The 72,089-nt window shown below is 45.7% G+C and overlaps 1 protein-coding gene across 1 annotated transcript; it reads right to left on the bottom strand.

The window, feature by feature from the left end:
• Window positions 1-43,102: 43,102 nt before the first annotated feature.
• Window positions 43,103-66,304, bottom strand: ADAMTS4 (ADAM metallopeptidase with thrombospondin type 1 motif 4). The gene is made up of 9 exons (XM_086945432.1): window positions 65,075-66,304; window positions 51,423-51,761; window positions 50,726-50,858; window positions 49,851-50,021; window positions 49,029-49,315; window positions 47,748-47,934; window positions 47,106-47,281; window positions 45,719-45,894; window positions 43,103-44,489 (listed from the first exon to the last, which is right to left on the bottom strand). The coding sequence occupies exons 1-9, from the start codon at window positions 65,708-65,710 to the stop codon at window positions 44,054-44,056; spliced, it is 2,541 nt and encodes an 846-aa protein (XP_086801558.1). The 5' UTR covers window positions 65,711-66,304; the 3' UTR covers window positions 43,103-44,053.
• Between the last annotated feature and the right edge of the window lie 5,785 nt (window positions 66,305-72,089).

The following is a 72,089-nucleotide window of genomic DNA, read 5'->3' as shown; positions in this document are numbered from 1 at the left end:
ATTTGCCTGCTTCTTATTTAATGGCTTTTCATTTTCTTGTTATGTTTTTCCCTCTTTTTCTTGTGCTGTCCCCTCCTTGGAGCATAGATTCTTTACCATCCTTCTTATTTTTTTCTGTTCAAATCGTTTTTATTAAGCAAGGAAAGTAAAAGGGAAAGTAAATAAATAAATAAGGTGCAAACAATGAAACATACATACTTTGGTTATTCCATATTCAAATACGTAAAGTAAGGTAATGTGGCACAGTACAAAATATACAGTACATAAGTAAGACACAATAAGATTAAAGTCAGGTCACATAGCGCATATATAAGACAGATGACATAGTTATGAATAAAGTACATACATGGTCTAGCATTAAAAGTACAGTGAAGCATGCATGTAGAACGTCTTGAGTCAGAGTGGCAGTATCTAGTACAGGGGTTATATCAATCACGCCACTTCATGGGAGTCATTAGGACAAGCATATGCGGCCTAAGGAAAAGAAACGATAACAGTAACATAACGTACCATATACTGTGTTTCATCAGGTGTAATCTTAGTGAGTAACATATGAGAATGCATTGCATACCATGCAAGGTGGCTCTACTGCAGGTGTTGATGCCATAGGTGACCGTCCGGTTGACTGTATAGAGTTACAATAGAAAGTCCCGGCAGTGACCTCATTATGTAGAATAGTATTGTGTAGATTGTCAGGCATACAGAAATTATAGTACGCTATCTACCATCCTTCTTATTGAATGAATTGTATTATTCCCCTACTTGCATTCAGGGAAATATATATATTTTTTCTTTGTGCAGTCCATGTGCGGGCATGTGTTTTTTTGCTCTCTCCCGCACACACCTGTCCCTACACTCGTGTTGCTCCACTACTCCTCCTGCTTAATGTTAGTCCGACCACTCCTCCTTGTCTGTTTAAAAAAAAAAAAATCTTTCATTTGCTTTCAGAGGCCCATACACGTGCAATATGTTCCCAGATTTCACTTTCTTTGGAAAAAAAAAACTTGCTCCAAGTTTCACTTCCACCATCTTGGAACAGAAGCCGAAAAAATACAGGGGCATATTATCAAGGGGGTTTATCTCCGCTTTTTTGGCTTTAAAAGCCAAGGAAGCGGAGATAAAATTATCTCCCTATTATCTAGCTGCCGCTAACACCAGTTAGCGACAGCTAGTAGGAGATAGCGACCATCTTGGGCCCCACTTTGCATGTCAGTGATATTTATCACTAATGAGATGCTAAGTGGGCGTGCCAAGATGTTAGCAACTGAAAACAGTCGCTAACATCGCTATCTCCTATTACCAACTTTTGGAGATATTCGCGCTAAGCGGTAATATCTCCAAAAGCTAACACCTGCCCTGAGCAGTTCTTAGCCATGTTATCCAATGGGAGGTGGATAACATGGCTAAGAGCATTAGCTCGCTAATGCATGAATATTGCTGACTTTTCAGCGATATTCATGCTTTGCGGCGATTTTTACCGCATTTGCGTTAAACCTTGGTAATACCAAGGTTTATTTGCGGTAAGAATCGCCGCAGCGCTGCGGTAAATTTTTGTCTCTAACCAAGCAATATCGATAATTATCGCTATTGCTTGGTAATATGCCCCACAGTTCGTTGAGCCACATAACAGATATGTGTACATTCATAGTGACACAGGCACATGTGTGCATCATCGGGCTGGGTCCGTAACTTCTTTTACAGATGCTTTTTAGCATTTCCCAAACCCAAAAGGTCCGATAATGTATTTCAAAGATGACAGTTATAGAGTGTGTTCATTGTTTCCTTCTGGAGACAAAAGTAATCTCCCTACTTTATCAAACCGTGCTGTTTACACTATTTGGTGAACGTCGTCACCTCATTAAATGGATAATTAAACCAGCCTCCTTCTAAGAAGGAGACCAGTTAGCCGCCCTAGAGTGTCTGCATGGCATTGCACTACGCTTCATCAATTTTAATAAATATTGATCCATTTCACTCAAAAACTATTTTTTGCTAAAATCTGGAATTTGAAAAGCAGCAGATGGATTATGTGGAGAGTGTGTCACGTTCATATTTATGTGGAAAACTCCACATAATCTCAATTGCATATTTACAGTGTCTCTGACCTTGAGACTGTGCTAGAGGAAATCTGCTATATGTTTTGCTAATTGAGGTTTCCTGTCTGATCTTGTTTATAACAACTAAATAATGGGCTTGATTTTGTAACTTCCTTTATCTTATGTTTGTATATTTTTGCCAGCCATGAGAGGAAATAACTCACTAGAAACAAACATGTAGCATTCAGTTGTTTCTAATAGAATACACATGTATGCCAAAATGATGTTTATTCTTAATACAGCTTCTGGACAGATGCCATAGTGCCTGCTGTGATATAAGGAGTTCCAATTCATTCTTTAAACTTACATATTATTTCTTTGTTGATTCCCAATTTTCCATATGGTCTTCCTCTATATGGGCATCTTTTAATTATAACATAAAAAATTGTTGAAAGAAGCTGAAGCCAGACCCAATACGTATATATGTATTTCGCGAGTTAATTATATTTCAGTTTTAGTGACCCTGCACTAAATTTGTAAGCTGCAAAATGGGGATTGATGGAAATGCTTATGTCAACCTTTTTAAACATCTTTATTTATTGTCTTTTGAGTCCATAGATTACACTATAAATCCAGGTCACAGAAAGAAAAAAATAACAAGTCCTCGTTGCATCAATGATCCTTATGTAATTGCATTACATATGGCCAAACTATCATAGATAAACCAACACCTTATAGTCATGTTTACCTTGCCAGGTTGTGAATTGCTCACACCCCACCTCAAGATTTCCTGCCTTTTACCACCCGGTCTATAAGTTCTGTTGGCGTTTGGGGGCTTGGATACTACTATATCTTACACTATTGCCTAATGCCCTGGTTATGCGTGTCTAGGACGGACTGGCAAACACAAGTCAAAAAGGTTTGTCAATTATTATTGGTGATGCCTTTTCCTTATGCAGAGATCTCTCTGGGAAATGCAAGTCTCTCACCCACATCGAAATGTGCCATGCTTCATCATCGGGCTTCTCAAACACTGGAACCCAAATGAGTCCATGGTGAGCTCTACCACAGAAGTGGGAGAAAAGTTTTTTTTATATATATTTTTTATGTGGAGTTCACACTCCACATCACCCAGGGATGTAGAAAGTGAATAATGAGAGTCCATAAGCGCAGGGTCCAGAGATGCAATTCGGAAAGCTAGCTTGATTTACAAAGCCACCATCGATAGAGCAAACAGAGCTTTGGAGTACACCAAATGGGCTTCGTTAAAGGTAAAGACCATCGCACCTTATGGCCCATAGTTGCCAGGGGTGACTCGGGAATCCATACTGCACTTGATAGTAATATTGCTGCGGACGCTTGGGTTAAGCCCTTCTCTCAGCTGTGTGCTGGGGATGACGCCTGGGAATTGACCAGTTTACATTCAATAGATATTTATTGCAAAGGATTTGACCTCAGCTGAGACATTACCCAAGGCAAAAATTGCTGGTGAGAAAAATTAGTGGAAAGGTGGTAATCCTCTTGAAGTGGCCCCCGTTGAATCCCTCACTGAATTAGCGCACCTACTTTATATCAAGTATAAACATCTCCGAAGTCCTGGACATGATTACACCCACCAAGACACCAGGCGATTTGTTTAAGTCCTTTAAGGACATATGGTGCCCTTACTTTATCCTGTTTTTTTAATGGCTACTGACTGGAACACATGTGCCAACCATGTTGGTTGGGGCAGAGAATATCCAAATTTTTAGGACGAGCTGTAGGTCTTCACCCGATAACTACGGGCCAATCAGTCTTATTGATAGCGCACAAATTGTTCAGTTGCATTATCTTGAACAGGCTGAGCAAGTGGATGATTGATACAGACGTTTTGACCTCACTGCAAGCTGGTTTTAGAGAGGGCATAGGCACAATCCACCAGGTATTTCGCCTGCTGTCACTGAATTAGAAGTACATATCTGTGAGGGGAGGCTGGCTTTATGTAATTTTTGTGGACCTTCAATCTGCCTTCGACCTTGTTCCAAGAGAATCCTTATGGAGGGTGCTGGCAGAGATGAGGGCCCCTGCTTGCCTCCTTAAAGTCATCATTAGTTTCATTTTAAGAATTATGCTCAGGTTAGATACAGGCCCAAGGTGGGTTAACTGACCCAATCACTGTAAATCGGGGCGTGAGGCAGGGATGTGTGTTGGCCCCAGACCTCTTTCTACTCTATAGTGACAATCGAGAATCTCATCTTGAGAATTGAGAGGCAGCGGCGGCTGGTCTATAGGGGCGCCGGGGGCGGTGCCCCACTAGGCAGAATCAGCAACAGAATCACGGGCAGCAGCAAGAAACGGAACCAGACGCAATTCGTCTGCTTACATTTCCAGCCTGTGCTTCACAGCGGTGCATGCGCATGATGAGTCATCATGGTGAACACCAAACGCACTGGGCAGGCATGCAGGCGATGGCTAGAGCAGCAGGAGTCCAGCAGACTCCCACTGCGCAAGTGTAAGCTGAGGGCACTTTCATTTCTGCAGGGCCACTCCATTGACATTACACTAGGTATGCTGCGCATGCCTAGTGTAATGCAGGAGTCTAAAGATCGGATCCTGTCGGGCGGTGACGTACTTTTGCCCGATGCCCTGTCAAATCGCAGGATCTAGCCGTGTAGCCGCCTCCAGTCTTATGATTTGCCAACGACGTCACTCTGTGAGAGAGGACTCAGAGACGTGATGCAATGCGGGACCGGCTGTAAGTTTAAATTTATTGGTTTTACTTTTTTTTTTCATACCCTTCTGCGTTACAAAGTGTAGAGTCGACGTTCCATTTTTTGGATCGGCGTGATGACGAAGCACGCCGATCCGCCATTTTAGGTGAAGCGCGCGAAGGCTTCAGTACGGGTGCCGGAGCCGGAGAAGCAACAGGCTTGGCGCTCTCTGTAAGGTTGTAATTTAAATAAACACGGACTTACAGCAGACGTGGGTCGCGTCATCTGTGGGGGGAAAGCCTGATACATTATAATGGCGACGAGGCTCAGATCGTGAGAGAAAAAAAAAACGGAACCAGGAATAAAACCAAAAAAAAAAAAAAAACGAACCCACGTGCAGATCGAGCAAACTAGGCAGAGACACCCACAGTACAGTGCACGCTGGACAGAACGTTGACAACGCTCCACGACCACAGAGAGCGCGGCAGGGCCGTGATTGCACTCCCTGTACTGCAGAGTGCACGCTACAACCCAAGACGCCAGGTACAAGGGGCCCCAAACATAGGCAACCCATGCAAGAAGGGCAGGGGCGGTGGAGCTCCATTATTCCACAACAGTAGGGTGGCTGGAGCACACAGCTACACAGCCAGTGGCGGACAGCAGAACACAGACACAGGACCACCGGGACCTGTTGCATACCCAGCTGGGGAATAGCACTGGCGACCTCAGGGGGCCGAGACGGCGGAGAGGCCTGAAGCACTCCATTGAGCCCGAAAAGAAAAGGGGAGAATAACGCACCAGGGAGCCCCAAGAGACAAGGTGAGACACCACCAGGAGAGAAACGCGAGACCATGTGCGCGCAGGCGTCCTCAACAACGGCGCCCATACCGTTTCTACCCAAACCAGGTGAACCCCTAATGAAGTGGGAGGACTGGACTGGACCGGCAGTGGTGGCCGGCCGCCATGTGTCCTCCGGCACAATCATCCTTGGTTGCCAAGAACCTGGGTGTTAAGCTCGACAACAAACTTTCTCTGAGAGCGCACATCCTTGGCTTGTCCGGCACCTGCTTCGGTATCCTCAGAATGCTCCGCAAGTTTCTTCCCTTACTGTCTGCGGAGCACAGACGGATTACGGTGCAGGCGCTCATCGGATCTAGGCTTGATTATGCCAATGCCCTTTTCCTAGGCCTTCCGGATTACTTGGTCCAGCGTCTGCAGGTGGCACAGAACTCGGCAGCCCGGGCAATCTTCGGTCTGCACAGACGAGCACGGGCTTCTGTGTTGCTGCAGACGCTCCACTGGCTTCCAATTCGGAAGCGGATTGTTTTCAAATCTATGATGCTGATGCACAAGGCTTTATTTGGCTCAGGCGCTGGATATCTGAAAAAAAGATTAGTTTTCTATCGCCCGGCTCGCTCACTGCGTTCAGAATCCCTTTTCACTGCTGTGGTTCCACGCGTGAGGAAGGCCCGCTCTGGGGGGCGCTCTTTCAGCCTCAAGGCCTCCCAGTTGTGGAATTCGCTTCCATTGGCACTGCGTAGCACCCCCAACCTGCTTCAATTTAGGAAGAATTTGAAGACGTGGCTTTTTAATCTCTCTGCCTAGGTGGTTTTCTTTTTCCTTCTCTTTCGGGGTCTGCTTTTACTTGTTATGTTGATTTTACACTGTAAGTTGCCTGTGGAAAGCGCCGGGACACTCTTTTAGAGTAGCCGAGCGCTATAAAAATGCACTTTAACATAACATAACATAACATAACATATATTTCCATCTACATTGAGGTGCTGGAGGACGAGAATGAGGAACCGTTTACAAGCCAAGGAAAAGGACGATACTGCTTCATAATTTGGGCCCAGAGGGGCTAAGGATGTTCAAGAATCTGGTACCCAAACAGAGACAGGATAATGACGATGATGTATATGCTCATGCTATAGAAGAACTAAATGAACATTACAGGCCGGCCGTCTGTGTCTCAATTGACCAATACAACTTCCAACAACGAAAACAGGAAGAGGGGTAATTGGTCGATGAATATGTTGCGGCACTTAAAAAGTTGGTGTCCACGTGCAGATATGCGAATTTCCATGACAAATTCATAAGGATCAGATAGTGATGCACACGACGAGTAAAGCGGTGCAGGACAAGTTGTGGACCAATGGGGACTCCTCCCTGAAGGAGGTAATGGCGATCGTCAAAAAAGTAGAATTGGCGAGGCGATGCGCAGAGGCAGCAAGAAAGGAAACGCTGGCCAGAACCATGGTGAATAGAATTGAAGAGGAGGCCCCAGAAGAGATAACAGGATCAGGGGAGCACTACAGAGAGGCCCGAACAAATGGCAAGGAAATCCAGGACCGCCCGGGAACCACTCGAAGGGCGCCAAGAACCCGTGTTATCGGTGCGGCAGCATGACTCACGAAGCGCATGACAGGAAGTGCCCGGCATTCCGCGCCAAGTGCTTGTTCTGCGGGATCGTAGGACACTATGAGAAGGTGTGTCGGAGGAAAGCGACCAGGAATGTAGTGAAATTTGTGGACCATGGGCAAGATGACCAAGAAGGAAGCGGTCATGAAGAGGATGACACAGTCCTATGTATCTACGACCAGGTGCTGTGTGTGGACACCAAGAGATCAAGCAAACCAGTGCTGGACATGCATATTGGAGGAGTGCCAATCAGAATAGTGGCAGATTCGGGGTTACCTTACAAAACAGTGCAACGGGCGGTATGGGATGAAAAGTTCAGGCCATAACTGGGCCCAGAGTTGGAGCGGCTGGACATTCGGCCAGCAACGTATAATGGAGACAGCATACCCATGGTGGGTTTCAGACCACTCAAATTTGAATTCAAGGGACGCTGTGCATACTGCAAACTGTATGTCTCAGAGAAAGGACCGTCGGTGCTGGGGTGGATGGACCAGGGTGACCTAGGCATCAAATTAGACCCGGAGGTGCGGTGCAAGTCTTGCTAACGGAGCCGGAACAATGGCCGAACCTGGAGAAATGGAAGAAAGACTACCTCAGAGTATTCGGCGAGAAAGTAGGGAAGCTGGAGAGGTTCACGCATAAAATCATCCTGAAAACAGAAGCGAAGCCGGTAGCACACAGAGTGAGGAATTTGCCATTGGCGGTGAAAGAAGCAGTGCAAGTCGAACTTCAGGAGCTGGAGAAGAAGGGCATAATTGAGCCTATCACATGCGCGGAGTGGCTGGCGCCATTGGTGGTGGTGATGAAACCAAGCGGCAAGGTCAGGCTCTGTGTGGACCTGCGCGAACTAAACAAGAACATTGTGGTGGAGAAGTTCCCGCTGCCACGCATTGAGGAGATGTTGGCGAAGACCAAGGGAATCAAGTGGTACTCCACTATCGACTTAACATCGGCCTACCATCAGATAGCGTTGCATCCGGAGAGCAGGAAACTCACCTCGTTCATCACACCCTTTGGGTGCTACCAGTTCTGTAGGATGCCGTTCGGGCTGGCGTCGGCGGGTGCAGTATTTCAAAAATTGATGAACCAACTCTTCAAGAACATGGAAGGCATCCAGTACTTCCAGGACGACATCCTGGTGATGGGCAAGGACAGAATGGATCATGACGCTAAGCTGTCTAAGGTACTGCGAGTGTTGGAAGAAAGAGGATTAACGGCGGAGTGGGAGAAATGCCGGCTAGGAATGGAGAAGGTGACCTATCTAGGACATGAGATTGGGGTACAAGGGATCACCCCGAAGACAGAAAATGTGAGGGCCATCTGTGAGGCGCCACCACCGTCCAACAAGGAAGAGGTCAGGTCATTCCTAGGAATGACGGAATATTACAGCAAATTTGTCTCCCACTTCGCAACAAAGACCCACCACATGAGGCAGTTAACGCAGGAGAAGATGGCGTTCAGATGGACGGAGAAAGCCCAAGGAGAGTTTGAGAACATAAAGAGAGACGTTGTGCAGGCAATACCGTTGCAGGGATACGATCCTCAGGGGAGAACAATCCTCACCACCGACGCCAGCGACAAAGGACTGGGCGCAGTCCTGATGCAAGACAGGGGGCAAGGAGTGGTGGAGACACTGAGCTTCGCATCCCGAGTGCTGAGTGAAACGGAAAAGAAATTCAGCATCATAGAAAAAGAGAAGCTAGCCGTGGTGTGGGCTATGACCAGATACAGACAATTTCTATGGGGTACAAGATTCCAGCTGAAAACAGACCACAAGCCCCTGGTAAAGGTAATCACGTCCAGTGGACATGCTAGCGCCACCCCCGGGATTGCAAAGATGACATTGAAGCTCCTAGAATATAGATATGATGTAGAATACATCCCCGGCAACAGGAACAAGGTGGCAGATTACTTGAGCCAGGCGGCATCGATGGAAATGGAAGAAGAGGATCAGGAGGCCATGGAAGAAATGGTAGCGCTGATGGAGGACCATGAAAGGGTCATCAGCAACCAAGAATGGGAGGAAGCCTACAGAGAAGACCAGGATTTACAGGAGATAATGAAATGCATGATGTGTGGGTGGCCAGAGAAAAGATACCTGAGTGGGTAGCTACGGAGGTACTATGAGGTGAGAGAGGAACTCTCTGTGGACGACCAAGGGGTGTTCATATACAGAGGAGACAAAGTGATACCGCCGAGAGGAATCATCCCCAGACTACTCACGCTACTACACGAAGGACATTTGGGAATAGGGAATACGAAATTGAGGGTCAAGGAAGGGTACTGGTGGCCGGGCATGGACATACAAGCAGAACGCCATGTCAGGGAGTGTACCCAATGCCAGCAAGCAGACAAGACCCTAAAACCACTGAGGCCAGCTTTGGGTAAATTCGACACCCCCACAAATCCGTGGGAAGAACTATCGATTGACATTTTAGGTCCGATTCTCGATGGACAAGGAACACAGAAATATGTGTGTGTGCTCATGGACAGGTACTCCAAGTGGCCAGATGTGAGAGTGGAGGAGGAAATGGACACTGAAATCGTACTCAAATTTCTGACAGACACCTTCCTGAGGGAAGGGATTCCCAAACTTATACTATGTGACAATGGTCCACAGTTCACCTCAGATAAGTGGGCCAAATTCATGGAAAGAAATGGCATAGTTTCTAAACACACATCCATATACCACCCAGTGGGAAATGGACTGGTGGAACGATTTAACAGGGTACTGATGGGATCCATACAGGCAAAAATAATGAGAAACAAGGACTGGGAGAGAGAGATATGGCAAAGGATATGGGCGTATCGAATCACCCCCACGAGCACGGGGTATAGCCCGTTCCAGATCTTGAGGGGCTGAGATCCATTCACGAAGGACAACAGGGCGTGGAAGGAGAAAACGGTAACCAGCAAATGGTCGCCAGCTGTGGTCCAAGCGAATTTGGAAAGGGCCCAAGCAGTGTACACAAAACACTATAACTCTAGAAGGAATGTGAGAGACACTGGATTAGAAGAAGGAGAATGGGTGAGAGTCAAGTTGGCGGTGCTGCAGAGGAAGGGGGACAGCAAGTACAGTAGACCTCTCCAAGTCAAGGAGGTGTACAACAGGGCTGCCCTGCTTAGTGATGGGAACGTATGGTTCCAAGACTGCATGGTGAGATGCAACAAAATACTACAGTGGGACATTGGCGAACAAGATCAGGAAGGAATGGAGAGAAGCGGGTGGAGTATGAACAGACCATGGAGGAAGGGGAGACTGAGGAAAGGAACATAAGGGGCGAGCAAGGGGCGGTGAGATCGCCCAGCGAAGAGATGCCCCGGCAGGAACAGAGGTCCCAGGAGAGCCCGAAGGCGGGAAGCAGCCAAGAAGGTAGAGCAGATACCCCGGGGAGATCCAGTGGGAGAGAAGTGACCTCCACCCCGGTAAGGTGCACCAGAGGGGGGAGAGCAGTGATGAGGCCAGCCAGATTTCGGGACTATGATATGAGTGATGGACAGTAATTCCATTGTGTTATTGAATGTATATAAAAAGGGGAGATATGTAGAGTCAGCGTTCCAGTGTTTGGATCGGCGTGATGACGTAGCACGCCAATCCGCCATTTTAGGTGAAGCGCGCGAAGGCTTCAGCACGGGTGCCGGGGCCGGAGAAGCAACAGGCTTAGCGCTCTCTGTAAGGTTGTAATTTAAATAAACACTGACTTACAGCAGACGTGTGTCGCGTCATCTGTGGGGGGAAAGCCTGATACATTACACAAAGGTAACACGTAGCAGATTCAGTGTCAAGTGCCAGTCAGGTGAGGTAAAGTGTCCGTGTCACAATGTGAAGTCACTCGTACTAATCTTCCCTAACTACAGGTACAGCGAGTCACCTCTTCAGCTGGAAATGTGACTGAATTGGACGCCGGAACAGAATGTAAAACATCTCGTTCTTTCTTTTGGGGTCAGATGAAGTTTTGTTCACGGGGCTCCAAAGAGTCTACTAATTTCAAAGTCTGCCCCCATGTGACGAGATTAGGGTGCAATGGGGGTGAAGAGGCGTGAATGTACACATGGACTGGAGTCGAACATGTGAGCCATAGCCCCTGGCCTGAACACCGCTTTAGTAGACCCGAAAAAAACAGGCAGTAAGGGCTGGGCTACTTTAAGTCTTCTACTCACGGGTTCGGATGTGACAAATATAAAGTATGACAAGCAGTGTCTCTGAAAGTGATAAAAAGGGTAAATCAAGTGCTGTGTTCGAGGTGCATGACGAGAACAGAACAGTTGTTTGGCTCATAGTCGTAAAATCATTTGGTGCGGTGCCTCTAGTCAAGGTTGAGGTACATCACATTAAAAATAGGATGTGGAGCTGTAGATCGGAATTTTATTTGTTTAACCTGAATTATTTCGCTCTAGACGGTGAATAGAAGGGTGTGCTGCTTTGTCTGATTGAAGTGCATTAGCTTAAATGTGCATGGCTAAGCAATAGTTAGGACTTCTACGGGTCAAGGCTGAGTTTCATTGGGCTAACCATTTCTACTGGAATATTAGCAAGTTGATGGAGTAAAGGGCAGGTTGACAGTTTACAAAAATAAATCATATGGATTGAAATGAGCGCTGCCGAGGGATAGGGATGAGGCGCATTGTTAAGTGTATGTGGGTACCAGTCCCAGTAAATTAGGTGTGATCGACAGGATTAACGTACTTTCACACCCCCATGCTTTCCAATACTATTTGAGCACTGAAGGTAATGCCTAATACCGGAATAGCGTGTGATGCTACAGAACGAATATGAGACATGGTTAAAACTTTATTTGTAGCAAACTAGTGTTGGTCTTTCTTTTTTTTTCATACGCCTAATGTTCAGCTGGTTGTGTTTTATTCAAAGCGTGTGATGGAAATGAACCACCAGCGCCTCAGTCGATACCCCCCCCCCCCCCCCCCCCCTCATTGCGTCTTGCAGATTCCACCAGTGACCATGTTGTGGGCCACATCACTCTGAATCACAGGAACTGGGAAGGGTTTAAAGGGAAACGAAAGCTGAGCAGTGCAGCAGCTGCACTGTGTCATGTGTACACAGACAGGGTTGTATCACAGGTTTCCTTCATTGGATTTTGCTTTCACTTTTAGGCATTGTAAACTCCTCACTTGTGTGGTGGTGGTGGGGTTGATATTAAGACTAGGCTTGGCCCGCCTTGTGAAGCCAGGCAGATGAGATGTGCGTTCGCTGCCATGTGCCTGTAGTTGGTCTGGGATTATAGCATTGACGCCTGCTCTGAATTCAGCAGGGCGCTGCAAGATCATTAATATGGGCAGTGCATCCAAAGCAGTTCATGGGCTCGTTTGTAGTACAGTGCTGTGTTTCTATTGTATTTGCATCCGCCGCTTCGCCCTGTGCTGACTAGGATTAAGAGATGATTTTAACAGATGCAGTCGCCATATTTTGTTATATGCCTGGTTATTGGCAGACAAATGATATGAGGCGTTTTTCTAGGACAAGCGTTTTAAAGCCTGCTTTGATGCTTTTTAAATTTAGATTTATCTGCAAAGTTTGCAAATTTAAAATCAAGCTGTTGGGTTCGCTGGCTACGCTCGCTCGCCACGGTGCACTCAGACAGAAACTTTCCGGCTCACCACTTTCAAATGTCAACAGCCGCCACTGCATGGCCGGCGCTAGGCATGGGCAGAATGGGCAGCTGCATGCCTCGTACTCAGGTGACAGCAGGGGGCTCCCCTGCTTCACTGTGAAATGAAACACTTTCACAGATTGCCTACCTGCTCCAACAGGGCCCCCTCCCCACACAATTACAATACACATGGGAGATGTCTGGAGTCCACCGTGTGGTGGCATTCCTGGGGGTGCAGGGGTGCGGGGGACGACAAACAGAGTAGGGAAGGCACAGCAGCCAGGCCAGCAATTATGGCTCACAGTGTCAGGGCGGGCAGCACCTCTGTTAAGTACCAGCCATTCCCACATTTTGTTGCTAGGTGACAGAAGGCCCCTTTGTTTACAGGACCAGTCAGACATAGGTAAGGAGAGGTCTGTGAGGGGAGGAGGGAGCAGCAGGATCAGCTGGTGCTAGGGCAGTGTTTTAAGAAATGCCTTGTTACTGCTTCAAAGGCCCAGGAGAGAGGGCCCCCTTTCCCTGGTCCTCGAAACACTAGAGCAAGCTGCAAGGTCTGGGTGTGGGGGCCACCTTTCTTGGGCCTTGTAGCCATTACTACCTCTTTCTTTTCCTTTCCTTTATTTGTTTCCCTGTGAAATTAATCTAAAAAAGAAAAAAAAATGCTGGAAAGGTCATCTTTTTTGTGACATTTTTCACTTCCAAAGTGCAGCATTGGGATGGAGAGAAACAAAATGTTCAAAATGTAAAAAAATAACTAAAGCAAGATAGAGTGGGTCGAAAAGGGGCCATATTGATTTTATTCACACCCAAAAGGCATTAGTGCCACTCCACAGAGTTTGCCAGTGAAGTGCCACTTTTGTGTTCTTGTCTTTTTCTGAACAGCATTGTTTTCCCCGGGTTGGGGAAGTGCACCATTTCTGGATGTACTGCAATACCTGCTTGATGGATGGACTGGAAAATAAAATGCATACAGCTGCTCTGTATTCATGAATGTGGTCTTTTTAAACCATAATGCTTTCGTTTTGTAAGGATTTAAGCAATGGGCATTGAAGCAGGTCCGTTCGGCTCTGTAGTCATGGCCTTAACTTTTCATGCAAAAACACTCATTGATTTCTGAATAATAAGTGCAAAAGTGTTAAGGTAACCATGTTGTTCCTGCTTACATTTCACATGCTTTAATGAATCTTACATTCTTTATGAGTGTTTGCTTTTTCCAGAATGTTGTCACTTTTTTTAGGCAGCATATTGCTATTGTCTAGTGCGTAATTTGAATTGAGTCGCCTCCAGGTGTTTGTAGTGGGGCACAATTGGGTTGTAGTTGAAGGCAGTGCGAGTTTCTCTCAGTGGGGCACTTTGGTGTTCAGGGGGGAGAAGAGTTGGCACTATGGTCAGAGCTGCCGAATTTGGAACTGGGGAACCAGGTTCAGCCTTCATGGCCTGTCCACCAGACCAATCTACTGAGAGAGAGCACATGTCCATGCTAGACCTTGGAAGGACCCGCAAGACCTTAGAAGGCCTGATGTCTTAGCACCAGCAGGTGAACCCTAGCAGTGACAAGTGTGGGTTAACCTTGAACGCCTGTCTACCACAACCCCTATTGAAGCTCACCACAAGTCTTTTGGGCAGGCCTACAAAGCAGCGCACCCCCTAGAGCAACAGTGACTCTGTTATTGAGGTCACAGAACCCTTGAGCAGGGAGGCTCTAGGGCGTGCAAACCGTTGTGAGTATATTATGTTTCTAAAAACACTTGCTGCCTCCTTCCTGGCCTCCAGCACATTTCAGCAACAATAAAAATGTCATGAAACTCCGGTGATTAATGTTCTTCCTAGATAGAGTTGGAGGTTTGTCAAGTGGAAGTTTTGATTTGTGGAAAGGTAGCGCAGAGGGTTAATGTGCTTTCTGCAAAGTACCGTGCAGATAACTAAGTCCACATAATGTAAATAGGCCAATGGGTTACTGCTTTTGTCAGAGAGATCCTATTGTTACTTGCAGTTTATAAGTCAAAATCCAAACATAGAACAATGAGTTATTAACTGTCAACTAAGAGCTGCATGCCAACTGCAAGGTATACATTACATTGTTATGGCTTTTTCCCCAGTCTTTGATTAACATAATGTTGCAAAAAGGGTTCATTTGATCAGAAATCAATTCTGGTTATTAAAGAGAACCCCCAACCATGGTATTATGTTCTAAATTCAGAGTTTGTGTTTCTCCAGATCAATCACTATTAAACTATACTGCCTACTAGTATGATTGTCATGTGACTCCTAGTCCTTTGTCTTATGTAACATTACCTATTGTGATTTACATAGGTATGATTGATTGTCTCTGTGTAATGTGTGATTTAAAGTTCTCGGACACTCTAAACTTGTATCAGTGGTGCTGTTAATCAAATTAAATGCATCTGAGAGAGAGTGCAATTATGGAGACTTGAGGGGCACTGTTAATGGGTGGTAGTGAGGGAATCCGTGGCAGAGCAAGTCATTCGGGGCTCCAACATTGTTTCACAGGGCTCCACCAGCGCTAAAGCTGGCCACTTCTACTTCTTACAGTTATAACACCAAATCAAAAACTTTGATTTGACAACCCCTTGAATCTGTAGCATACATTCAAGTCAATGTATGATTTAGCAGTGGTCTTGCTTGTTCTAAGTCTTTTTTTGTTTATGTACAATCTTTATTTGTTTGCAATGGTGTCTTGTAATTTTGTACTATATGTGTTGTGTTTTTGTACTTAACATAATTCTGATGAGTAAAGAGCACACACACAAAAAAGATTGTCCTACGTCTCTTAGCATCGGAGTGTGGGATTCTGGTGAGAGGACTTACGTTAAAACAAATTACGAAGTATGTCATCCTAAGGTAGCACAATAATGGCACAGAAAGATAAGGGTGCCTTTTGAAATGTGCAATTATATCCATGGTGTGAGAGGTTTTCTCTTGTGTAATTTTATATTTTGAATGATCCCGCCCCTCATCACCTCAACAGGATCTCCCCCTTTATGAGGCAGAACTGGAAAGTGTATCATGGACTCATCTGGAAACAATCAGTTAACGAGGAGATGCCAAATAAGATCAATAGTCCTGCAATGTCACTTTCTGTGATGTCACTTCTTGTGATGTTACCAAGACGGGACCTCCACTAGGGCCGAGGAGCGTCGCCCCACTACTTTCTCGTAAAAGCAGAAGCACAAAATGCTAAAACAACCGTTTTATGTTTCTACTTCTAGTACTGCGAGAAAGCAGAAGTGTTTGGTTGGGGGCGGGCGGGTCTACTGTAGGGCAGGGAAGGAGTGCCTTGCCAACTGCTAAGGGCGCTGCCTGTTCGACCAAACCAGTCATGCGCACTCTGGCCTTTCTCTATGTAGGCTGCAATGCAGCCTACATGGAGAAAATGGCCTCCGCATAGGCGCCTGGCTGGTCGTCGTCCTGATCAATCACAACGCTGCCATTGCAGCATTGTGATTGACTTAGGGGAGGGGAGGGAGGCTGCCTGCTTCCTGTTCCCCTCCTCCCGAACTCCCGCGAGACCCTCCACCCGCGAGTCATGCCAACTGCAACTGGAAGTTACATGCAAATTAGAGGGGCCTCACATCTTCCCTTTCGCCCGGGGCCCCAGGAGTTCTAGGACCGGCCCTGGGTACACCAAACCTTCCAAATTGTATTGGGAAAGAATGCCCAGTAATTATTGGTACCTACAGAATTCAGTGTGGCAGGTTCAGAATTCCGAATGTTTGACTCCTTTACAAGATCCACTCAAGATAGGATATATTTACCAAACCAGGTAAAAACCTCACCCCCTGGTGCCATGGCAAATATTTAGCTCATGCTGCCCCGTCCCACATGTAGTCACAATCATTGTATGCAAATGTATCTCCTCTGGACAGCTGAAAAATCTGGCCTGGATCCTCACTCCGTGGACCGGCATTGGACAACCCTGAAGAGAGGAAGGATCAGTCCTTAGACTGCTCTTTGAGAGTTCTCTGTGCACATCTTGGGGTTATGGTCCCTTTCTTCTTAGAACAAAGACTATGTGTCAATTGTGATGAAAGCATGTAGGAGAGGTTAGTTAAGTTGACTGTAGTGTGTGAAATCTGAGAATTGCTTTTTTCGCTTGATGGATACCATGCAAATGCTTATGTGGGGTTGGGCCCTGAAGAGCTCACTGTCCTAAACTTGCAAAAGTACTTTGGTGGTCCTTTCCTCTCTGCGGCAAAAGGAAGTGTTTGCTAAACTTCCATAGTATAATAAAACCAGCACTGGTAAAGGCAGTAGCTCTAGCCTTTTGAACCTATTTACTTTGCCAATGTTTTTTTAACCATGCTGCACAATGTCATCGATGCTGTGCAGCATAATGGTTAGAAAAGTTTTTTTTAAAAGAGCCTTTGATGATGCTGTGCACCTATAAAAGGATACAAGGTTTTTTTCTCTTTAGTTACCAACCTGGGTTGGACCATTAAAAATAAAACAAATGTGTGAAAGTGTTTTTTTTTTAAGTGGATATTGAGAAGACACTCAGGCGGAAGCAAAATGTGCAGGGCGGAAGCAAGAAAGGGGCTTGGGGTCTGAGGCATCAAAGAATACGCAGGTGGATGGAGGAGAAGCAACAGGTGAGAGAGCAACATGGTGTGGGTGAGGTAGAAGCACACAGATGAGAAAGCAACAGGAGGGAATACACAAGGGCAAACGCGACATGGAGGGGTGGAAAGAACCACATGGACAATGGGGAGAAACACAGATTGCAGGAAAAGAGAAAGAGAAGTACACAAGAGAAACAGCTGGGAAAAAATGCACTCATGGAGTGATTAACTGGAAAGAAAAAAGCAGTATATACCATAAGAAACACAGGGGGTCTATTAGCTAACTATTAAAGCTACACTATCCATGCAGAGTCGCCTAGATCTCAACGTGTGTGAATCACAAAGATAGTGAAAGGATGAAAACATAAGTAAAGAAGAGTGGACTCAAAATGCAAAGGAGATCGATACATTATAGAATATTCATCAGTGGCTGACCAGTCCCAAAACGCTGATATAGGGTTTCCATCAAAAGAGACTTTAGTGATCAGTCATATCATCTGGCCAAACCCTAGTGTGTGAAAGGCTGGTCCCTTGATCATAGGGACTAAACCACACAGTGTTGATATCTTAGGATTTGGTCCACCAACATTAATGAAACATCCGTAATGACTGATCTATTGATGGTTAGAAAAAAGGTGCAACAAAACAAAAAATGTGACTTAAAATAGGATGGAATGTCCTCCTTTATGCAACTTTATTCTATGGACATGACATGCCTCCTAATTAAAAACAGAACAGTGCAAGATGACAGTTACAAATATCTGCCTGTAAATGGGCCAACATGTTTCTGCCTATAGGGTATCTAATCCCACGGCATTCATCAGGGCCTCTGTTCTTATGCTCGTTGCACTCTTACTAGTGAGAAAGGTTCACCTTCACCATAAAACCAAAGAATGTAGATAAACTGAAAAGGAATGGTTCAATACGGTACAACCTGTAATCCCACGGCATTCATCAGGGCCTCTGTCCGCACTATCCGTCGGTGCCACAAGCTGTCATCTGAAGGCTTGCGGGCCTCCTATACCTGAGCAGCGTCCAGGTGAGGTGAGGTAGCTTCACCCATCAGTCAGGGATTCACTATAGTACGAGTGAGTCGGAGGGTGACAACACATGGTTACTACAGGTTGTACCGTATTGAACCATTCCTTTTCAGTTTATCTACATTCTTTGGTTTTATGGTGAAGGTGAACCTTTCTCACTAGTAAGAGTGCAACGAGCATAAGAACAGAGGCCCTGATGAATGCCGTGGGATTAGATACCCTATAGGCAGAAACATGTTGGCCCATTTACAGGCAGATATTTGTAACTGTCATCTTGCACTGTTCTGTTTTTAATTAGGAGGCATGTCATGTCCATAGAATAAAGTTGCATAAAGGAGGACTTTCCATCCTATTTTAAGTCACATTTTTTGTTTTGTTGCACCTTTTTTCTAACCATCAATAGATCAGTCATTACGGATGTTTCATTAATGTTGGTGGACCAAATCCTAAGATATCAACACTGTGTGGTTTAGTCCCTATGATCAAGGGACCAGCCTTTCACACACTAGGGTTTGGCCAGATGATATGACTGACCACTAAAGTCTCTTTTGATGGAAACCCTATATCAGCGTTTTGGGACTGGTCAGCCACCGATGAATATTCTATAATGTATCGATCTCCTTTGCATTTTGAGTCCACTCTTCTTTACTTATGTTTTCATCCTTTCACTATCTTTGTGATTCACACACGTTGAGATCTAGGCGACTCTGCATGGATAGTGTAGCTTTAATAGTTAGCTAATAGACCCCCTGTGTTTCTTATGGTATATATTAAGTTGTAGCTGGGGATAAAACCAGGTGTGGGTCTTTAAACTTTATGGGGCATATTACCAACAACTAGCGATAATTATCGCTATGTTGGTTTAGCGGCGATATTTTTATCGCCGAGCTGCAGCGATTTTTATCGCTTAGGAACCTTGCTATTATCAAGGTTTATCTCCTAAGCGATAAAAATCGGCCGAAATGCATGAATATCGCTGAAAAGTCAGTGATATTCATGCATTACCGAGCTAATGCTCTTAGCCATGTTATCCACCTACCATTGGATAATATGGCTAAGAACCGCTCAGGGGCAGGTGTTAGCTTTTGGAGATATTCGCGCTTAGCGCGAATATCTCCAAAAGTTGGTAATAGGAGATAGCGATGTTAGCGACTGTTTCCAGTCGCTAACATCTTGGTACGCCCACTTTGCATGCCATTAGTGATAAATATCACTGACATGCAAAGCGGGGCCCAAGATGGTCGCTATCTCCTCCTAGCTGTCGCTAACTGGTGTTTGTGACAACTAGGTAATAGGGGGATAATTTTATCTCCGCTTTCTTGGCTTTTAAAGCCAAACAAGTGGAGATAAACCCCTTTGATAATATGCCCCTATATCCCTTGGACCCCTCCTTGAAAGTTTTTGTATTTATCAAGAAAAAAGTAGTGCCTGAAAAGCAAACAGTGGAAGCACAGAAGCCAGCCAATCAAACGTGAAGCTAAGGAAGAAATGTTCCACGGGTTGGACAAACACAAGATTGACAAGCTGGAGCACAAATAAGAAGCGGGTAAATGAGAATGGACCCCAAACCATTGACCCTGCTAACAGTGTCATGCTTTAGAGCTAATAGAGATGCAGGCTCTATGGTGTTAAGTTTCTTCAAGAACAGCTAGACATCATAAAACCCATTCTCTCTGCTACAGGTTGATCTATTCAATCTGTGCTGCGCGCATCTGAACATGTCCCTGCAGAGGCACTATAGGTAAGGCTCTCTGTATCCTGGCAGCTTTGCTTGTGAAAGCTCCCTGGCCAGTGTCCAACTGCCTTATCCCTCAAGCATACCACCCAGACACTCCCCCAGGTTTGCCTTTCAGACTCCCACAGTGAGCCCAAATGCACAGAGTACAAAACATGAAAGGTGAGAACACAGAAAGAAATGCAGCTCCCAGTGATAACGGGGACAGGAGATCTGGCTGCCTGCCAACCACAGGAACAAACAGGACTTTTGGCTTCAATTTTTCACTTTTTTTATGTGCTTGAAATCAGCACCTACTTTGTATCTCGCCTGATTTGGCAGGTTTTCTTTTCATCACGCCTGTCATCTTTGTCCTCGTTAATTGTGTTGTTGCTTTATGTCTAGCGTTACCAGGCGAATGCATGTCATCAGTATCCTAGTGAGGAGTTCAGTCAGTTGCACTCTAGGTTAATGTCTTCATTCATTTGCACGAATTCCTCTGAGCGCAGTGTCGATCCTACACTGATAGACTGAAAATCTGGCATGAATCCAACCCTTCAGGCCCACATTGGACACCCCTCATTTAGAGGAAAAGAACAGAGAACCTGCTGATGGTTGTATTTTAGTTAGATTTAGCCCTTCCTAATCCTGATGAGGGCTGATACCCACTGACAGACAGGTGGCGCTAGACATGGTAGGAGGAGTTAGTTGGTGAGTTCTGGAATACACTGAGCCAATGGGAAGCATTGTGATGTTGCACGAGAAAGACCAGACAAGGACACAGGAAACGGAGAGGTGATTCAGATATTGAATTTGAACTGGGGAGGGTGTTGCTGGGGACAATATCTCCAGTGCTTGATCTGTAATACAATGAGTGCTGGTGCCCAAAACTCTGCTCTGAAACCCATAACCAGTGGAATTAAATGCTGACACACTGAATACCAAGACTGCATAGTCCTGCATCCATACCATGCCAGTTTAATCCTCTTCCTGATACTTCCTGCACCTTTTTGTCACTCCTACAGGCTCCTGCAGTCTCCCTTTATGTATTTTTCTGTCTTTCTCTTCCTCCGTCTTTCCGCTTTGTTTTTCCGTCTCATGCTCTCTGTAAATGTAGTAACTGACAATGCCCAAAATAAGTGCCGCTGGTCCCCTCCGGCAAGCACCAGCTCAAATTAAGCACTGAATATCTCTCAGTTTTTGTAATGGAAACTGAAGATTAAACAGCGGCAGACCATAGCTCTCTAAAGCCATGTTGCAGACACCATACATTTTCTTGAAGCACTGGACGCTAATGACCAAACTCCATGCGGTGTGGGACCTCTCTGTTTTCTTTGTTTTGTTAATTATTTAACTGTGGTCATTGCGACTTTGAGGTTCTCCTAAAATCGTTCTGTTTGTCAAGTGAAGTCAGGAGTTCCAGCAGTGGTTACTATAGCATAAAAGTAGCACCCCCTGTCATATATTTTTCAGATGTAAAGTTAAGTGTAAAGAAAGACAGGAGTTGATATTGTTAAGTTAATTTTCCTGCAGGTTCGCCTCACTTAACAAACAGAACAATTCTAGATGAGGCTCAAATCTTCAATTACAACAATTCAGGAATAAGCAAACTAAAAGGGATTTTGAGCCCAAAGAATTTGCTTTTTGGGTGACAGCCCTTCAAGGAGACACAAGGAATGTGCAGCAGGGCTTCAGACAGACAAGTTTTGTCACTGTGACAGACCTTCAGTTTCTGTGAGAAAATAGAAGACCACATCTTTAAATCTGATGACTACTGTAGGAGAGTAGGATCTGCTTCCTATGATTACCCCCACTTTTTGCTTGGTTTCACTGGTTTTTCGACTTTAGTCTGGCTGTGGCCCTGCTAATCAGGACCACAGCCTAGCTGCTCTCTCTAAATTGGTTACCTGTACATTAGGTACACCCCAGATTGGTTACAAGGTTACCCTTGTGAGTCCCTAGTATATGGTACCTTAGGTACCAGGGCATGGGTACCCCAAAGGCCTATCAGGGGCTGAAGCAGGTATTATACCACCTCTGAGAAGCCTTTCAAAATGGAACCCCAGGTCTGCACTTGCAGCCTGGGGAAGGTGGTGTAAGCACCCCTTACTTAGATATAGTATACCTATATCTACCTATAGATATAGATACATATAAACCTATAAGTCACTCCTATGGCAGGCCTTAACATTCCTGAAGGCAGAGTGCTTGGTTTTGTGCGAGAGGGTGCCCTAGCATGAGCTGAGCACCTCTGCAGCTTTCGGAATCCCTTCCTTATAGCTGTGCTATGATATAGCCATACCATATACTCATAAGTGCATTATAATCCTTGTGGTTAATGCTAACTTTGGAATGGCTTTATCAAAACATGTCATGTTTGGTGTCAAACGCTTTGGAAACCTACCCCCCCCCCACCAGTTCTTGTGGCTGGGGTAGAATTCCACCCTTCTAGAGGGAGAAAACATGTACACACTTACTTACCCGGTAAATGTTTAAAAGAGCCTCAGCATCACAAAATGGATGTTGCTGCCACAGACACGAGTCTGAGCTCCTGCTGCTGGACGAAACTCTGGCAGGGGAGGCCTGGACAGTAGGTTTCCTGTCCAGGGAGGTGTCAGCACCTCCCCAGACAGGCTTTAGTGTATTGGGGAAGGGTGGGTTGCATTCAGTGAATGCTTTTCAGACACTGCCTGGGGCTCACAAGGTGTCCCATGCATTTCCCAGTTCAAACTGGTTTCTTGGGCACTCAGCCCCAGCTCTGGCGTGAAACTGGACAAAGGGGAATGGGTGTAACCACCCCCTCCCCAGGTCCTCCCATAGGTGGGACCCTAGAGTTAGTCCAACCCCTAAACTTAGTATAAGTATAGGAACCCAGTCCCTAGGATTTTAGATTACCCTGGACAAAACTCTGAAACAGAAATCTTGGACCTTCGACATTCCATATCGACTGGAAGACAAAAGAAATCTCCCTTGGGGTCAAGGAGTGACTCCCCTGTTCAAAAAGGCACCAAAGAAGCATCTTACTGGTCTGCATTTTCAAGGCTCCCGACGGATCCCGAAGAATCTGTAACACAGGACATAGACTTTCAGACATCTCCAAGACAGACACGAGTCCCCAGTGAAGGTAAGACCGGTTGCTATCATGAGGCACGTGGGACCCGAACTCCTGAACATCCTGCATATTTGCTAGTGCATCAACTTCCCGAGCTTTCCCGAAGTTGTGCATTGGGCTACTTGTAGTCCAAGCCCTGAGCACTGTTTGCATCGAAGATTGTGGGCCTACACTCCACGAGTGTTCCGTGGGCCCGCTTTCAGCATTTCAGCTCAAGGCACCTTTGCGATCCCTAGTCCATCGACTGGTGGGTCCCCACGAAAGAGAATCCTTTGTTTCTTAGGCTTTCCTGGTTGCGCCAGATGTGCCCTGACTCCCCTCTAAAGGGTGAGTCTCTCAGACCTTGCTGGTCTGCACCGAAGCTTATCTTGTCATCTTGGGTGGGTTGCTGTTGCCAAGGCTTGTTGGGTCCAATCCAGATACCGACGCTGCAGCACTCGACGTTCAATGTGGGACAGCTCGAATCCAGCTCCTGGTTGTCGTCGACACCTCCTGTACCTTGTGGCTGAAGAGTCAAGCTTCACCTACTTCACTTGAAAGCACCCGACATCGGCTGGCCTCTTCCTGTCGCCATCCTGGTTAATGGCTAGTGACCCAGACTCTGTCCCCTCTGCTTTCAGGTTCTTCAGATCTCCGATACACCCTTGGATCCATCCGGACACTCTTCTCCTGGACACCTGCAGCACTTCTTTGCAGCTCTCCATTGGAATCGACGACGAAACCCGACACAAAAAGACACCTATGCACCCGGGTGAGGTAACACTAATACGTTGGTGCTCCCATGGGTCTTGACTCTCGAAGTGTCCAGTACTGAAAGGGTTTTACCGTAGTCCCCTCCTAAGTGTCCTTAAACTGTAACTTTGTAACTTTAACTTTCGCCATAGAAGTCAATGGTGATTTGCGGCTGTGTTTAGACACTGCATGCGTCCCCCGTGGCTCTCCTGCGTCCCTACCTTGGGTGGTTCCTGGTTGCCCCAGCGGTTCTACAGGCCCTAGGCCTACCTTCTATCCCTCACGTGGTTCTTACACCACTTTCTTAGTATATGGTTTGTGAGGCCCCTAGGGCAAAACGTATACTGTGCTAATTTACTGTGTGATATTTAAGTTCTTGTATTGTACTTTTGCCTCTAGCCTCATAAAGGGACTAGAGGGGTTGTGTTTAGAATAAATACATTTATTTTATATATATATACCTGGTGTGGTGCTCGTTCATTTGATAATTCAAGAGATTATAGACTGGTAAAACAAGCTGCTTTACATTCCTTCAAGACTTAGCCTGAAGGCTGCTCTCCACAGCTACCACTAGGATAGCTTTCTATAAAGGTTGTCTAAACATACCATCAATAAGGGTCATTTGGACTGGTGCAAGGTGCCCACTAGAATAGTGGACATCATATGCCAGGCCAACTTCTCACAACTACCAACACGTGTGTGAGTGTGTGTGACTGTGTATGTTGTGTTTGTGTGGCGCCAGCTTTATTAGAGGTGTGACAAGAGTATTTATTGTAACCGTGTACTAATACTAATTTATGAAATAATCGACTCCAAAGCATTGACTTTTGAGGATACACTGAAGAGAGGAGGATGTAACGCTAGTGGGTGAAATTCACAATGTACACCCAAGCTTCCCCACTTGACCAAATTGTGTGACCCACAGCACATCACTTTACTTCACGATGCATCATTTTTCTTAACTAATCAATTGAGGTCACATTAGAATATATGATTTCAAGATAAGTGTTATAAAAACCTAATTTTTAAATAATGAATATAAAATAATCTTGTATTGCATTTAATAAGAATATACACATTATAGATAACATGACAAACAGAGAATGATGGTTTTCTTGAATGTTTCATGTTAAAATATATTACTTAAAATAAATATAGCTAAATTCAGTGATATGATCGTAAGTACTGGGTTGAGACACTCACAATAAATAAATATTTTCATTTTAAAAATTGCTTGTCATATTCTTTCATGACACTTGTTTCCCAATTTACATCTTTTCACATCATGGCTTTGGTTCTTAGAGCCAAACCAGCCTTGAAGCTCATGTCTCCCCATGGTTCTCTGTGTCGCCTTAGAAATTTAAGGCCTTATTTATGAAAACTGTTGCATCGCTGCATGAAAACAGCGATGCAACAGTTCTCACTGCGCCCTCCTTGCGACGTGATGGATGCGTCATATTTACTGTATGATGCATCATGTCGCAAGGAATGACAGATACCTCAGTATTACTGACATATCTGTCGGAGCAAAACTGATGCATTGCTGGAGTTGTGTCGGAAGCGTGACGCAACTCCAGCAGTGCAGGGGGACGGCTATGACACAATGGTGTCCTAGAAGTGGCTCACTGAAATCTCATAGATTTCAATGCCCACTTCTACGAGGCTTTTCGAAGGGGAACACCCATCCTGCATACATTATACCTGGTGCAGGTATAATGTGGTGCAGGGGTTTACAAAGTGACGCATCTGCCTAGATGCGCCATTTTGTAAATAGGGCGCAACATGGCACATTTTTTACGGCACCGGCAGCGCAAAAGAGTCGCAAGGCCTCATAAATAAGGCCCTCAGAGGCTTGTCGGCCCTTGGACCAGAGTGGTACCCATATCTTGTCTTAGGTCCCTACACCCCGTAGTGTGATAGGAAAAGAAGGAAGGATTGATGGCATGCATGCACTTTACATTCATTTAATGCTTTTTTCTATACAATCCACCTTGCACACCAGAGGAACAATCCACAGCTTGTACAATACTACGGGCATTTAAGCAGATGGAGGAGTGGGTGGCAAAGTGAAACTTGGGCGATGTCATAGAGTTCAGACTGCCACTGGGTGAATCCTGGGGAACTACACTAATCTTTGAAGATTGACAAAATGTCTTCCATTCAAGCTGCTAGGAGCTCGCTAGATAAGTGTAACACTGCATCTGAGAGATACCTGAAAAGATATGATGGCAAAGGGCCCAAAGCTGAGTCGTCGCTAATGGATATGAAAGTGTCCGAGAATGCACAAGATGAGTTCAAAAGTAGTGTGGTATGGAACAAATGTCTCACTTTCTGAAAAGAAATGTAATGCTTGTTTTCAACCTCTTGTTAACTTTCTGCCGAGACTCGAATACCTGTTTCATACCTAGGATTGACAGAGACATTCAAATTTTGATTAGATCATGGGACAGAGATGAGAGAGGCGATCGCCTGCCCGGTACCCCTTGTCCAATGGGGTCGTGGGGTGTGGTGTTCACGCCTGCCAACACCTCTTTTACCCCACATGGACTCATCCTTTCTGATGTGGAGGAGGCCACCACTAAAATAAAGGCCCCCTCAACTCTTCTTTGATTATATCCATTCATGTGCATGCAAAAACTGCATTTGCCCCTCCCCTATAATATCCGCTGTTCCTTTAGACTGCTGCAGGGCCTGCAGAAGCGCTGCTATTCCTTCTTGCTGTCGCAGTTCCTCCTGCAACAGCGCTGACACTAAGTCGGCTGAGCTCGTGTTAGGACCCTCAGCCGATGCCATATTTAAACAGCTTTAAATTTGCATGCTGGCTTCTAACACGCTGTATGCATAAATGAATTCTTTTTTAACCATATTGTTATCCAGCCATTATTTAAAGTATTCATGAAGAGTTACACTCATTTATGAAAATACAATGACAACATTGCTTCCCAACCCAAGATGGCCGAATCCGTTTTTTTCTTATTATCCATTTCCTATCCTGCACTATATAAGGAACTCTACCATGAAGTCCAGTTGTGTCGCAATACTTGACTCTGTGGACTTCCCACTTCTCCAGCTTCTGCCTTTATCTTTCGCCCTTTCGGTCCATGTAAAGATTTTTCTGGTCTCCAGTTTTTTTCCTCCTTGCTGTATTATTTTCTGGAGCCTTGCTGGATGCTTGTTGTCATTCTGGCATCCTGTTATAAGTGGTCATATCTGCGAACCAAGAAGCTGGATCAAGCTCCGCTTTGAAGATCAGACCTTGGCCGTTTGGGGGTGGAGGGGACGTTTATTCAAATATTTTTCATTTGATTTCAGAATCCCTATCCCTAGGGCATTAGGACGTTTAGAGGCTTGAATGATGCCTCAGAACACGCGAGACAGTTGCTGTGTAATTTGTGTACATCCATTGCTTATCACTCATTATTTTGCCGCGTCAGCATATTGATATGTTGTATGTATTGTTTATATTGACTGAAAACTTACAGTAAAAAGAATTTTGATATAAAAGTGATGCTGTTTCTACTGTGGTCCTCATGGAATCCCAAATTGAATTCATAGAGGACACAGTCTGTGCTGAGAGTTCACTCATGCTGGATAGGACAAGTATCTTAAGCTTCCTTGAACACAGTTGAGCAACACAGAAGTGTAGACATGACATGAAGCGATGAGGACTGACCCACAGAGTACAGTTCTACAATGTTCTCACCAGGAGTGTGCGGGATGGACTTCTGGGCATGCACTCGCACTATGGATTCCTCTCAGGGATAGCAGAAGATAAGCCTAGGCCTGCACTTGTCAAGAACTAAAGAGTCCTTCGGGTAACCTACAGGTATTCAAGAGAAATTCCGCCAAGTACAGAGCTCCCAAGCAGACCTGTGTCACAGTGAGTAATTCAAGGAATCCTGGTTTTTTTGTGTTCTCTTCACTTTGTGGTACCCATAAATTAGCTGTCCATCCTCTACAAATCTAGGATTTAATGTACCAGAACGCAATGAGAAAAAGATTCATGACAGCATGACCTATAAATTCTTGGCATGTGGCAAAGTGAGATCACTGCAGATGTGAGAGGGGGTTGCAGCCTTCTTGGGGCTATATGAATAGATGTACTATGAACTGCTATTATAAATGTTGGAGCCAATAATCAGAAATGAATGTATGAAAATGATTACAGTATGTCTGCCTTTACTGGGTGAAGTGTATGAAGACTGGAGTTAGTAAAATGCAGGACAGACTCTTTTCACCAATGTGGCCAATTAATGCATTCACAGCGTGCTTCTTGCTTCCTGCAAATACTTCTTCAATTCCTGGAAATTGACTCCATGCTCAAACCACAGGGAATGGAAATCCTGATCTTTTCTCGGTTTTCTGTGACTTCATTTCCATGTGTTTATGTGATGTGGCGAGCCGTGTGTGAACCTTGAAGCTACCCAGCACAGGGTCTCCATAAAGTAGATTGCTATGGAATTCTGGCATGTTGGTTAGCATGATATAGCATCAGTCCATGGAGGATCCGCTAATGATGATCCGGCTGTTCTCTGGAAGTTGTACAAAAGTCTTTCACAGCATGTCAAAACTTTTCTTAGATCTATGATGTTGTAGGAACCACAAATCGGTTGGTTGCATCTGTAGTACACCAGTGACTTGGAAGCTGCATACTTGGTCTAAGGGGGAAGTTTAGCCTAAAAAGACCCATTACTCTCCAGGATAGTTTTTCCGAAAACTCAAGGCCTAGTTCCTTGGGAGAGGTATAAAGTTGGAGTCACACAAAAAAACGTTATTACACACTCAATAAATGTAAATGCCAATCTGGAGGTATTGCTAACACAGTCCCCATTTCCTGTAATGGTTGTCACAACATTTCCTTTCATGTTTCGGCCGGTCAATGAGAGTGCTCGGTCAGAAACAGTCAACAGGAAAATATCCCATGCAACCAATAAGATCACTCTAGTTTTTGTAACTTGTGGAACCATGGGACACCGTTGGACCAACTGTCCAGAAATCTCAATTTTTTTTCAGACTTGCTTACTCAAAACTGGTTGGATGGATTTACAACATATCACAAAAAGCACAGTGTCTGAATAAAGATCTAGCTTTTCTTACATATTTGGGATGATTCTGTTCTCCCTTTTCTCAGTACCATTGTTAAATTTTCCCTTTTTAAAACTGGATGGGGAAAAATGTGTTTTGAGGCCCCCTTTTTCTGGGCCTCCCCTTAATGGATCACCCCAAAACTTTCCAGGAAGGAGCGGAGGTGGATATTTATGGGAGAAAGCTTTGTGAAGATTCGTAAAGTTATTAGCAAAACAAAAAATGCTCTTCCTATAGAAACTCTGGCTCAACAATGTAGCATGCAAATAAGGATATGCAGTATTTTTTCTCCATATTGCATTGCAAAAGACACCATAAAACAGACTTAAAAGTATGGAGCTTGTCCCCGGAGTGCCCACAAATCTGTCTTTGCATTACGCGAAGCACCACCCCGATCTTGAAGGGCATTTGAAGCACGAAAATAAACCTCAGTTTCCATGTGATCGCCATGTCATCTGTAATAGCTACAGCCAGTTCTAACTGAGGGGCATATTACCAACAACTAGCAATGATTATCGCTATGTTGGTTTAGCAGCAATATTAATATCGCCGAGCTCCGACGATTTTTATCGCTTAGGAGCCTTGCTATTATCAAGGTTTATCTCCTAAGCTATACAAATCGGCCGAAATGCATGAATATCGCTGTAAAGTCAGCGATATTCATGCATTACTGAGCAAATGCTCTTAGCCATGTTATCCACCTACCATTGGATAACATGGCTAAGAACAGCTCTGGGCAGGCGTTAGCTTTTGGAGGTAATCGCACTTAGCGCGATTATTCCCAAAAGTTGGTAATAGGAGATAGAGATGTTAGCGACTTTTTCCAGTCGCTAACATCTTGGCACGCCCACTTTGCATGTCATTAGCGATAATTATCGCTAACATGCAAAGTGGGCACCTAAATGCCCGCTATCTCCTACTAGCTGTCGCTAACTGGTGTTAGCGACAGCTAGGTAATAGGGCAATACAATTGTCGCCGCTTTAGCGGGAAAAAATCCCGCTAAAGCGGCGATAATGCCCTTGGTAATATGCCCCTGAGTTTTTAATCAACAATATGTTGTACCCTGGGATTTGCAGTTCTGCTTTTCCCATGACATGCCTGGGCCCATAAGACCCAGCATGCAAAGTCCTTTTGGTAAAAATGCCAGGGAGGTGGAAGGTACCATAGAGGACATTGGCTATTTGGCACTGGTACACCTACATTCCAATAAGTCGAAACAAATTTGCAGAGTGAAATTTATTTTGTGATTGTTTTTCACATTACAGAGAGCTCGCCATGGGCTGGATTTGTTCATCGACAGCATTACATACTGAAGAGCCAAGGACAAGGATGGTATTACCACACTGACTACTTGCAGTGTTTCCTTTAAATTTTAGCTCAGGAGAGCACACACTTTGCTATAGCTATATTTGTTAAAGAGACAGTTTTAGACAATTTACCTGGACCTGCCTTTGAGAGCAACCAACGGATGCCATCCGATTTGAGAATACAAATAACAATATTTAGCATTTTGGAACAATTTTCATTAGGTCTCAACACAGAGGACGAACTTTTGTCTATAATACATCACCGAGGATGAGCTTTTGGTTAGCCCCGTTATCAAAATGAGTTGGCCTACTTGTCTTTCTCAATTCTTTATTCCGTATTCGAAGTCATAACTCCCAATTCTCGTGTTGTCCCGCTCCTGGAGCATTTCCACTTTACATTTGTTTTTGATTGGAGGAGTTAAAATCTTCCACTGGTGTCTCCAAGGGACTCGTTTTATTTTCCTTTCATCAATCTGTGGATGCATTTTTTCTTTCCTTGCTCCCTCCCTCAGCCACTTGTTATCCATACCATTCTTGCCACCCTCTCTTCCTGCTTTTACCGCTCCATTGGTCTGTTGTTCTCTGGCCCACTTCCATTTAAAATAAACAAATAAATACATGTTTCCACTTGAGGACCCCTGCCTCCCCCATACTCTGCCTGACTTTTTCCGTTGCTCCTCCCCCTCCGCTTTTTTCTAGGACCTCGCAGCTGGGTGCATCGTGCCCATTTTTTGTTGTTTGTTGTTTGTTTGGATGTGCCCAAGCTATTTATTTTCAATTTACAATTTACTTTTCTAATATGGTAATGTTAAAATGGTAGATTATAAAAAAGGCGAAATGGCCGACGTTGCATAGGCAGACCATCTCACTCAAGGACATTACCGTTGTTGCCTCCATTTCCGATCTTTTCACCAACAAATCTTTGATTAGAGTTGCTTAGTCTAATTAATTTAATTGATTTGCGGACTTTAAACCCTATCTTTAATAACCTGGAGGGAGGTGTTTACCCTACAGGTGCATCACTACATATACTTAGACATGGCAGCCATATTGGAATGTTTTTTCCCGAAAACATTCCAAAATAGATGTCTTAACGCCCCCCAACTATTTTGGGATTTTTTATTTACCATTCCAATATGAAGATGGCTATGTTAGACCTGTAAACAAAAAAATAAAAAATAGCATATGTTGTAGTGCACGTGCAAACAACCACTGGCATAGCCTATGGGTGGTCACTCACCATTAAATAGCATGACCGACTGGTTTTGCCAGAAGGGAGCCCTTACTGCTGAATTCAGACCCTCGCCCCTTCACAGACAGATTTCTGTACAGGACTATCCCACTAAAATGCCACTTCAGCAGTGGCGTCACTAGGGGGGTGCGGGGGTGCGGACCGCACCGGGTGACACCATCTCATGGGGTGACACCGTTACGCTGCAGCCTCACCTCACCTCTGCTCTGCTTTGCTTTATAATGAACCCTGGGCCTAATAAAACGACACTTTTATGGTCAGTAATTCTGATTCTCTCTATACGTGATGTGCGTCGTGAGTGAGTCCACACGGACTGCCTGTGTGTGGATGTAAAAATGTGTTGCCAAGTATCACGTTCCCACATTGGCTGCAATACCAGCATTTTTTAATGCAGGTATAAATACGTGGTGCTACAGAAACTTTTATCTTCAGAATTTCTCTGATATTCTTATACCGTGTGTGCACGAATAAGGGTTTGTGTGTGAAAACAGTTTTGAAATAGGCTTCTTGGTCCAAGACTTCCCATTTGCGTGAAATTATTTTTTTCTAATTTGGCAGCCTGGTGAGAGAACTTCTACAAGATAACGTCTCTCTTTTGCTTCTGGATCGTTATGTCGATGATACAAAATATTTGCGGCCGGGCTTTCTGAGTTGTGCAGTCCTTGGCAGAATCCAGTTTTTCCAGAGGATATCCTCGTTTGATATAGCTCTTTGCATTTTGGTCACTGAAAAATACGCAACTGAAAACATTGATTGATTCCATGGACCTGTTAATAATGAATATCTGTTCATGGGACATAGTAAAGTGTATCGAAGCTTTTATTTTATAGCTATAAAGAACAACCAGGAGGAGGCACTAATATAACAATATCTGATGTTGAGTTCTTTGGGACAAAAATTCACAGAGAGCATGGAAACCCCTCCCATACACGGGCTCAGGCATGTGACCCCTCTTCTTCGCTATGAAGGCCAGCACTGAATCAAAACCACACATGCACGTACACACAATCAAACCCAAGTAACATTCCACCTACAGCAAGCCAGGACTTTTGACTTTGTCAATGGCTGGTAGTTGCATAAGATTTAAAAAAAAAAGCAGCAACTATGGCTCAGTTGCATATAATATTGATTCATGCTTCAGTTTTGAAATGATGAGACTGGAAGTACTATAGCGAGCTTCGTTGAAGGTACAACAGAGGCAGTGAAGGGTGGTACTGCTGTTGAGTTAAGATTTTTTTTTTTAAACCAGGGCTGAGGGCAAAAATGGAGAGCCCGATAGAGACCTGTTACAGCATGTGATTTTTAGAACTGCCAGTGCTGAGCACTTGCAGAACCCGACCCACTTAAAGCCCTGCAGACAACCTCTGGGCAAAGCTATTTAACTGTTAACATTCTTTTACTGATCCTTGTAACTGACAAACGTCATAGGAACTCACTGGCCGCCACCAGAATCATGTTTGCAATCTTCACCCCTCTCTTTTCTGTCTCTTATAAGAGCTGCTCGACTTTAAGCCACGAACGTTAGGGCCATGGGCATTGACAAATCCAATCAGATTGTACAATATTATCAAAACATGATATAACGAATCAATGATTCGTTATATCATGTTTTGATAATATTGTACAATCTGATTTGATTCTTCAATCATGTACTGTTTAGTTGTCGCAAAGATTTAATTGTGAATATATTCAAAACATGTATTTACTAATCTGATTCACAGAGTCTTTGTTGAATTCATGTTTAAGTGAATAATTATTGTGTTGAAACCTTAGGGGCTAGTTGCTGTGCGCATCGATAGATCATGGAGTTTTCTTTGTACCCATTTGAGTGACCATCTTTAGGAATCTGCCTGCACTGTGCAGGCAGGGGGTGAGATGGTGCAGGCAGAGGGTGAGATGGTGCAGGCAGAGGGTGAGATGGTGCAGACAGGGGGTGAGATGGTGCAGGCAGAGGGTGAGATGGTGCAGGCAGAGGGTGAGATGGTGCAGGCAGGGGGTGAGATGGTGCAGGCAGAGGGTGAGATGGTGCAGACAGGGGGTGAGATGGTGCAGACAGGGGGTGAGATGGTGCAGGCAGGGGGTGAGATGGTGCAGGCAGAGGGTGAGATGGTGCAGGCAGGGGGTGAGATGGTGCATGCATGGGGTGAGATGGTGCAGGCGGAGGGGAGATGGTGCGGACAGAGGGAGAGATGGTGCAGGCGGAGGGGAAATGGTGCAGGCAGAGGGAGAGATGGTGCAGGCAGAGGGGAAATGGTGCAGGCAGAGGGGAAATAGTGCAGGCGGAGGGAGAGATGGTGCAGGCGGAGGGAGAGATGGTGCAGGCGGAGGGGAAATGGTGCAGGCGAAGGGGAAATGGTGCAGGCAGAGGGAGAGATGGTGCCGGTAGAGGGATAGATGGTGCAAGCAGAGTGAGAGATGGTGCAGGCGGTGCAGGCAGAGGGAGAGATAGTGCAGGCGGATGGGGAGATGGCGGAGGGGAGATGATGCAGGCAGAAGGTAGATGGTGCATGCTGAGGGGGAGATGGTGCAGGCAGAGGGAAAGATGGTGCAGGCAGAGGGGGAGTTGGCGGAGGGGAGATGGTGCAGGCATAGGGATGGATGATGCAGGAAGAGGGAGAGATGGTGCAGGTGGAGGGGAGATGGTGCAGGCAGAGGGATAGATGGTGCAAGCAGAGTGAGAGATGGTGCAGGCGGTGCAGGCAGAGAGAGAGATGGTGCAGGCGGATGGGGAGATGGCGGAGGGGAGATGGTGCAGGCGGTGCAGGCAGAGAGAGAGATGTTGCAGGCGGATGGGGAGATGGCGGAAGGGAGATGGTGCAGGCAGAAGGGGGGTGGTGCATGCAGAGGGAGAGATGGTGCAGGCAGAGGGAGAGATGGTGCAGGCAGAGGGAGAGATGGTGCAGGCATAGGGGGAGTTGGCGGAGGGGAGATGGTGCAGGCATAGGGGTAGATGATGCAGGCAGAGGGAGAGATGGTGCAGGCAGAGGGAGAGATGGTGCAGGCGGAGGGAGAGATGGTGCAGGCGGAGGGAGAGATGGCAGAAGGGAGATGGTGCAAGCAGAGGGAGAGATGGTGCAAGTAGAGGGAGAGATTGTGCAGGCAGAGGAAGAGATGGTGCAGGCGGAGGGGAGATGGTGCGGACAGAGGGAGAGATGGTGCAGGACGAGGGGATATGGTGGGTACAGAGGGAGAGATGGTGCAGGCAGAGGGGATATGGTGCAGGCAGAGAGTGAGATGGTCCATGCGGTAAGTTGTGAGGGGGTGACACCATGAGTTACCCGCACCGGGTGACACCAACCCTAGTGACGCCACTGCACTTCAGACATCAGGCAGATGGGCGACTATAACACGGAGCTTCCACACGTCACAGCGGCAGATTGCGGCAGCGCCAGGCTGCTCATAGAAACGCTGTTGGCCCACCCAGGGCTTCCCCAGATAATTATAAGGAAACACAGGTTAGTGCAGAGCTCTGCTAATCAGCCGCCTGCAGCATCAGCAGCTGGAGAGAAAGGCGGGAATTGAGACCAGATGGATCAAGTGTTCCAAAGCCTGAGATCATATGGCGGTGACGTCGGTAGTATGGCGATATATCAATGCCGTTTATTGTATCGCCAAACAAGCTGCCTGTCGAACAGAACAGAGCACTTTGTTGTTGATAATCATGTTGTATCAATGCAGTGCACGCTTTGGAATAGATAAACCAGGGCTGGCCAATGTAAGTCCAGGAGATCTGGGCTCCTGACTAACCGCTTTTCTGGGGGTGTATGACGTTACCACGCGTACTTTCACAACGCGTACCGTTACAACGCTACTTTTACCACGAAAGTCGTTACAACGACTTGCGTGGAGGGGCACTGGATAGTAAATTATTTAATTTACTATTCCAACTCCAGTCCCCGTGGACTCTAGGGAAAGGAGTTGGATAGTAAATTAAAGTATTTACTATCCTGGAGCGCCCCCCAGCGCATTTCGTTGTAACGACCTGCGTGGTAAAAGTAGCGTTGTAACGGTACCGCGTTGTAAAATATGCGTGGTAACCGTTGCATACCCTTTTCTGGATATCAACTCTCAGTTTAAATTAACGCCTTTTAGATTTAATGTTTGTAGATTTATTTTATGTGCATAATCTGAAATATTTTGGATATCATGATTAGTTTTAGACCTAGTTTGGCTGGCCCTCTACTGGACCCCCATACCCTATGACCGTGGTTCCCAAACTGTGCGCCGCGGCGCCCTGGTGCGCCGTTATGAGTTGCCAGGGGCGCCGCAGCACAATGCGGGAAATTGCAGTGGCAGCGCCCGAAATTTAGAAATGCCACCTGCCGCTTTAAGGAAACAGGAATTTAAAGAAAGGGTGTAAAGCGAAGGTGCAGGTTAGTGATCCCAAGGTTAATTGGGACTAAACTAAAAAAGTATTAATTCATAGCGTGTGCATGTTGCCAAGCGGGCGCCATGGACGCCCTGAATCAGAACATCATTGCCAAGCAATGTTGAACAGACTGCCTGCTCAGTGCGAGAAGACCCGGAAGTGATATTATAAAGACCCATGTCACTGGGGTCAATGGGGATGAGTTACCCAGCTCAGAGGAGGAATCCGATTAGATGATGTGTGAAAGTAACTAAAGGGAGACCGAAGTACCAACGAACGCGGTCCATTATAATTGTAATACAGTATGAATGTGCACATGCAGAACATGCAAAAGAAGTTGTGCACGTCTATGGTGGCTCACAGTTACAGTAAGAATGGTGATTAGCAGCACACTTTTGAGGTCTTGTCCCCGGGCTACCACACACGATGGGGTGGGGGCGGGGGGTAGGGGGGGGTGGAGGGGGGACTGGGGCGGGTGCTGAAGCTCTTTGAGTTCAATGGGTGTTGCGCGCCTGAGTCTGAGGGCACAAAGAGAACAGGCATGGAGATAATGGATAGAGGGTACGAAGGGAGCAAGCATGGAGGAAAGGGAGAGACTTAGGGCATATAGGGAGCAGGCATGGATAGAAGGGGGAGTCAGAAGGCACGTATGGAGATGGCATGGGCAGAAGGGGTGGTCGGAGGTCACGAAAAAAGGAGGCATGCACAGAAGGGGCAGTCTGAGGGCGCAAGGGCAGGCATGGACAGAGGGGGCAGTCAGAGTGCGTGGGGGCAGGTATGGACGGAAGGGGTAGTCAGGGGTATGGGGGCAGGCACGGACAGAAGGGTAGTCTGAGGGCCCGACAGAAGCAGGCATGGATACTAGGAGCAGACTAAGTGCGCGAACGGAGCAAGCATGGAGAGAAGGGTAGTTTGAGGACACAAAGGGAGCAGCATGGATAGAAAACACAGTCCGAGGACACGAAGGGAGCAGGCATGGAAAGAAGTGACAGTCTCAAGACACGAAGGGGACAGACATGGGTAGAGGGGGCAGGAGAGGTCACGAAGGGAGCAAGCATGGGCAGAACTAGCACTCCTAGCGTAGGGCCAGCCACAAGGCATACAACAAGAGACGGGGAGACATCCGGGGGCAGGGGGAGAGGGTTGGCAGGGTTCTGGCAGGCAGCGGGAGAGGGTGGCGGGGGGAGAGGGTTGGCAGGGTTCTGGCAGACAGGGGAAAAGGGTTGACAGGGGTGTATTAAATGAATTTCGGCATGCGTGTTTGCCTGTTGGGTGCATTTTTCCTCCAGTATATAATGATAACACCGAGTGGCTCTGTCTTAACTTGGTGGAATTTAACTCCAGATTAACCAAGAGTTCTACTGGGCTTGGTCTAGGATAGATTAGAAAAATGACGATGGCCCTATCTGTAAACGCACATCTGAAGATGTTTTTTTTTTTAAAAGACACTTTTTTCAAATTTCATTGTAAATTCATATTGCATATAGTCAATAGGGAATATGCATTTACAATTAAATATAAAGAAAGTGTATTTTTAATCTATTCTAGACCAAACCCAGTAGAACTCTCGGATGGTCCCTGAAAAGGGAAGGCATTCAAATATTACTGAAACTTCAGTATGGTCACTGGCTTCAATACAGACTCCCACGCCTGAGTTCACGACGCATTTACATTCTCGATGAGAGAAAACGTATCAGCACATAAAACAAAAGTTTGTTTTCCCCTTTTACAACGGTTATCTTTTTTGTTACAAATATGATTAAATACCTTCATTGCATCCCAATAAAGTTAAGGAAGACAACAGGAAGTACTCACGAGGTCAGGCTTGCATCCCCACCTACCCGTCCACCGGTAAATAAAATGGGGGGGAGCCACGGCCAACTGCCAATTAGGTCAAGGGAGCCACGGGTCAAAAAAGTTTGGGAACCACTGCCCTATGATCATTAAAAGTACATTTGTGTTTTTTTAATCAAGCCTGATAATTTGGCATGGAACTGGCCTACTGCGTTTAAGTGTGACTTCCACGTTTAATATTAGTAATGTGCAAATTTACATCAGGTGCAAAGCTTGTACCTGCTTTGGACACCCCCTTAAAAAATATATTATGTATATGTACATTTTTAGCCTAATCAAGAGGCCTGGATCTATGTCTCTGTGGCATACGGTGGATACACCTGTGATAGATAAGAGAAAACATCTGGATGAGGCTAATGTTGAGCGTCCTGTAAAGCGATTCAATATGATCCTGAGGGTCAGACAAGTGGCAATGGAATGAGAGGGAAGTTGGGGTTTTATTTAGCGTTTGTTGGTATTCCAGCAAAAAACATGGCAGATAGCCGTGGCCCATGCAGGTAAGAGCAGTGGGGGGGTGGGACCAGGTTGGGGGGATTTGACAGATGACTACGAGGGAACATGAAATAAATATTTAATTTTCCGTCGTTGTTGGCTGTCGAAATCTTCCCCCCCCCCCCCCCACTCGCCCCCACCGCTCTTACCTGCATGGGCCGCAGCTGGTGGCAGATTATTATTATCCAGACTTTTGGTTGCCCGCTCTATTTACAGTTAGGTGGAGCATCCGGTTTGTGAGGTCAGAACCTTCTCTAGATGTCCCAATGCAAACCTTAGACTGATGGCCTAAGTACATCGGGCCCTCGGTCTAAGTACCTCGGGCCCTCGGTCTAAGTACCTCAGACCAGTACTTTTTGTCAAGTTTGTAACAGCCAGGTGAAGCCTGGGGGTTCTCAGCAATAAAAAAAAACATAGAAATGACCACGTTGTCTAGGATAAAACTCCCAGCGTGTCAGGGACATTTGTTTTTTGTTTTATTTACATTAAAAAAACGCTTTAAGAGTTTGTATTAGTAAAACGAAAAAATTTGCTGAACATCCGCACTGAACATGGCACCCGCACAGTCAAGGTATAGGGCCTTCTGCAAAGCTTCTAAAGGAAAGTCCGGAGATCTCTTCCAGGAAAGCTAAGATGGCGGGCTGTAGCCTCCAGGGCAGCTGAGCACATCCTGCTTAGCTTCAGGTGGAATAGAGTACAACCCACCAGGGTCTAAATAAGGCCCTTTGTATGGGGAGGCCAGGGACTTTGAGGCCCTGATTTTCAATGGGATGGAGTTTTCCAAGCCTGGCCAAAAAGGAGTCCTGGTGGTGACCCGGTGCCCTTCACCTGCAACCACCAGCACAAATTAAGCCCTGAACATCATCACACCTTCTGATCTGGGCTGTCGTAGACTGCTTCTTCTAGGGCTCTGAGGTCTTACTGTTTACGTTACTGCCGGGTAGATTTTGTGAACTCCTATCGCCTTCCAGCCGACCATGGACACAGCCCGACTACTAGAAAGTGGCATTGACAAAAATCAGGTAAGACCACATATTTACTAAAACATTAGTAGGCTCGGTATTCGTTTAAATCCACTGTGTAACCTGAAGGTCAAAAGTTTGAATCCATCACTTGACACCGTCAGGACTATGGTACCAATCTCCCAGCAGCTCTGCCGATCTCCTGCCACACCAAGCATTTTGTAACCAATCCGGGAAGCTCACACAAATACAACATAGGATGTGCGCACACAGATACCGCATGAACCCAATACCTGTCTCACAACATGCACCCAAGGTTCATTTGGATTTTCACCCTTCAGAGGTCGATAAAATAGGTGTCATGCTGGTGTTAATATTGGAAAATCCACATTGAAACATTTCAATTTCAGTGTGTGCTACAGAAGTCGGTACTATAGGTATCATGGAAAACAAGTACTAATTCAAATAAGACGCAGACTCTGGATTTAGTGTAATATAAATAGCTTTAAATAATTTTGAGGTTTTATTACAAACATTTTTTTACAATATTTAATATAAAAAAGCCACTTGTACAAAATAAAATACAGCTCGAGACTTGGGGCATGTCTTTGCTCTGAGGGCTGACTCAAATTTGTTTTCAAAAATTTATGAAGTTACTTAACCTGAAAAAATAATTGTCAGGCTGGCATAATGTGGCTGTCCATGCTTGCCAGTCCAACCTAAGGATGCGTGGAAGGAATGGCCTGGGTTTAGAAGTGGCAACTGGCACTGCAGGACTACAAGCAAGGAAAAACAAGTTTGAACTGGGAGGAGGGCCATAGTGAGGGGAGAGTACCTGCTTTCTTCTGCTCCCTGACGCCCAGTGCCCTTGCCACTAAATTTACAATGAATATCCAATTGTATCTCCCTATCTGCTGCAAATGGGTTCCTGAATTAATTAGAAAAAAATAATAAAGTGCCTTCTCAGTGACATTCTCTGAGCCTCATACCCTTCGAAAGACCCACCACCTCCAATCACATAGTGTTACTGCTTTGGCATGATCAGGTGTTTATTAATTTAAAATGTTTTCTGGGGGGGTGCAGGCGGATCAAATATGTCACTCTTTTCCATACACAAAAGTACAAATAATTTGAATGAGTATTTGTGGCAAACATTGAGATCGTTTTGATGCAAAAGAGGCCTTCAAATTTTGCATGCAGAAGAGGTTCGTCTCTTGGTCAAAGGTGTAAAGAAAGTGTCACCTGTTACTGGATGCTGCAACACCAGATACTGATTCTGGAGTAAGCTGGAGGGTGAAGGTGGGGCAGGGCAATTTAAGATCCCTGAGAGAGCACATCAGTGAACAGGCTTAGAATACTCCATTTAGGATTGGCTGACTCTCGAGGGGGCGGGCCCTTAAGCCTCTGCCTTGACCTAGACAAATCAGTGCTCTAAACACCTGTAGTTATGATGATCTGTAAAATATTCCCGATCCCCAGCTCTAAAGTAGGTAGGATTAGATCACAGTATAATTTAGGGTGAGGGTGCTAGAGGTGTGTGACAAGACAGGCATCACTGCCCCTTTTTCCTGCCCCGCCCCCATTTTACATGCAGTTTTCTAACTACTGGGTTGGGGCACTGGTATCTGTTGCATGCGGGAGTCTTTGAGAGGTGTATCCGTGACATCGTTCCTGTCCTCCTGGACCCAAGTTGGACACCCTGGTCTTGAGGCAGAAAGCAAGTCACGAAAATGTACAGTTCCAGCCCTCGCGCTGAGATCCGCAGTCAAGAAGATCAGTGTACCCTCCCCCTAACAGAGCGAGGTCATCCTGGGGTGTCAGGACACCGAGGTCCCGCCGCTCTGCACCATGGGAAAAGTGAGATTAGCCGGCCACGAGAAAGACATGAAGGGCTGTCTCCGGGCCGTCTGCGGTGGGCCTGTGCTGCCCGTCACGGGCCGCTGATAGCCCGCTTTTCATCAGGCACAAAGCGCCGTTTCATGTGCTCGGCCTTTATTTTCTTAGCGGGTAGAGACGAGAGGGGGGATGAAAGGGGGAGTGCGAGATGGCTTTGAGCTAAACAAACAGCGTTTAGGCCAAGGTCAGTTTACAGTGTCACTTTAACAAAGAGCTGGCAGACGTGTGCAATCAGCTCTGCTAATGGGGTCTGCCCGGGCCTTCAAAACGGGCTGATCTGTCTGTGTGCGAATTAGTTGAGCTATTTTGTGTCTTGCGTTTTAAAGTGCTAAACCCTCACTATGATTACTAAGTGCTTTATTAACAGGAACAATCGACCAACTCTAATGAAGCCTAGCCTTCTGTTCAATATCTACTGGATTGTTGTAACCGGTCTTCATGGCAGACAGGCATGTTACTCACTGCCTGCTTCTGGCCGAGCAGTAGTAATCTCTGGCACTTGCTTACCACTCATTTGTCTCTGGCGCTTCATGCAGGGGTCGTTGCTGCGACTCCTGCTATGCCCCCTGGCACTGCCTTTGTAACCCTAGCCTCAGCAGTGGCAACATCAGTGCCAGGAACAGAAGCAGCTTTACTCGTCTTGTTTTTTGTCAACTTTTTTTTAATTTAATATAAAAATGGAGCACGAATAGCTGGAATATGACTTCCCTAGCAGCTGAGGTAAGAAAAAAAAACATGTGTTTAATTATATGTAGTTGTATGAATTGTAATTGGATTGTATTGTATGTATGCTTGCAGTTTTGAGTGTGTTTATGTAAGTGTGTGTATGTGGGAATTTGTGTGTATGTGAAGGCAGAGTATGTATGTGTAAGTGTATGTGTGTGTATGTGAGAGTGAAAGTCAAAGGGCATGTGAAGTCACTTCCGCTACCCCAGGCATTTTGGTAAATTGAAGGCCATAAACGAGTGGCCGTGTGAGCAGTGATTAGAAAGGGTCGGTTTGGACAGTAGGCTTTAGGGATGGGCACTAGGCACCACAGGGAGGTACAAACTTGCCACTGAAGCAACTGAGGTCTCCACTCCAAGGTAAAAGGCATCTTGGCAGAATGTATCAGTAAAAGAGGCCGTCTGTTTCAGCACCAGAGTGGATCATTTCAAGTTACAAGCTCAGTGCCTCGTGGTAGATACTGAGTTAGTTCCTTCCAATGCTTGCCCCACCAGAGTCCTCTGCAACCACAGATCTTCATTTGAGAACCTTTCATCCTAAGGTGCTCCACTAGCACAGGCTACAAAGTTGATCGAGCATTAACCAAAAGAGCCCCAAGTCCTACATTTTGAAAGCGCTGGATCTCAGGAGGCTTTCTGGAAGAATGGCACAATGTCAGTACAACAAATATAAATAAATACATTAAAATAAAACCCTTCCCACACAATTGCTTCTAATTTTTTGCTCCATCTTCAGATTCCCAAAAGTCATTTGCGTGTGTGTGCTTGCAACAAACAACTTATCCGGTCTACAGTTATTTGTGTACTTTTTTCTTCAGAGGCATCAGTTTATTCAACTCTACGATTCTCATCTGAGAACAAAGCATCTTGGAAATGAGTGTTTCTGTGGAATAAGGTTAATGGGTGTTCCTGAATCTGAAGCCTCCTTCATTCTATTCCTCTTGTTTTCATCCTTAAAATTCCAATTTACCCGTGATCGTAACTTCTCTCCAAATAAAACTCACAAGTGAACCTGAAAAGGCAAGTTAGACACTATTGTCTTCCTCCAATGACTGGACCGCAGACTTGTATCATCCATCAATGTTCTAAACAACCTCAGTGTTATTTAGGTGGGAGATCTGAAGCAATTTCATATGCATTCCATGCTCTTTGTGTGTGGGGGGGTTAAAGGGTAACCAGACCCTGGTTAAGTCAGTCTCAAGTTCAACCTGATCATAAAATATTAAAAAAAAAAATCTAGAAATGAAGTCCGTGCAGCTCTGTAGCCGCCTTGGGGTGCACTGCCCCATCCTTCTTAGCATAGAACCGCCTTTGAGCCTGCTCACTGGCCAACAGTATGCGTGTAAAAATATGTCACGGGCCCGAACCGCCCTCCGCGAGCCTGAGCGGCACTGCCGTGACGGTTCTCCAACCAGAGTTCACGGTTGCATGTGCATTTGACGACATTTGAGTGGAGAGCAGCTGGGGATGCACGTGTACCTTGAAGAATATCACAAAGCAACGAAAGGAAATATTAAACACTGAACTGGAAATATGGAATCATCCTTCGCGCTGAACCAGTCAACGCAAGAGTCCAAACGAAAGTGACGCTTGCCAAACTTGCTTAGTTTTTCCATATTATTACTCTTGTTTTCTTTGTTACTCAGCCAGGTTTTTGAGTTGATATTATTCTTTGTAATATCATTTCCTTGAAAAATCTTGTTCACTTTAGTCCTGGGTAGCTACAGAGAACATGAAATAGATGCTACCTAGGATCCTGATGTCATTGCTACTATTCCACGCCATAGTTTGTGCCCGGAGCACAAAAACACATTGTCTTATGGCAGACCGAGCCTAAGACTCAGTATTGTCCTGTGCGTCAATCACAACGTTGGAAGTGGTCCATAGAGCAAGATACTGCAAGGCACCTGTGGCAACTCATGAGTCATTGACCAGTATGGCAAATGTCCTTATTCATTCCTTGACTTAGAAGGAAACTGGCTAAAGGATTTCCATGCATGGCTTCCAGGCATAGAAAGTGCTTTGTGACCCCTGGAATGATGATTTAAGAAATTGTCAATTCAGCACCTTTATAACCACCCTGAGCCACTGGTAGAAACATCCGATTAGACCCTTCTAGTCAGACTTATCAGTTGGACCCATGAAGCATTCCTTATCGCAACCATCAGTCGCATGCTGATTATTTCTGATTATTTCTTGTCCTCCTGAGTACCTCTAGAATCTGGGCTCTCCGCCTCATCCAGTCATCGAGAGGTTTCTTAGGTTGCGTTGAGCGGGTGCTGCTTTTTGGGACAAAGAAGGTGTACTTTAACCGAGGCGCCCTCTGGTCACTGACCACCAGGGCTTGCAGAGTCAGCGGTTCTTTCAGCGGGCCTTTGCCGGTAATGATCTCCATATTTTTGGTAGCACCACTGTATCGAAGCGAAACCCCTCCACCTACGTTGACGTCAAGTTCAGAGGGAACAAGGATGTAGTTGCCATTCAGGGCAAAGGAGCCATCCCGCCTCTTTAGCGCTAGATAGACACCGTCGCTGTTTGAGGTGGAGCCGCTGCTCTGACGGACCAGAATATTGGTGGCTCCTGCTGGAATGGTGATGACGTCATTGTAACCGTACCTGCAATGAACCATCAAAAGAGAATTAAAATAGGGCAACAGTTTAATCTGAACATTTACATTGTTACTACACAACATTAAATGAATTATGTACTTTTTCCATCTGTGTAGACCTGGCAGCTAGCAAAAGTTTTATACCTTGACAGGTCCAACAGCTTCGGGTGGGTTGTCTCCACCCTTGAGTTTCAGGTTAAATACTATGTTAAGGAGTCACACTCAGATTAATTGTAAGTAAATGTATCTTTTGTAGTTTCCCTAACCATATGACTTGGATTCCACAACTTCCGTGGCTATATTGGATAACACTGAACCAAACCATCTATATGTATATCACATTGTGTAAGTAAGATGTGTCCTTATCATCCGTGTCACTGTGCTAATTTTAAGTAGCTGTGAAAGAATATATGTCAGAGTCATACACTTAGTGCTTACACACTCTATTATCTTGAAGTCATGTAAAGAAAATAGTAAAGAGCCACTGCTTTCTACTAGATGTATTTTTACCACATCTCACCAGTGTCAAAAAATTTAAAATTCCTCTTTGGCCACTGAAAAATCCCAGAACAGTGCAAAGTGGCCCCTACGGACCAGCAACTGAAAGCTGAGTCTCTACAAATTGAAGGGATCGGCTTTACAAATGATGATAATGTGATATAACAAGAGTAACAGAGGTACACTCTATCTATAGCTGTGTATTTTTCTTTATGTTAACTCTGGAAAAGTATTGTCAAGCATGCTTGTAAGATTTTTTTGATTAAAAAAAGCACACTTACTGATGCTATGTTAGAATTCCTAATGTGGTGAGAGGAGATGCAGTCTGGTTCTAATTTTAGCTTCCCATCTGACCCCATGAGTGATCCTAAGCAACCAAAAAGCTGTGTGTGCTTTGAAGCAGTCTCACTCCCCTATCGAATGCAATATAAAAATGTCCTGTATGAGTTTCTTTCCCTTTGACCTGTCAGTATTTTAGGGCTCCTTCAACCACTTTAAATACGAAATTCAAATGCCATATTGTGGCACTTAGAAACATACTATCACGCCCACTATTTTTAAAAAAAAGAATATATTTCCGAATGTAGGTCATGTAGCTTAGTAGAGTTCCGTGAACCCTACTTCTCTTTTTCAGATTTCGACTGCCAAGTTGCACGACAAACAAATCTCCAGAAGCAGATTTTAAGGATCGTAGGGTAAAACAATCGCAAATTTGGAGGGGGTAGGGCTGTTTCTCACCTTGGTTTTGTGAAGGAGCCATAGGTCTTGGTGCAAGTTGATCCAGTTCCTCCACACACCATACATTTATCAAACTTCTTCTTGGACCCAATGATACGGTCGCAGCCGGCATGGATGCAGCGGCCCTGGACGCACACGGAGGTAGTTTCAGGGGAACAAGGGGTTCCGTCTGCTACCTGGATAGAAAGCACAAGACGTGGCCTCTGATGAGAATTTCCTTAAGTACTTACACAATGTATCAAAATAACATGCATTGAAACAGTTTGGATTTTTTTTTAGGATTCTAAGCTTTTTGCACAATTATTATTATATTTGACGACTATTATATTATTATAATTGTTGATGGGCTGAGGTGCCAGTGCCCATAACAGCATTTGCAGCTAAGCATTTTCTCTTGAAATATCTTTGTTGACGTTAACAGTTACACAACTATACCCGAAAAAATGGAGCTTCAACATTGTCAATGTGTGTGGCTTATTTCAATCTTGCAAAATCTTATTGATTTCATTTGGGAAACTCAATATAATGAACATTTGATTAGGCAATGTTTGTTACCTGAAATCATGGTAGTTAGTAATGCGCGAGTCCACTTCAGTACAGTAAATGAACAGGTTCATACCTAATGTGTGTGCTTTTCCAGCTGCAGACCGGAAATACACCAGCTGTAAGTCAGTGCCACTGCTGTGAATTGAGAACCTGAAGTTTGTGTGCATTACCATTGGAAAGTTTGGACTTTTGTACAGTTATCCAGAGGTGAACAGAGATAGATGTTCAAATATACTAGTATTTTTCTTGAAGGTGGTTACTTATTATTGTACCAACTTATATGTATTATTGCAATCAATGTAACATAAGTATTTAGGGAGTGCTTTGAGAATTTTAATTAGAATATACTATGTTGACCCCAATTTGCACTTTCCAATATTCCAACACGCTTTCGGTTATAAAAGGAAATAATGTTTGTGCCGCCATTCACTAAGGATATTGGGGTGTATAAAGCCATGCCACCTTTCTCCAAGAAAATTTGATGGGATCAAAAGATGCTGATATTAAAAAGGAATGAGTCGCATCTACATTTGTTTCTGATATGTGTAGGGTCAACATGTGTGCCTCCTTGTAAATGGATGTTAGAAACCATAAGGCTGTGTCTTGGTTCTTCCAGAATATTTAATGGGACCCATGCCATGCTGCAAGTAGACAGGATAGGCATTTCTGTATACATTTCCCATGATATATCGAAAGGGCGACATCTGTGTCTCCATTCACTGTGCGAGTGTGCGTACCACGCTGGCAGGACATTTGACGATCAAGTTAATTCCTGTGTGTATACATTCACATGACTTCACAGTAAATCACTCAATTTCCATCCTAGGAGTGGTGTCCTTACCTTTGGCTCCAGCACATAGTAGTACCCCAGTGGCCTTGACTGGCAGGTGAGCTTGCATTGGTCTTTCTCTGCGATGCCGCTGTACCTTGGGACCCAGTCCATAGGGGAAGGGAAGCCTTTAAACATATCAGTTCTGTGGTTGTAGGTGGCACACTGCTGCTCCCGATAGGCGAGTGCTGCCGGTGAAAGGGAAGCATATAGGTAAGTACGGTTGTTGCTCACATTCTAAAGCACTTTAACAAACAGCCACTTTTGACAGGTTCTTAAAATTAAAAAATGTGGAAATTAACAGGGAGTAAAAATGTGTGTTTCTTGGTGAAATAGCCCCTTTGGGATGCTCAGAGTTTGATGGTCTCAAACTAATAATACAAATTAGAAAGATAATCCATAAAGAGCCTCGGTGCTTAGATTGGAACATTTTCAAGGCCACTGTGATATGGAAGGGTGTCCCAAATGAGAAGCACTGCACACTGAGTGCATTATCTGTCCGTGCTGTGTCTAAGGATATATTTCACTCAGTAGAGTAAGTCATTCTTCTCATTTCAAATCTTCTAAAATTGATATGGATGTGAATTTTCTTAGGGATGGCCTGAGATATTTGTGTAAGGTCGACAAATTGCCTTTCAGTGCCTTAACACTCACCATTTCCTCCGGGGCAATCAGGGGCGTTACAGGAGCGGTACTGGGTCCTCTTCCCCTCACAGTACTTGCCACCATTTTTGGGTACTGGCTTGTTGCATTCGCGGTGAGAGTACTGCACCCCGCCTCCACATGTTCTGGAGCACTCACCCCAAGGCCCCCACTGTCCCCAGCCTCCATTAACAGGGACCTGCAAAATATAAAAGCAGCAGAGATCATTTTAGGGCAATTCAATGGTAATTGTGGCTGAAGACCACAAGTAGCGGACTACAGTTGGCCAAGTCTTTAGACATGGCCCTTTGGAGCTTGCTGTGACCCTGAATACATCTTTTTCAATAAAATAAATGTTTTTGTGTGCTGGAAAACGTTAATTTTTTTAAATGTAGTTCAGAAGTCAAATGTAAATATTCACCAAGGACATGTCTAGGAATTGATACATTTGCCCTAGGTGAGCCCTCGGTAGGCAATTTCTGCCCATGGGTGGCAAAAGCTGCCCCACTCATGCTCTCGGATTTCAGTTTCTACAATAAAATGGCAGTTGAAATGCCATTTTAGCATCTGAAGTTCCATGCAGTGGTAAACTGTGTCCAATGAGTACCCTCACACTCCCTTTACAAGTCTATTGCTATGAAGAGGGCTCGTGCAGGAGAGAGGGGTGATGCAGTGGGGCCGGGTGGGAGAGGATTTCAACAGACGGCGACGAGGGAAAATTATTTCATTTTCCCTCATCGTCGTCTGTCAAAATCCCACGACCTGGCCCCACCGCTCTTACTTGCGCGGGCCCTGTCTGGACTTATGTAAGGGCTCGTAGGAACTGCACCACTTCAATAGGCCTCTAGATAAGCACAGGTTTCAGAACATATTTTATTTTAAGGTCCTGTTTCCTCACCTGCTGATTTACAGACTTTTAAGGATTAACATGATGGAAAGAATACTATTAAAAACATACTAAATTCTGCTCCTTCTTATAAAGTGGTTAACGGGATCCACGGAAATTTAAGGGAGCTTTAAGTCAAATCAATCAATTTCCATAGTCGACATCCATCAGATGTTCTCAGAGATGTCAATGTCTTTGAGTAATTAAACATTTGCCTCTGCTGCAGAGGTAGTGGACCTTGTCAGCTCACTTCAAGATCAGTAATCAGGCTGATTAATCAATCAACACATCAAACATTGAATACCATGACGAGCGACCTGGTTCAGAGAAAATGTAGGTAATTGGTTTAAAGAGTCAGAACTTATGAGGCCACCAGGACCCTGAGGCTGATAACTTATGGGACTCACGTTGTAGGCTTTCATCTCCACTTTGCTGATGCAGCGTCCATTCATGCAGGTTTTGCCGTGACCGCAATGGGTGCCATCCGCCCAGGGAAAGTGCTTGGTCTGGCACATGAACTGTCCGTCGAATCGCCCCGTACACCAGAGAGAGGAGCAGGGAGTGTGCAGATTAGGGCAGTGTCGCGACTCGGACCCAAAGGTGAGCTGGCACTGCCGGTCAGAGTCGTAATTGCTTCCAGGGAATGGTACTGGGAGGCGCAGAGGAGTACTGGGCTTGTCCAGCAGGCAGTGACCTGTGGAGTGCAAAGGTAAGGTTATTTGAAATGAAAAGAATTTCTTGGCGAGACTAGACTGGCAATGAGGCAGCACTGATTTAGGAAATATGGACTGGAAAGAGACGAGGAGAAGGAAGAGAAAATGGAGACACAAGAAAGATATCACAGGATGAAGCAGAAGACACAGTGGTTCTTCCTTACTCAAAGGCATTAGCAATGAACTAAAATGAGGAAGACTTAACTATGTTTGGTGGAAATGTAAGTACTTTTGGGTATGACCGTGCAATTTACGCACGCCTATGGGTGGTGTCATAGTTAGCAGCCTACTTTTTCCTTCCACTAGAAATGATGGTGAGAGTAAGCGGGCTGATAGTCCAACTTCAAAGAATGACCTGTGAATGTTTAAGAAGTAGACTGATTGCCAGAGTTTGAGAAGCGTAAATCCGGGGTACGAGTGACGGCACAGCGAAGAGTGGGAGAAGGAAAAGTGAGTGATAGTCCACTTAGCAAGGCAGGGAGCCAGATGCAGATATCAACATCGAGAGCCTTTTACCATGACCGCTGTCTAGGAAGTCGGTGATGAAGCGAGCGCTGCAGGGGGACCACATCTCCTCCGGGTCCACATAAGACATCACTGGCGCCATGATGTGACGGGTCTTGCTGGCAACGCGCTTCTGATCCGCACAGGACTTGGAGTCGTCATGGAGCATGTTGAAGACGTGGCCTGGAAGAGCATCAAACAGACATCAGTTCACATTTCCCAAAAAGGTATTGACATCTTTAACATGAAAATATGGGGAAGTCCCTGGATCTAATGGCACGTCTGAGAGGCAGTCCGTACAGTACATAACAAACAAACCTTTTTGGGTTACGGCTAAATCAAGCCACTTGGTGGCAGCTAAACCCGAAATTCTAAGTTGACCATTATTATTTTCCAATTTTTAAGAACTATGTACTTCCAATTAAAGGTTAGGTGCTGCTGATATTTCTCTGATAGCGAAAACTAGCAAATTAACAAAGACAGGTCCTCGCCTTTAATGGCTCTTTCCAACCTAGGAAAAACTGGACATTTACTTTTTATGTGACAGAGGCGGATGGAGTCCCGCAAGAGGGTGGGTTCAGACAGTCAGGGAGGTGATTTTCTGGGAGGTGATTTTCTAGGAGGCTACGAGAGGATTCTCATTGTTAAAGACTGGCCAAAATGCACAAGGAGCGTGCTCAGATTGCTTCATGTCCTAATTGTACGATTCTCATTATTACATAATAAAACATTTATATAAGTCCTATTACTCCATTTGCAGATAATTCAAGCTCTGTTTTGAATGAGCAATATCTTGTTTAAGCTCAAATCAGTTCAAAGGTCAACGAAAAGTAGGGATGTACGACTGGCTTCCCCAGTTTCTTCGTAATCTGGCCTCTGGAACTCACCAAGCTCATGCGCTGCCGTGAAGGCGGATTGTAAACCATCATCTTCGACTATGGAACAGCTCCGGGAAGGATCACACACTGTGCCAACATCAGCCATACCCAATGTGTCACACGTCGAAACACCACAAAGATTCTAGCGGGGAAAAAACATAATAATCTGTTATGAGAAACATTTTTTTGTAGAATTCAGATCTATGCTAATGATAGCAGGAGTCTCTGGGCGCCCTAGTACAACAATGCAATTTAGTTTTTACTATAAAAATTTAGGAGGGAAATAAGAGGCTAAATATGAAGCACTTTTTATTCAACAATTAAAATTTTGTGTGATCATTTTCCCCAGAGATGGCTGTATCCCCCCACCCCCCGAACGCCATTGGTGTAAGGGTAAGCAGAATATTTATTTTCAAATAGTACCCCATGGTTCATGCCCTGGCCCTTATATTACAAAAAACAATGTAATCTGGTACTTATATTAATTGAAGGTGAGCAAGCCACAATTCCCAGAATACAATAGTTGAATTAAAAACCCAACACTGGAATCATGGTGACACAGTGACATTAAGTCTTCTGGCACATTAGAAACTATAGTTAAATTGACCAGGGAATACTGGTTCTGTCTTTTTTGACTAATGTGATGAATCTATGCAAAGAGCCAAATGCTATTGACGCTCATGCACCATATTGATTTAGGACATACCTGTCTGGTGAAGAGAATGGCGGTATCAAAATGCTCCGAGTCGGAATCGTTGCCCTTGTTCAGGCCCTTCTGCCATTCACAGAAGTTGCGTAGCATTTGAGCTGCGTTGGTGGTCATCTTCAGGCCTTCGTAGGTGTGGCCCTTCTGCGCCTGGCCAATCACCACTAGCCGGGTCACCACCACGTTGATTGGATTCTTGAGACTAGGGTGGCGGAAGAATTTGGCGGCCGCTGCCATGACAGTCAGCAGATATCGCTTCAGCCCGGCACCGTGGAACGTAGCCATGGTCTCATCCGCCACCACCAGGGTCTCCACATAGCGCGGAACAGAAGAGAAGCGCTGGAAAAGACCAAACATGGAGGAAATCAGAATAATAATGCAATTCTCGCTGTCAACATCTGCTGCTCTTTAGACTAGTTCATTCTTTTATATGGCTAAACAAAATCTAGGACAAATGTTGCGTGCACAACCTTCCAGAAAGAACAATTATTGTAGCAGTGCACAACTTGCACTGATCTCACAATAGTTTGGATTAAGACTTCAGTGTTAAGGCTTTCATAAACACTATACCGCACCTTTTGTCCATACAACGTTTTCACCAAGTTCATAAATCTGTGTGTGGTAAATAATATATGTGCAAATAAATTATACACATCCCCCGAGTGGGAGCCTCTGGGACTTTGAATGTAAACACATCTTCAAGACAAACGACACAGTCCTTAAAGTTACACAAAAGGCATGCATGGTCGACATGCTACTTAAGTTAGGACTCACTTTAGCACTGAGCATAGATTCAGATCTAGACTATTTGAGGCATGAGCAAAGCAATAAAATTCTGAACGCTGTCCCGTTGGGGAGTAGTTGGTTATTCATTATTCTTTTTTGTAGTTGGGAAATGATCACCTGTAGTTTGCCAGGAAATCGCAAATTGCACCTTCATAAATGTGTGTGGGTGAAGACAGACAGACAGATAGACTGTACATAAACCATCAAATAAACATCAGTGACAGGAGGACATACGCTCTACCAATGACACTTAAATCTTTAAAACCCCCTTTTTCAAACAACGCCCCACCTTGTTGACCATGGTGGCTTGAATGTTCAATGTAGAAATATAGAAATTGACTTTTAAAGGATTTATGCACCTTAAATGCACTCTGCAGCCACCCTTCTCCTCCTGATGGCCTCAACACCCACAGATAGGTGTTACATAGAGAGTCAGCCAGTATACTGACGGAAAAGTAACAACTTTAATAGGCACGCTATGCTTATTAGGAACCGGATTTGAGACGGGTGCCTTGCAAGTGTCTCCAGCACCCTGGCATACTGCCTGTAAACCAACCCATTTTATAAGCAAAGTTATCATGTGGTTGAACCATGACCGCGGCTTTGCATTAATATCTGGCACAATTCCGGCTCAAAAAATAACATTTCCGTGCCTCTTGCTTCCATGTTTGATGAGCAGTCTGAAAGCTTACCTTTGCTCGAGGCGCAGAATAATAACAAATGCTACGTCCTTATGAGGGGTTGTGCACATAAGTAGCTGGAAGTGGTTACTCTGTACACATAGACCCACGTGAGCTGCATAACTTCCTTGTTTATGTTACTTTTTACACTAAGCCAGGAAAAGCGAGTTTCTGGTGCCATGCCCTGACACAGAAGACCTGGCCAAGAGAGACCTGCCTTCTGCCTTGGTGGATATTTCCATTTGCAGGTCTTGGGTTCAATGCGCTTCCAGCACCAACAATTATTGTCACCGACCAGAGCTTGAGTTTCATTTACCAAACTCTGAACGATGAAAGCACTGAGTCGGCCAATCGCCTTTGGTCCAGTAATAAAAAATCCCAACCCTTCATGGACACATACTTCAGCTGTTGCAATGAGAAGAACAAAACAAAGACAGATGGAGCGAAATAGAACATACTTTTGCAATAGCAAACTCTGGCGTCCATGGGTGATTTATGGCTGCAAATGGATGTGCTGGACATCTTCATGTGTGGCGCGCGTCTTAAGAGCACTTACATAGTCGGTCTGTCAGGGTTGAGCCACTGCTGACGGTGCTGCTCTAATCCTCTCAGCTCACATAACCTACCCCAGAGCCATTTGGAGAAACCCAAACAAACTGGGATGATGCATAGGATGGGCCTGCTTGTTTTACAGTGGCAGGTTCCTGGCTCGTCTTTCTCCACCCCATCAAACAGTCCAGATAATTAAATAAGCTCCAAGACTAGGATAATGGAAAGCTGTGCGTAGGCATCAACGTCACAACGCGGTTGCACAACCGTTCACAAGCGGGATGACGCAGTTGGTGGGCGGGAGCAGAACTTGGCGGAACACAAAGTCAAAAATCCCACAGCTAAACGTCATCAACACTCCTGGAAAACATGGAGTGTAGACGGGGACCAGTGAGTGACTACGGTGGGAAGTACACCAAGAGTACCCAGTGCGCAGCCAGGTCACATTGGTAAGGAGAGAAATAGCCCTTCTTTCTCACAGGTGATGTTCATCGCTTGTACCTAAGCCCCTCTGGAAGTGGGCACCACAAAACTGCCCCTGGTGCACAACTCGCGACAGCGAGTATGTCCTCTTCAATGAAGTTCATCGGATTTATCATTAGAACGTCCTGACTACTATGTGGAGTAAATCAATAGGGTAATCAATCGACGCCCTGCCCTTGGCACGCCATCATTTAGGTCCAGCTGTTTCTGTCAGCAACCATTGTGGTCTCTTTGGTAAGACCTTTTGTTGCACGGCCGTGTTAAACAAAGGTGCTACCGGTTTACTAAGATGTCTGTTTCATGGGACCGGACCTTTTTTGGGCCAATCTGCCCAGGTTTTCCAAAAAGGTTACTTTGGGACCATAATAAGATATCTCAGTAGGTTAAAGCTCTGGCTTCAGAGGGCTGTCTTAGTCATAGGTTTGAATGCTGGGCAGCCTCAATCAAGAACAAACGGTCACATTACAAAACTGTTACATGGAAAAGCATATTTGGGTCCCATGATGCCTCCAGTTCAGAGCCTCAGCTTTGACCAAAGACACCATGGCCTCTGCTGACTTCTGCCCGCATATGCCTGGGGCACGATCCAGCTGCCAAACAGCTGTCACTGGATCCTGCATCTGATAACTAGCCAGGGGAACTTGCGTGCATTTGGGAACATCTTTTTCTTCAAGCTGTTGTCAGCCCTTGTCTTCTCAAGGGATTCTAGGACACAAAATATGTGGAGTATCACAACTACATACGACTGAAGAAACAGGCGCAGTCTTTACATGTAAAAGTCAAGCATCACTTGCATAACATGCTGAACGGCAAAAAAGTGGAATTTTCACAGGTCAAAATCCTTTCCAACCCAATCCAGTGTAATAGCGTGAAAATAAGGCTTTAGGTCATAAGGGGCATATTTTTCCGTTATGGGCTTTACTCTCAAAACCTATGTTCAATTGAAGTAATTGACAGGAACCAACACTTCCACTCCCATGATGCTTTAGTCTGTTAATCGAAACTGCAAGACTGGAATTCACTCCCCAGTGACTGACATGGAGCCACGTGGTCATGAAAATAACTATCTCTCAACGTGCATTTTTCCCAGAATCGAAACGAGTCCACTTCTTTCCATGTCTGTTGCCTTGGCAGCATGCAGTGACAGGAGCCCAAAATCTTACAAAGCCTATTTCGTTTTGTTTTTTTAAATATTTTTTTACCTGTCCTAGGTCTCAGCATAGCCTGTGTTTTATTGACTCCCTTTCTGTAGAAGACACTTGAAACGTATGAGCCTCGTGTGGCTGAGCTCATGGTTCCACCCGTGCCCATACACGTTTTGGCTGAAAGGTTTCCGCCTCGGTCACCCTTCCTTCTCCTGGTGATTCGGCTGTTTTACGATTTGGATATATTCAGTGAATTCAAGCAGGGCGTTCTCAGAACCCCTGGCAAGAGGACCTTGTTTTCCATGGATCCGAAATGTGTTGTCTTTGGCTTTAAAGTTCTTTAGGAGACAGACACCTACGGAAATATGGATCGTGTCAATGTCGTGGCTCTGTTTAACGCCGTAGTGCGCTGCTTGGGAACTGTGTTTGATGTAGTGCTCGTTTCTCCCCTGCTTCTTCGCTCTGCCGCCCATTCTGTCAGTGTGGGGAGGGCGGGTCGCTCTGCCGCCCATTCTGTCTGTGTGGGGAGTGCGGGTCACTCTGCCCCATTCTGTCAGTGTGGGCAGGGCGGGTCACTCTGCCCCATTCTGTCAGTGTGGGCAGGGCGGGTCACTCTGCCCCATTCTGTCAGTGTGGGCAGGGCGGGTCACTCTGCCGCCCATTCTGTCAGTGTGGGGAGGGCGGGTCGCTCTTCCGCCCATTCTGTCAGTGTGTGGGCAGGGCGGGTCACTCTGCCCCATTCTGTCAGTGTGGGCAGGGCGGGTCACTCTGCCCCATTCTGTCAGTGTGGGGAGGGCGGGTCGCTCTACCGCCCATTCTGTCAGTGTGGGGAGGGCGGGTCACTCTGTCCCATTCTGTCAGTGTGGGGAGGGCGGGTCGCTCTGCCACCCATTCTGTCAGTGTTTGGAGGGCGGGTCAGTGTGGGGAGGGTGGGTCACTCTGCCCCATTCTGTCAGTGTGGGGAGGGCGGGTCACTCTGCCCCATTCTGTCAGTGTGGGGAGGGCGGGTCGCTCTGCCGCCCATTCTGTCAGTGTGGGGAGGGCGGGTCACTCTGTCCCATTCTGTCAGTGTGGGGAGGGCGGGTCGCTCTGCCACCCATTCTGTCAGTGTTTGGAGGGCAGGTCAGTGTGGGGAGGGTGGGTCACTCTGCCCCATTCTGTCAGTGTGGGGAGGGCGGGTCACTCTGCCCCATTCTGTCAGTGTGGGGAGGGCGGGTCGCTCTGCCGCCCATTCTGTCAGTGTGGGGAGGGCGGGTCGCTCTGCCGCCCATTCTGTCAGTGTGGGGAGGGCGGGTCACTCTGCCCCATTCTGTCAGTGTGGGGAGGGCGGGTCACTCTGTCCCATTCTGTCAGTGTGGGGAGGGCGGGCCACTCTGTCCCATTCTGTCAGTGTGGGGAGGGCAGGTCGCTCTGCCACCAATTCTGTCAGTGTTAGGAGGGCGGGTCAGTGTGGGGAGGGCGGGTTACAATGCCCCATTCTGTCAGTGTGGGGAGGGCGGGTCACTCTGCCCCATTCTGTCAGTGTGAGGAGGGCGGGTCGCTCTGCCCCAGTCTGTCAGTGTGGGAAGGGCGGGTCACTCTGCCCCATTCTGTCAGTGTGGGGAGGGCGGGTCACTCTGCCCCATTCTGTCAGTGTGGGGAGGGCAGGTCGCTCTGCCCCAGTCTGTCAGTGTGGGGAGGGCGGGTCACTCTGCCCCATTCTGTCAGTGTGGGGAGGGCAGGTCGCTCTGCCCCAGTCTGTCAGTGTGGGGAGGGCGGGTCACTCTGCCCCATTCTGTCAGTGAGGGGAGGGCGGGTCGCTCTGCCCCATTCTGTCAGTGTGGGGAGGGCGCGTCACTCTGCTCCATTCTGTCAGTGTAGGGAGGGCGGGTCGCTCTGCCCCATTCTGTCAGTGTGGGGAGGGTGGGCCACTCTGCCCCATTCTGTCAGTGTGGGGAGGGCAGGTCACTCTGCCACCCATTCTGTCAGTGTGGGGAGGGCAGGCCACTCTGCCACCCATTCTGTCAGTGTGGGGGGGTCACTCTGCCCCATTCTGTCAGTGTGGGGAGTGCGGATCACTCTGCCGCCCATTCTGTCGGTGTGGGAAGGGCGGGTCAGTCTGCTGCCCGGTCACTCTGCCGCCCATTCTGTCGGTGTGGGAAGGGCGGGTCAGTCTGCCGCCCATTCTGTCAGTGAAGGGGAGGGTGGAGCCAAATCTGAAATATCCAGTGAATGAGATTCCAAAGAGCTGGAGTGAAGTCACGAAAGTTTACAGTATAAGGTATTGAAAATTCAGCATTGAGACATAAACTGATATAGCGCAGTGGGTTGATGCACCCGTTGCAGAAATGTGTGTAACCTACATGTCACAGAGTAGAAATATGAAAAAGTCACTATCTTGAGGGCTTGTGGAGTAAGGATGGCAGGTATTCTTCCGAGTGGATGTCCTTTTAGAGTCAAAGCACGCGTGGCAGATTGCCACGAACAAATAAAGTAGAATGAATGCTGCATATTGTGCACTGCCCAATAAAGATGTTAAATAGAGCAAAGATACACGAGGATCAGAGAGACCAGCTCACAAAGAATGTCAAGAGGGTGAGTTAGGCTTGTTCTGGCTGACTCAGTGGGTTTTGATTTCAAACCCAGTGATGAAATTGTGCTGCTTGCAAGTGAGGTCCCTGATTGATGTATGCGGTTTCAATGCCCAGAAGTTTGGGGGCAACATTTCCACTATAGCCGACTTTCCTCAATCAACACCCGAATAGCATCTGCCCACAACCATTCTGAATGGCTGAAATGAAGTTTTATTGCGGTTGGTTTAGAATACACTCCCCGAGAGGGGAAAGCCTGGTAGATTGTAAATACACATCTGAAATAGTAGAACTATTTTGGATCACACACCTCACTTCCCCTTCCTTTTGTGCTGTCATCCATATTCACTCAGAAGGACAATCTAACCACTGCCCTGAATAAAATCAGACCAAATCACTGGTATAAGTGTGTGGGAGGGGTGTGTATCAGTGCAGGGCGCAGTCTCAGGCGGACAGTTGTGGACCATTATATAGTTTTTAACTTCTCGCCAAAAACAAACTGAGGCACTGGTAGAAAAAGTGATTTACAAAAGGGCCCAACAATAAGCTCAATTCTGGACGCGGGTCCCTGATTGCAACATTGACCATGTAGCTGATAATAAGACACCCCCACTATTTTATACAGTCCCTACTTGTTCGTTTTAAATCCAGAAGTTATTGCCAGCGCAGGCACAGCCTGTGTACCCCAAAAAACTGCACCTACCTCAGGCCTCAGAGGGCATCAGCACTGAGAATTGATTTGCATTCAGTGCTCATTTTCCTTCCTGAGTCTCTATCTGCTGAAAATAAAATGGCCGCCTAAGCATTCCCAAAGTAGGATGTACTGTAGCTCATCATGACAAGGTGTAAGCTTCCAAGTCGACCGCCATTGGCTAACAGGTCAATGAAACCTGTTCTTCCCCAATTCGCCAGAGTTCGTAACCTGAGTTGCACGGTCAATAGCGCAAGATTATTTCCTCATCACACATTGGTTAGTCCATTACATCTCTGTGAAGAAGGTATGACAGATTTGTAGTGAGTAGCCTGACCTGTCTAGGGAAGCCTAACCAGATGGGAGGTAACACCTGGCAGTTGTGGGTCAATGGAGAGGTGTGAGTCGCAAAGTCTCCGAAGCTCAAACATGGACCATACCTACCCAGAGCAGTTCGAGAAGAGGAAAATGGAGAAGTGCTTTAGCACACTATGAGATAAGCCTCAGCATATGTAGAAAGACTGTCAAGTTTACAGTGGGGCCTCCGGGCACCGGTTCCATTGATAGTGTGGTTTTTCATTACCGCTACTGACTCCAGCACGGATATGAAGTTATGGCATGGATGTCATGGGTCCCATAAACTCTAAGGAGTTGGAAAAACTTAAGGACCCTTTGTAACCTCTTTTTGACATTAGCCGGGGTATGACTGGGCCGAAGTACCTTTGCTCATGTATTAATTGTAGAGTTTTGTAGATCTCCACAGGCCTTCCTTTCGATTCCAAAAGGATACGAGCCAAGATATCAGCTTCTGACGGGAGACCAGATTTTAAAACGAAAAAGTGAGTTTAATTTCGGTTCCTATTTTAACCGGACGTTCAATGCAAATCCACGTGGAAAACAAATAACATTTTTTCAAAACCTGGGTCAAATGTTGGCATGAATGCACCAGGAATACTGTATTCTAGTTATCTGCTTATATATTACCCGTTTCTGTTTTCGGGTATGTTACTTTGAGTCAGTTGGTAACAGATCTGCCATCTCACACGGTGCCGTCGGGTGACAAGCGTTTTCACACCCTCATCACACGGTGACCTGGTGAAAAGCACACGGTGAGCTGGAAACCCTTTTAATAGGTTTCCAGCTGGGGTGTGAATGCTTTTCATACCACAAGGCTCCACTTACAAGGCGCCGTAACAATGATGTCGATGTTGGCAGGCCTGTGGTAACCATGTGGGCCATATTGGGGGGCCAGTCTGCAGCCAGTTTCCTTGCCACTGACCAATATCTGTGCCTTGGGCCCGAAATGTATGAAAGCCGGGCAGGACAGAGTGGATTGAGGCCTGTGGGGAAGCCCACACTGCACTTTTCCCACAGCATCCCTGCTGGCACCCTTACTCTTACTGACCAGCCTCCTCTAATTAATAGAAGGAAGAAAGGAAACCACGAGCCGCTCTCTTCGCCGTCCAATGCCTTCCCCTTCGAAGGCCCCTGCGCCGCCTGCCAAGTCTGGCCCTGCCGCGGTGCATGCTGGGAAGGAGGAGCGCCGCCGCCGTCAGATGGAGGCCCAGGCCGCGGATCCCCCGGCGGGATCACGGTGTCTCCGACTGCCCATTAGAGGGCACGCGGCGCTCTGAAGTGGGACCCGGGCTGCTTCCGGCAACCCCAGGCACTCTGCAATTACCAGGGAGGCCGCAGGAAACTTGAGGCTGATTGCAGCGGGGCGCACGGCACTCAGAGGCAGCTGCGAACTCTTCCGCTGGCACCATCCGGGGACTTTCATCCGCAAGGCAAGAGCTGTCAGGCACCTTGGCGAGCTTTCCAGTGCCAAACGCGAGTACCTTTTCTACCCCGAGCTAATGTTCGTTGCATCCTGGGATTTGTAGTCCTGTTTAATCACATTATCGAAATGCAGATGAAAACCACGGACAGAATGAGCTACGCATATAGCCAGGATATTTGAGAGTTCAGTTGGCATGAATGCTATGGGAGGGATTTGGTAAAGGAGACGTTAGGACAATAACACGTTAAAATGTAGTTCACTGTAGCAGGGGCTTTTATACCGGTTCTCTTTCAACCTGCGAGTTATGCTGCTTCACAGTACTTACATGTGAAAAGAGCACCCGTTGTCACCAAGGACACTGGGCTGCAGGCAATAATGTTTGTTCATTTAATATATGTAATGCATTATAGGAGTTGTAGTCTTCGTTCATAAAGGGGCGTGCCTTAAAGTGGTGCAATGGGTGCAGTGGCACTGGGGCCCACTGAAGCCTGATATTGCTGTATTACCCAGTTCAAACAGCCCATTTCCTTCCTTAGTGCCCTTGAGACACTTGCTAAACCACTGAGTTCATATAGGTTGAACACACTTAAAATCACTGATTAGCAAAAGAAAAGCCCAGGACTGAAGCTTTGTGTCCTTGTGATACAGCGCACCACACGTTAACCCATAACAATCACAAAAAGGTATGGATGTTTAGAAAGTGTAGTTTGCATGCACGTTGCGTCCAGGTGGTCCCATGTTGTCTGTGACGGGTGTACAATAATAATAATAATAATAATAATCCACATTTGTAAAGCGCACAATCACCCGTAAGGGTCTCTAGGCGCTGGGGGCCGTCGGGAAGATTAAGCAAGCTATTGCCCAGAGTCACATGGTACTGGGCTAATCTGCCGCCGGCCCTGGGGATCGAACCGTGATCCCCAGATTCCGGAGTCAGTCACCCTGGCCGCGGCGACTCAACGCATTACTTTGCATGCCTTTCACACACATTTTTTAGCGCACGTTTTTTCTGTGAATAGGCATTTAAAACACATACCAATACCACGCATTATTTTTAGATTTAAAAACATTGTATGTGTGGGGGGGAGACCCCCCACTTATCTTAAATACGTGGTATTGGCATGCATTGTTAATACATATTCGTAGTAAAAATATGCATGTAAAAAATGCGTGGTAAAGGCACAACGAGGTAAAAACCTTGTTGTAAAGGCCGTTTCCCATCTGTGACACCTCAGCCAGCTACAGCCAAGGGCCACGGAACTGCATTTTGGAACGAGTAGATGCAGTATTTCTCACTGCACATGGGAATTTACATGCCTCCATCATTATCAGTCATTGGTCCTCCTCGCCTTTTAACTCTTCAAAACATTGTCTCCGTCTAATATTTACCTGCTTTACATTGCGTACTTGTTCAAACTCCCTCCTGTAAATCACCGCAACAACCCATCATTCCTTTTAGTTGAACAGCTTCTCCAAAGCCACTCCCAATTTCACTCCCCTCCCCATCCATTCAGGCCCACTCCCGTTGAGCTCCATTCATCACTACATCCGTTCACACCTTTTCCCATTCATTTCCCGCTTGCGGGACCTCATCCAGCAACCAATAACTTCTTTTTGCATTCATAAACCCTCAGCCAATCGCTCCCCTTTTATTCAGCCCCTTACCAATCACCTCACTCTTCCATCAAACTCCCCATCCAATCATCTTTCTGCATTCAAATACTACTCTTGGTCCTTTGCCAAATTTAGGTCTAACCTCCTTTCAGCACCCAGTTACGATCCTCTCCAGCATGTTAGTCAAGTCATCTTTCTAAAGTATACTCCATTGCTTTATCCCATCTTATGCGCATTTCCAACTTTGTCGGTCCTCTCACTCAAACTCAACCCTTCTTGTTGGGCCTTCCATTCTGTTCATCTTTCTTCTCATTCACTTAAGTCCCCTGAAGCTGATAAGGCATGGTTGCCAAATCAAAAAGCTGTGTACCCCTTTGAGTCAATGATAAGCCATTCTCTACTTTTTAAGAGTGTGACTGATAGGTTTTCAAACAGGCTTTTGAACTAAGACAAACCCTACAAATTTCTGCCTCTGAAAACAGAAAAAAAGCACCTTTTGGGCGGAGGATGACACAGGGTACTTTGCCAAGAAAATAAAACTTCAAGGAAACAGAAAACAGAAAAGAAGCCACCTTAAGAAGTTCACTTTTATCCCTGGATGGCAGGTGATGCTGCCTGCCCCAGCACTGTGCCACCTGGCTGCCTTTAAAAGCCTCGCCCCGTGCCTGCAAGGATCTGCCACACAAAGGCCTGCTTATTACCTGCCTGAATTCCCTCAGCCGTTACTGTCAATTACTGAGGATTTGGGGATCTTTCATGTGGGTCCCATCCCATGCTGCCCACAAGAAAGGGAAGATTTATGCTGTCAGTCCCTACCAATCCAGGCATTGATGATGTCACCCGCCTAGCACTGAGGATATCTAATACACTTTTTCCAACTCAACGTTAATCCACTCTGAGGAACGCCAGGTACTGGATGGACCCACACACATGTAGTTAAGGACCCTCCATGTTGCGTGATACCTCATGAAGTACTAAATGTTGATGCAGGACCCGTATTTTGTTGGGAGATTGTAGGTAGAGAGACTAGAGGGCTCAACGCTTCCATTTGCAACATGTTTCCAATCCTGGGCTTTCTTTTCCTGACTTCTGCAGCACTGCACTGCGAGCCAACTGATTCAGTTCCTGCAACCTTGAGCTTCACTATAAAGGATGCATCTGTTTGTTTTGCCCCTCAGTAGTTAGATATTTTGATTTGCTCAATGCTGTGGCGAAGAAGCTCATTTAGCTTTGGATGTTTCAAATCTATCTTTTATGGGCGTACCTAGAATTATAGCGGCGAAAGCAAAGTCACAAGTCCATTAATGCAATAAAAGGACATACACCTGTTGAGTCTGGAGAACTTTTACCAAGATCTCAGCTTATAATTTACATGTAAATCATGCTTACCAGTGGTAATCCTGCAACTGGCTTTATGCCCAGATCTAAAATCTGGAGTCCTTGCATCACTTGGTTTGTGACAACTCCAGTAATAAATTGCCATTATTGTGCAGAAGTGTGTGTTAGTTCCACCGCTCTCACTCACTGGCAGACCTGGGATAGTCTGTGCCAAAGGGGACGAACCCCAATTGGGGAACGCTGCTTTTTATTATTATTTGTTTACACTCGAGGATCAGAGAGTGGAACCCTTTGTGCACACTACAAATTAAATACAATTTTATTCAAGACTGGAATACAGGGAGTGTGTGATCCTCTCTATATATGAGACCTGGGATAGGGCCAGTATTCAATGGGAAGAGCGTTTACGACAGTGGATGGTGACATATCTGATTTTTTTTTTTGTGATGATTCTGTTATAAGATTGGCGTGAATCAAAGCCCAGATAAATCCTTTCTGAAATAGTACTTTGGATTTCACTGTCCAGAGTCTCCTTCTTTCTTCAAATATCTCAAACTGAGGCAATCCAGGCAGTTTGATCAATTTCCTACTCTGACTGATCTCTAATTTCTACCCCTTTCTCTCCTTCAAGACAGAGTAGCTACTTTGCTCTTTGTCACCACATGATTTGTGCAGTATTCAGCTTTCATTGAAAAATTATTGCAGTTCTGTCTTTAATCTGATTGAAGATTGCGATTGCTTAATAATCGGTTTGTTTGAGCATTTGTAATCTGGCGATGGATGTACTCGTCACCGTGCACTACCCTGAACTTTCCCTTTCTATTATCTAGAGCTCTCATTGGCTGCCAAACTCTCCGACACAATTTCCACAGCTCTGATTGGCTCGGACTCCTTCTGTCCCCACCCATAGTCCCTACCAGTTGCAGACTTCCCAACGTTGTTGCATCACTTTGTTTGTATGCCAGTGGCACTCGGTGCCAACCACGGATGGGACAGACGCCAGTCCCTTTTTTGAGTCTTTCATTGCTAAGAAGTGAAACCCCTCTTCTTTAAGCATCAAAGTATGCAAATGTGGGTCCCTTCCTGGCTTGTTGAGATCACTTAGCCTCTTAATCAGAACCCTGGCCTTTGAATATTGGTCCATTCACAGGAGTAGATATATCAGGTTTTCTAAATGTTAAATGTGAGTGGGTCATCCAATCAGAATGCCTTTCTTTGTATTCTGTTACATGTAGTTTTTCTTCTCAAAAGTCTTTCTTTTTCATAAAGGGGGAATTGATGAAAGACCACTAACATCAACATGCAGCTCGCTTCTTTCCTAGGTAACGTTTGCTAGATAGTGAAATGATGTTATAACCAGCCTCCTTGATTGGATACTTCTGGAGTTGGTTTCTGTCTTTTGATCATTTAACCTCTTGGTATGCTGCAGAAGCGTGAAACTGTGTGTTACAAGTTTGGGGGCCACAGATGGTCCCACAATCTTGACACCAGCAACCATACCTTCTGGACAACACCACTTCTTTTAATGTAAGTGTTAACACCTCAAACTAAGAAACAAACTTTGCTAAAACAGAGAGAGAGAAATGCCTTTAGGTTCCATTGGAATGTCTGTGACGTGTACAGTGGGTACAGAACATTAAATATAGGAGGGATGTAGAAATATATTGAGTTACGGAACCAATACTCATAGTACTCAGCAAGCATTGACAGAATCTTCCATAGGGCTTGTTCATCAGTGCCATATTAGTGATTTAGTCCTCAAATGCACCTGGTACCACCAATGTCCTGGCTTATAAAGCTTAATGAATAAATCTTTGGTGGAACACTCTGAGTGCCCGCTTTGATATGCAATCACGGATTGTCATTTAAAAAGTCTGCGATATAAAATCTACCAAACAATATTAAAGGATCAGTGTGGTACTGTGAGAATCAGTAGGCTTTCATGTTAACGCAAGTCTAGAGTGAAAATAAAGAAAATAACTCATCAGTTTATTGCATTTAGCTCTATTTTCTTACCTTGGATCTCCTTGGGGAAGCACTCCCGAATGGGCGACGGTCCTCAACTTCAACTTTGTCCTCTGATCCTACAGCTCTCACCGAAACTGGCGACCCAACGTTGCACATGGGCCCACGAGCCTTCTCGGACACCTTCCGCCGCACCACATGGGCACCGATCTCTTCAACGCTGTTCTGGTGGCCTCCTTCCAGCGGGTGGATGTGGTACTCTTCTCCCCGGTACTGAAGCACCCCAAGTAGGGTTGTTCCGTTGTAGTTGAAGGCCGCCACTGACTCTGGGTCAGCATTCACAAGGCCGGTGAAGTAGCTCCCAGTCTCGGCCAAGCCATCTGCATCATGCTGCCCATTGCGGCCCACATACTGCACCGTAAGGTCCTCGGACAGGAAGCTAGGGTCCCTTTCCAGATCAAGGAGGAGATCCTGGCCAAAAGCCCGGAGGCGGAAAGACAGGTGCCTCGGTAGCGGGCTACCTACACTGGACAGGGTCCAGTCAGCTTGTTCCCTGTCTAAGGCGAGGACGCTCGACCGCTCCCTCGCCGGAAACACAATTTCCTCTCTGTAACCAGCTGAGCCGCTCTCTTCCAATGACAGGGCGAGGTGGGACCATGTGGCAGCCACAAGCAGAAGAGCCAGCATTCTGAATGAATGGATATTTTCTCCTGATGTGAAGAGCTTTATAAAGGACTACAAAGCCTTCAAGTACTGGAAAGTCGTACAGTAGAAAATGTGTGTAGGAGAAATTAAAGTCTCTTGTAAAAACAGGCAGCCAAACAGTCTAGGTATGCATACAAAAGTTGCAAAGTTATTCAGTTTAATTGCTCAACCAGGCAGGGTGCCCTAGAAAAGACACCCGGGAACTTAGGCAATTGTTGTCGAGAGAGAGTGCACTTTGGAGTAATGTAACAACGAGTTTGCGTTTCTCCAAAAGCTTTCTTTCCAAATCGATTCAGCAGGGCAAAACTCTCGAGTGAGGACAGCAGCAGCCTCCGTGGATGTCTCAAACCCTCTTCCTCGGTGGACAATGAGAAAGAATTCTTAATTCAGACTTTAAGTCTGTGCAGTTCCTTTCGAAGGCGCTGAGGAGATTCAGGGTTGGTAGGCAAGAGGGGTGCCGAGATTCTGATGGAGATGCCGGGTCTGTAGAGTTCCAAGCCCCGGCTGCAGATGCTGGGGGAGCCCGCGGGTCTGGCGCTGTCCTCCGGTTCCCTCTCACCCCTGAGTCCACACTCTAGCGGCTCTCCTGGCTCCCAGCTCTTTTAACAGCTGTCCCGGCTCGCCTCCCATTGGCTGGCTGTTTTTTTTTCTCCTGATGAGGTGGAGCGCACGCAGTTCGGGAGCCAACGGCGTTTTTTCCCCCAGATCAGATAATAAATTATACACATGCATCATGTAAAACAAAAGATAGTCCGGAGGAAATTAGGGGGTGCTCCGGTTTAATTTATTTGGCTTTTCGCCAGGGATACATTATCTAGCTCGAGGGGAAGAACGCGGAGGGGGCAAGGGGCCAAATTCTGACACAGCTATTCTACTAAACGTCTGGATTGAGTGTTCTCCCTTTTTTTCCCTTTATTATATGTACTTTACCGCTCTCTCGCTCGGTCCCACTTTCTCGCTCTCTCAAAAAGTCTCAACCAAACGTTCTTCTCTTGCCCAGCCTTTCTGAAACTTTAGCTTTGTCTCTCTGAAGTTCTCGCGTGATAGCAGCGTCTTTCTCTTTATACATCTGACTAAAACTCTATATCCCTCTTCCGCCCAAAACTTTCTTTGTTGTTCTTTGTCTGTCTTGTGCCCCCCCCTCTCTATAGACCTCTCCTCTCCAGCTTTCTCTAACGCGTCCTCGTTATCTTTAACGTGGATGTCTCGTACATTCTCGGTTCCTCTAAATGTGTGTCTCTTTCCCAAAAGCTCTTACTCTAAATCTTTCATTGATTCACCTACTTTTAAACTTCTCTCTCATTCTCACAATTATAGTCTTCCTCTTCCAATATTTCTCTTTTTCTCCAATCTCTTACTTTATAGGTCTCCTAAAATCGTCGGTCAATATTTCTCCATTAGCCACAACGTTATCTCCCTACATATAGACTCTGATCTCAACACCTTAGATTTGCTCACTCTTTCTTCTCTCGCCCCCCACGCTTCTTTCCTCACATCCTCCCCCCGTCTTTACCTCCTCCCTTTATCCTCCGTGCCACCTGTTTGTCTTTCTCTTTTTTTTCTCGTTCCTATTGTTATCTCATTTTCTCTTTTCCCTTCGCTCTTTCTTTCTCTTCCTGCTCTGCATATGACTTCCCTTTTGTCTTTCTTTATCTTTTTTATCACCTTCTTTCTTTCCTTTTCTTACTCTCTAGTTCTCCTTCCTATTGCTATCTGTCACCTTCCCTTTCTCTTTCCTCTTTTACTTCCTGTCTTTTTCATTTGTCTCCCTTTCATGTATTTAGTTCCTTCTTTCCTTCGTCTTCTCTCCTTCTCCTGCATTTCCTTTTCCTTCATTTTTCCTTCCCCTTTCTTTTTTTTCTCCCTTCATCTGCCTCTCAGTTCTCTTGACTGTTTTCTGTCTCTCTTTGTGTTTTTCCTACTATCCTTTCTCGTCCATCCACATCTTTCTCTTTCCTCTGTCTCACTACTGTCTCTTTCTTTTATCTTTCTTTCTTGTTTCTCTTTTTTCTTCTCTTTATTTTCTTTCTGTCGTTCCTCATCTCTTTCCCTTCTTACTCTTTCTTTCCTCACTCTCTTCAGCTTTCTACTTTCGCTAGGTTTCTCTTTCCTTTTACCAGTAGAGAAGTGTGGCTCAATAGTTAGAGCGGCAGACCCTAATGCAGAGGTCTAGCCTGGGACCAGGGTTCAATTCCCGCCTCGGCGGGTCTCGGGCTTCATTTCCTCGGACCTGATACTTCTCGCCTCAGCGCCTATTCTGATCATGAGCCCCACTCTGCACCTCTGGGTAATAGCTTGCTTAATCTCTACAATGGCCCCCACAACGCTGAGGATGCCTGACTTCACCTTGAGGGTGCCCAGGAGTGGGCTCCTCTCAGGGAAACGCCAGGAAGGGTTCCTTGGCGGTATTCGTACAAGCGCCGAGAGGCCTCCGGGTAGTCGTGCGCTATATAAGTGCGTAATTATTATTATTATTATCCAATCTCGGTTTCTTTTAATTGTGTTTTCATTTTCTTCGTTGATCAGGCACACTTCACTACAGTTCTTTCTTTGCATCATATCTCTTTTTGTCACTGCAGTTGTATCCTTCCATCTCTCAAGTTTTTTGTCATTTTCTTTTAACCGCATCGCTGCGGCGGTCATTTTTGCGCTGCGCGGCTTTTTTACAAAAGCCGTGTTACATGACGAGCTCAGCTCGTCATCCGCACACGCCCCCCCGTGGCTGATGACGAGCTGAGCTCGTCATCAGCATCGTAGGGGTTAAATTTGTAACACAGTGAATTTAAACAATTTATAAGGTGCATCCTTTTGCAGCTTTTTCCTTGCCCTGCCTAAAGCTGTTAGCTAAACAGGAAATTTCCAGACATTAAATTCTGTGATGCTAGCACACATCCTCAGCTTTTATGAAGACCTATCCCCCAAAACCCGCCATCTTCATTGAATTTTCAGGAGTCTGGATTCTTCATGGGAACATACAGCCAATAATTTGCCAACTGGCTGTATGTCTTAGTGCTTGGTTATGGCCTTGCAGCGCTCTGGGTGGTTTGCTCGTGTATGTTCAAAGGCGGCCTTAGGCATGTGCAAGCTGTGCACCTGCACAGGGTCTCCAAACCCCAGGGGCCACCACGCCAATATATATCCTTAATATAATAATCCTCTGAGGATGGATACACATTTGCATGGCGGCCCCTGGCAGGGATTTGGCAGCATCCGGCTCTGTTCCACTTCCAAACACCCTGACCCACCCCCCACCCCCTCTTCACTGGCCTCCGTGCTCCACCCCGCCCAGACCCCCTCTTCCGGGGCCCCCTACCTACGCTCCCTGCCCAGGGCCGCCATGAGCCTAGAGCCGCCCCTGGTATGGTAGACCAAAACCTGAATAATGGTGTACAGTTGTGTGAGACATGTCGCCCTGGAGGACTTGCCTACTATGTCCGAGGCTTAATAGTAAGCGACACTTAGATATCTCTAGGGTACCTTGCACTGTGATGGTTTTGAGACTGCATGGTGTGGTCATTTCTAAAATGTGTTTGTTATAGTATTAGACTATTTGTTGCCCTCTGTGATATATCATTTATTTTAGCTTGCTGGCATGTGTGTGGATCGTGAACTGGCATGTATAAAGTACAAACATAGCCAAACGTACCACAGGGCACAGTAGGGACGAAGCATATTTGTACCTGCTCATCTATGTGTGCAAATAATTAGGTGGTGCAAATGCTTTTGAGGAAGGGAGTGACAATATCCGAAACAAGGTCCAGAAAATGTCATACTTGAATGCTAGTAGGACAACCGATAATTCAGCCTCTGACGCCTCTATGTAAGCTCTGAAAAGATACCTCAGCTCACAGAATACCACTGATTTTGAAGTGTTCACTTTTTGAACGAAATGATAGCCTTGGATGACTACCATCGGAGCGTCAGACACGTTGACCAGTCCCGCTTTGTCTGAAAAATCAAATACATTCTAGAGTGGCCCGGTTCAGTGGTTCTACAAACCATTGAGCTCTTTTAAAGTGCAGCATAGACTGGTCCCCAAACAGGTGGTACATGTGGTAGACACTGCTCTGGAAGGCATGGCCCGGTTACCAGCACTCTATGTCACCTCTCTGAAAAATGTGCGTACAGACCATGTGCAACCAGTGGTACTGCCAGTTCTGCGGTTACCTCCGATGGACAAAAGGGGACCCTGTTGTCATTGTGATAGTTCATACCCAAGAGGCTATCAGAGTCCCTTACCTCATCGAAAACACACACACCACATTCCACAACACGCCCACAATGCTTACCTAGATTACTATATAAACTTGCACCACACAATCTTCAGATTAGCTGCACCTCTTCCAAGCAGGGATTTGTGCCCCCGACTACACAAGAATGAGGGACTCCACATATTGTGACCCCTTTCTAGAGGATCACTACTCCAAGCACACTGGACCTACGTGAAGAATACACAAAGGCCTCACCTTGGAACACCTATACTGCATCATGTAAACACGCTGAGAGCTGCAAAGCGCTCTTTCTCAAGCCTTTCACTAGGCGGTTGAGACCCCTCCGACAAGGGTCTGTTCTAATACGCCCACAAGTCCACCTTGTTATGTAATTACTCACCTACAAGCTGCTGTGTAGGCAGCAGAAAGAGCACTTTACCGCACAGGGTATGGAGGCAAAGATCCTCCAACAACAGAGTATCTAGCGTTGAGCAGTCTCAAATAGCCATGTTTTCACTGTCTTCTAAAACCAAGTTGGTTTTCAATAACCTGGATGGGAGAAGCAGAGAATTCCACAGCAGAACACCTTGGAAAGCCAGAGTAGCGCAGTATGAGTGGACGTAAGGGAATTTAAGTGAATTATCCTCATCTGAGGCTGATTCATATGCATTGGTAATGGCTGGAAATCTTTCTAGGCTACTGAGGGCTCCCGTGTGGCCTTGCACATAGTCTTAAACTCCAACTATATTTGCTTTTGGAGAACTAGATTCTTGATGCACATACTTGTATGTAAGAGCTGTTTATCGTGGGGCCTCCGTGCATTAAAACGTCAGTGGAGAAGTGTTGGCCACCACTAGATACAATATCTCTATTGTGCCTCCACAGACAGCCAGCATGCCTTTTGCATTCAGTGATACATTTTGTTTAAAAAGGCGTTGAGGGCGGCCCTAGACTGGTTTCCCGCCCTCAAACTGAATGTTTAGTTGTGTACTGTCCGTGTAGAAGTGGAAATCTATCATGAGAATCTGATTGATCCAGCTAAGTCTGGCATACCCCTTGAACAAGAGGGAGGTTACGGCCAATCACTGACGGACCATGCAACTAATCTTGGCGGCTTGGAAGAAAAAATGGCAGCACTTAAACTGCTGAAGGGCCCTGCCAGAACTGCTCAATGTAAGCCCTGACTACCGCTTCAAAGTCCATGCCGTCATCCTGGTGTTCCTCAAGGATATGGAAATTCACATAAAGAAAGGTCTCTGATGGATCCAAGATAATAAGAAACAATAGCTGCCCTCGATCTGATTCTGTCCCATGATTGGATGGAATCCTCCTAGGCATTCATCCTGACCCATCACAGGCCAAATGATGAAGCTGGTCTTGCATAGCAGCCACCATAATATCAGTCAGTGAAGTGTCATCTTATTGCCGGTTCTCGCCCACTTCTGTTCAATTTCCTTTTTAATGGTGATTCAGCCTTTACTGTATGTGTTACTAGCGTGCAGTAAAATTGGTATCTTAACTTCTGGCCTTCATGAAACATATTCTGAGTGTCTTCTCAAGCCGAGGATATAATATACATTGTAAAAGTAGGTTGTCACTAAAGCAGATCTAATGACTCATTCAGTTAGAAAATGTTAATAGATTATATTATCATTCTTAAGTTTGCAGTTTTCTACTATATATGCATATATAATGCATGGTTTTATTTCTCATACACACATACAAATTGTGCGCTGTACAAATGATAATTAACAATAATATTTAATGAACCAGATTATTATATTGCCTTAACAATAAGATATTCACGTTGCATAAGAAAACTGCTCTGAGTTTAAGATTAGGCAGGAAATAGTATGAAATAAAAGGAAGACCATGTTCTGTGTGATAACCTGAATTGTGTCACTGTTTCTGTTTTACCTTATAAAATGGAGAAAACAAGACTGGGCCTTCACCTGTCCTGTGACTGGTAGCCCACGTTTCAAAACAGATGTAGTCCATTCATGGTTTTCTCTGCCACTAGTCAAGCCGTATATAACAAACTGATCCCAAAAGTGTTTTGGGAGGGAGAGGGGCAAGCCAGACTGTGACCAATTTGTGTGTGAAAAAGGCTGCTTTATTGAAACAGTTGCAAATAACAAATTCCAAACCTG

The sequence above is a fragment of the Lissotriton vulgaris genome, chromosome 12, assembly GCF_964263255.1.
Source record: "Lissotriton vulgaris chromosome 12, aLisVul1.2, whole genome shotgun sequence".
In the NCBI taxonomy this organism is placed as follows: Eukaryota; Metazoa; Chordata; class Amphibia; order Caudata; family Salamandridae; genus Lissotriton; species Lissotriton vulgaris.
The sequence above is the reverse complement of the archived record's forward strand: the minus strand, read 5'-3'. Positions and strand labels throughout refer to the sequence as shown.

Coding starts and splice junctions, on each gene's coding strand:
- ADAMTS4 (XM_086945432.1), bottom strand. CDS start 65,710: ATGCTGGCTCTTCTGCTTGTGGCTGCCACATGGTCCCACCTCGCCCTG. Junction 50,859..51,422: donor CCATTCTCTTCACCAGACAG/GTATGTCCTAAA, acceptor TTTCCCCGCTAG/AATCTTTGTGGTGTTTCGAC. Junction 45,895..47,105: donor ACTATGTGCTGGAGCCAAAG/GTAAGGACACCA, acceptor CTTTCTATCCAG/GTAGCAGACGGAACCCCTTG.